This window comes from Sturnira hondurensis, unplaced genomic scaffold (assembly GCF_014824575.4).
Source record: "Sturnira hondurensis isolate 20B ecotype Veracruz unplaced genomic scaffold, ASM1482457v3 Scaffold0017082, whole genome shotgun sequence".
NCBI lineage: Eukaryota > Metazoa > Chordata > Mammalia > Chiroptera > Phyllostomidae > Sturnira > Sturnira hondurensis.
In genome coordinates, this window is record NW_028089713.1 from 1,737,297 (window position 1) to 1,808,801 (window position 71,505).

The window sequence follows — 71,505 nt, forward strand, 5'->3', positions numbered from 1 at the left end:
CCAGTTTTGTCTCCTCCGTAGCTGTGTTCAGGGCTCCTTGGCAGTCTATGAGTAAAAGTGTTCTATATTAGCAGAAGCCAAGTTAGGATAATCAGAACCTGTTGGAAGGCTACAAACCTTACTTCCCCTTTACCAGCTGGGACTCTCTACTTCAAGAAACCAAACGAACGTCAGTTTAAAGCTCTTTAACGACCCGCTCACAACCCTCTTCTACTTGGAGAAGAAAAGTCAGAAAAGGAGGATGCAATACAAACCCGAGGGGTTTCCCTACTTCCAAGGTATTTTTAGCCAGTTCCCCAGTATCTACTGTATCAGGAAATCCAGAGTCATTAGTGTAACCATGGAGATAGTACTGGCTTCCGTCTTGTTTCCTTCCCTTTCTGTACTATTAAAATCTTTCGTTCCGATTTCTGTAAGGCACCCCACTTCTGCTGGCGTCGGGTCCTGCAGCTCCTCTCTTTGTTCAGGGCTACTTATGCAGTGAGTAGGAACACGTTTGTAAGCGAGGAGAGTGTGTATGCAGAAGAACCGGTGAGGTTTATACCGAACGGGGATGAGCCCCATCCACAGTAGACTGTGGGTTCAGACTACAAGTCCCAGGAGACACCGCAGCCCTGGAGTGTTCCAGTGGTCCTTCCCGCAGTGTTCTGGATTGCGGAGATAAAGGTTCCGTTTGCTGCGAGTGCTACAGGCTGGTCTGTTTTTAACCTCGGTGACGGAGTTGGGAGCTGCGCGGATTGCAGGCGGAGAAGTTAGGAGGCAGATTCCTCCCTCGTAAAGCGAGGGGCGGGGGCTGGGGGCGGGGAGGAGGAAGCAGTGCCAGTGGGCCGGGGACGAGCCCCCGAAGGCAGAGAGGGTTGAGGAGATGGAGGGCGACGGGGTACGGTGGGGTAGCGAGCCGCCCTCGGGTCCTGGCCCGGGAGGCGGCGGAATGATCCGGGACCTGTGTCGGAGCTTCGGGCGCTACCGCCGCTACCTGGGACGGCTGCGGCAGAACCTCAGCGACACCCAGAAGTTCTTCCGAGACATCAAGGGCTCCCACAGCCTCAGCTGTCCATCCTCCCCCACAGGCGGCAGCGGCGGCGGCGGCGGCGGCGGCGGCGGCGGGGCCCAAGACGCCCCTGCCGGCGATGTCGCCGATATCGGGCTGCATGCGGGTAAGGAGGACAGTCTCTTGGGAGAGAGGGCCGCAGAGGCCAACTGGAGGGTGGACCGCACCCGTGCCCCGCAAAACAACTGCGGAAAGAGGTGGAAATGGGAGACAGGCCAGGCCTGAGGGCCTGCGCCGCCTGAATCCCGAAGCCTTGGGAGCGCATCTCTCCTGGTGGGGGGAGCTGTTTAGGGACGGGGAGGGCTCTGCTTAGGGGTCCTGGGGGCTCCCGAAGGAAGGAGCTCCCAGAGCGGGATTCTGGGACCGGGCCGTGCGCAGGCGGGAATTTGGGGCCGGGTGTGTGGGGAGGGCAGGGGTTAACCCAAGGAGTGGGGAAAGTTGCTCTGAGTTGGGGGATGGGCAGTCGTGGCTCGGGAGTCCCAGTTTAGGGATGGAGGGGTGGAGGAAGGGCCAGAGGGAGGGTGCCGGGAGCCTCAGGCTGGGGGAACTGTCGTGGATTGAGCGCTGTGTGCTGTGCGTGTTTGATTCTGTACGTGAAATGCTGTTACACCAATCATGAGGTGACTCTGAAGAAGTAAGGAAGGTGCTCGAAGTGGGTCTGAGGTCACCGAAGGAAATGGTAGCTGATGGTTGCCAGAGAATTGCCAGACATGTTACTTGTGCTTATGGTGATGAAGAAGTTAGAGAGGGAAAGGGGGTGTTTTTGGTCCTCAGACTTCTCCACAAGATTCTCTCTGGGATGTGTTTAGAGGCCCTTTGGCACTTAAAATCATGCAAGGTCTTTGATCTTTCCTAGTTTCTTCCTTCCTCTTAAACTGCTTGTCATTGGTGGGGAACTGGAGGGTCCGGTTTGTTAACTACTGTGTTCGTTAAGAAATAATCCCATGTAGACATATCCCGGTACCCTGGGGACAACATAGCAAAGAAGTCAGTGGGTTTAATGTAGTGATTCTTAAACTTAAATATGTATTAAAATCAAATTAAAATAAAAAATGCCTTAGGCTCCATTCCACAGATTGAGTAGGCCTGGTGGATGAATCCCAAGAATCTGAACATAAAAACATCTCTGGGGATTCTGATGCAGGTGGTCCCCAAACACTTTCAGAAAGACAAATTTAGAGGCTGACAGCAAGTTTGAACATGAAGCTCAGAATGGAAGGAATTGGTAAACTCATCACAGTTTGTGTATTGGGCTCTGTATTTCCCAAGGTGCGTGTTTAGTACCTTAGGTTTGTCTGAGACTTCAGAAATGGTGATTCAAATAAGATAGTAAGATTCCGATATGGTCCTAAATGACACTATTACATTTAGTTAGCCTAGATGTAAATGAAAAAGCTCTTATTTTACCTTATGGGATAAATGGGAGAAGGAGCCTGACTGCGGTTGGGGAGAGGTAGAATTCCCTCCCTTCTTTAGTTCTTTCGGCTGGACTCATAATGAAATAATAAAATTGACACAAGACTTAACAGGAGAAAAACCAATTTAATAAATGCACAAGAGAGAATGATGATATCATCTGATCATAAAATGAGGCTCAAAGAAATAATCTAACCAGACACATTTTTAAACGTTTTAGACAAATCTGTGACAAATTAACAAAACAAACAAAGTACTTATTAGAAAGGAATCCAAGCAAGTTTTGGGTATTTGTTAGTGAAGGATCTAAGCAAAGCTTGGACTTGAGTAGTAAGTTAGTAAAGGCATTGCAAGGCTTGTTTCTACAGGCTTTTGACTGGATTCTTTAAACTCTTGTGATAAGGTTGTCTCAGCCCTCTGGCGCTGGGAGGGCATCTATCACGGGAGAGATTTAAAAGGGGACAAAGAGGTCATGGTTTTCTTCTTACATGGGCTGTTTCCTAAGTAACTTTAATTCAAAAATACTTACTATGCTGTCATGACATATCTTGGGGTGGACTGCCCAGGACCCCAACACTAGCTATTCTGAAATTGTGGTTTTGACATCTTATGTTCAGAGATTTAGAAGGGACGGACTTCTGTGATGCTCTCAGAAAACAGCTGGTGAGAAGGGCCAGTGTTTTGAGAGGTGACCCCCGGAATGCGAATGCATGTGCGTTCACCTCCTCTCCCTCAGCAGCACTTTCCAGTGGCTTTCCCTGCTCCCAGGTGTTTCTTACAGCTTACCTTAAAAAAGCACACACACACACACACACACACAAGCCCGCAAACAAATAAATAAAACTCTCCATTGCTGTTGTTTTGTAACAACTACTTAGTTTTGAATTACTGTGGAAAAAAATCAAGAGAGTAGATTCATCTCATTTTCAAAGTGCCTTGGTTGGTCTTGTTTTTATTCTTTGAAAGCCAGCTTAAGAATACAAATGTGACTTCCAGCCAAGATGGAGGCGTAGGTGGACCCGCTGTGCCTCCTCGCCCAACCAAAATTAAGGACAACAAAAATTTAGAAACAAAAAAACAACAAGAACTGGCAGAACATTGAACTGTACAGAAGTCTGACAACCATTCATCCAGACAGATGAGAAGGACGGAGTTGGTGGCCAGCGGAGAGGAGTTGCAGCAGGAAGAAGCCGTGGCTGGCGGATCCCAGTCACACAGGTGGCGGCTGGCAGACCCTGGGCACAGGGAGGCAATGAGCAGACTCAGTGAGGTGCACTAGGTGGCTGGCAGACTGCGGTCACACATTTGAGCACAGATAAACCAGTGAAATGGGCAGTGGAACAGATAACGCAACCCAGGGCCCTAGCGCCGGGGAAATAAAGCCTAAGAGCACCGATTGAAAACACTTGTAGGGGTTGGGGTGCCGGAAGAGACTCCCAGCCTTACAGGAGAGTTCATTGGAGAGACCCACAGGGTCCTAGAAGGTACACAAATCCATCCACCCAGGAACCAGCACCAGAAGGGCCCAGTTTGCTTGGGGGAAGCAGCAGAAGGGACTGAAATCCAAGAGAGAGTGGAGTAAGTGCCATTGTTCCCTCTTTGACCCTGCCCCCACATTCAGCATCACAACCCAGTGACTGGGTTGCCCCACCCTGGTGAACACCTAAGGCTCTGCCCCTCACTACATAACAGGCGCCACCAGACACCCCCCCCCCAAAAAAAAGGCTCAACCTGAAGAACAGATCAGAGCCCCAGAGCCAATATTTTTAAGTGACCAAGAGATAGCCAGCCTATCAGATGCACTTCCTATCAAAACACTGGTGATCAGGATGCTCACAGAATTGATTGATTTTGGTTGCAAATTAGATGAAAAAATGAAGGCTACGCTAAGTGAAATGAAGGAAAATGTACGGGGAACCAACAGTGATGGGAAGTAAACTGTGACTCAAGTCAACAGTGGACCAGAAGGAGGAAAGGAACATTTGATCAGAAAAGAATGAGGAAACAAGAATTCACAACAATGAGGAGAGGTTTAGGAACCTCCAGGACATCTTTAAACATTCCAACATCTGAATTATAGGGGTACCAGAAGGAGAAGAGGAAGAGCAACAAGTGGAAAACTTATTTGAGCAAATAATAAAGGAGAACTTCCCTAATCCGGCAAAGGAAATAGACTTCCAGGAAGCTCAGAGAGTCCCAAAGAAGGTGGACCCAAGAAGGAATACACCAAAGCACATCATAATTACGCTCTCTAAGATTACAGTGAAGGAGAGAATTCTAGAAGCATCAAGAGATAAGGGGACAGTCACCTACAAAGGAGTGCTCATCAGACTGTCAGCGGATTTCTCAAAAGAGACCTTATAGGCAAGAGGGTGTGGAAAGAAGTATTCCAAGTCATGAAATCCAAAGACCTATAGCCAAGATTGCTCTATCCAGCAAAGCTTTCATTTAGAATGGAAGGGCAGATAAAGTGCTTCCCAGATAAGGTCAAGTTCAAGGAGTTTATCATCACCAAGCCCTTATATGAAATGTTAAAGGGACTTATCTAAGAAAAAGAAGATGAAAAATATGAACAGTAAAAGGGCAGCAAACTCACAGTTATTAAAAACCACACCTAAAAGAAAAGCAAACTAAGAGGACAGCTAGATCAGGAGCAGAACCACATAAATGGAGATCATATGGAGGGTTAGCAACGGGAGCGGGAGGAGGAGAGAGGGGGAAAAGGTACAGAGACCAAGTAGCATAGATAGTAGGTAGAAAATAGACAGGGGGAGGGCAAGATTAGTATGGGAAATGTAGAAGCTAAAGAACTAATGCCACATGGACATGAATTAAAGGAGGGGGTGTGCAAGGTGGAGGGGAGTGAAAGGGGGGAATGGGACAACTGTATTAGCATAATTAATAAAATATATTTTAAAAATACAAACACACGTTTGTATTTTGCCTTATTGGTTTTTCCAGTTGACTTCATCAGGAACTAAACTTGATGTTTTATCTATCTATTTATTTTTTTAAAGGTTTTATTTATTTTTAGAGAGAGGGAAAGGCAGAGAGAATGAGAGGAAGAGAAACATTCACGTGAGAAACATCCATCGGTTGCCTCTTGTACGTACCTATCCAGGGACTGAACCCACAGCCCAGGCATGTGCCCTGGACTGGGAATAAACTGGCACCACCCCAGTGGCAGTCAGCCACACCAGTCAGGCTAATCTTAGTGTTTTTTAATTCTCTCCATCCTCCATCCACCTGAAATAAAAACCGAGAGAGGGTACAGATGGCAGCACTGGGAGCAGTCTCACCCTGTGCCATGAAGTGCTCCCATTCCTTTGAGTGTGGAGAGTTTTGTCTTTGGAGGGGAAAATTAGTGAGGTGGTGCTTGTATGTACATTTTGGGGATGCCATTTTTCCAGCTGTTTAGGTAATTGTATTGCACAGTAGAAACTGCTCCTTAAAAAACAACCAGCTTTTGTTCTCTCTTTTTACAGGCTCTCTTTGCAAGGTCATGTTCTTTCAGAGACTGTCTCAGCTTTCTTTTGCGAATATCAGTTTCCAGTTAGTAGGAACTTGGAATGTTAAAAGAATGAGCACTCAATTTTTGACGTAATAATCCTCTATAAGGTATGAAGTGTCATTCCAGGATGGAGTGTGCTTCTGAGTTGGATGTAGTATGGGATTTGAGCAACTGAAGATCATGGGATTTTACTCTCTTCTTATTTCCCTTTGAACCACAAATTAGATGGGAAGGACTCCCCAAAACTGTTTTCTTCTTACTTTTGATAGTTTTGTATTCACTGGGGGCAGTATAGCAAGTACAAGATGGAGCAAAAGTAGGTTTACAGCTCATATGGAAAGTAACAATGCAATCATAAATAATAATACAAGAATAAACTCTTGTGTTTCACGTACTCACAACTGTAAACCTACTTTTTCCCCACCTTGTATGTGATGCACGTGATATTTAAAGATTAAAAGGTAGATGGAATAGAACTCTAACATGAGAGTAGCTTGGCCTGTAACAAAGAAACAGAATTATAAGTGACATTTCCTTGATTGAGTTCCTCTGCTGCCTTCTTTTCATGTAACTGTAGGGCTTGAGAGCCCCTCTGTCAGTTTTCCTGTCAGAGGGTTTGGAAGTAATGGGTAAAGGCTTTGAGCACTTCTGAAGGAAGGGAGGGCTTTTACAATGTAGCAAAGGGAAGGTATTTTTCTTGTTTTTAGATCCATTGGCAGTTCGTAGCTTATTGCAGTGTATCACAAACCTCTCAGTTTAAAAAAACCAGAATGACTCAAAGTCATTAGTTGGAATGCTCTTGTCCTCCTGCATTCCCTCAGTCCTGGTTCCCACTCCTTATGGACTGAATGACCTTGGCCGAACCACAGCTATGGGGGGCCACCCAATTCCTCATCAGGAAGTGAGGATTAAGATACTAGTACTTGCCTCCCGATGGTTGGGAGTTATATGTGTTGAGAACAGTGTCTGGTACTGCTGTGTTAGTATTTGCTATTCGGAAAACATTTGGGTGCCTGATACGGGGGATGAAGAGTTAAGTAGGCCATTGGCCTTGGCCTTGGGTTAGTGGAAATCAGTTTTCGTTTTGTACTTTTATTCTAAGAATAAAAATGTCAGCACTGTTGTATAGGCAGTTTGTTCATGTTGGATGAGGGATGAGAAGGACCTGGAAGACCTGGACTTGGTCCTTTAGAAAGGTCTAATCTAATCTCAACCATATATAATTCAACGCACAAAGCAGAAAAATTGCAGAAAGCTGAGGTGTGGTTAGGTTCTAGGCTTTTTATGTGAGTTATAATTTTTAGGTTTTTAGAGTTCTTTACTTTTGGTTAGCCAACAGCTTGATTTCTCCCACGTTCTTCATCCTTTTTTTTCATACCTAGTATAAACTGGTTACGACGATCAAAAAGAAGAGGGAAAACATTGGTATACTTATTCAGAGTAGGCACATTTCTTGGGCCACTTAGGCAGAAATCTATGGACAATAAAGGTTAAGTGGCAGAGTAGCATCTAAGGAAGGGGCAGAAAGTTGGGAGAGAGGAGATTCTTCTTGGCCTGGTTTTACAGAGCTGCCACCTTCCTGGGGCTGGGGGGTGGGGAGAAGCTGGGATCGTGCTGTGGAGCAGAAAGAGACTGGGCTGGACGTGCTTTCTAGTAGTTTGCCATGGTCTGTTTAGAAGAGCTGCCTCAGCATTTCTATGTGAGCTCATCAGAGCTGGTGCTATCATTGTGGTTCTTACTACTTACCTTGGGGGATAAACCCCATTTCTCCATGTGTATCTAAAACTTCCACTTTCTCTCTCCTGCATGGAAGCAGCATAGTCAAAAGCAATCTCAAGCATTTGCATCAGATCTGGGTTCCTGTTCTAGTTTAGCCTCTTATTAGTTATGTGACTTGGGGCAAGTAACTTAACCTATTTGAGTCTTAAGTTTCTCCATGTGTAAAGTGGGAGTGATACAAAATGCCACATATTTTATGATTCCATCTACATGAAATGTTCAGAATAGGCAAACTGATAAAGATAGAAAGTAGATTAGTGGTTTCTGGGGGACAGAGAGAGGGTTGCTAATGGGTGTGGGGTTTCTTTGGGGGAATGAAAATGTTCTGGAATTAGATAGTAGTGATGGTTGCACGATTTAGCAATATATGAATTATCTAAGTAAATAAATAAATGGAAATAATACTTCTGCCTCACAAAGTTGTCATGACCTTTAAGACTTCCGGTCAGGATGGAGGCATAGGTAAACATGGCTCACCTCCTTGCACAACCACAGCAAATGTTACAACTAAACTACAAAACAGGTATCACTCAGAACCATGAGAAAATCAAGCTGTATGGAAGTCCCAAAACCAGGGAATTAAAGAAGTCACATTCATTCAGACAGGAGGGGTGGAGGTACCAATCAGGCCGGTCCCACACCCACGTGTGGTGGATAAAATCAGGTGGTATATCTTGGGAACGAGTGATACCAGACCACACAGTGTAGGGTTTTAGTGCTAGGAAGATAAGACCTTATCACTTCTGGCCGTAAAAACCAATGAGTGTTGGGATGACAGAAGAAACTGGAATTCTCAAGCATCTCCCTTTAAAGGGTCCATAGCCGACTGAGGACTTATTCAGACTCACTCCCTCTGGGCTCCAGCTTGGGGCAGTAGCTTGAAGGGCACCAGTGGAATATGGGGAGGAACTGAAGTGTCTGGGATCAGGGTGAGTGCCGGGAGACAGCTTCCTCCCAGACAAAACTCCAGAAGCCAGACAGTGGCCATTGTCACTTTTCTGGGTCCTCCTCCACACAGAGCCACAGAGCAGGGTCACCATATCTGAGACTCCATCAGCCTGGTACACATGGGCTGCCTCACCCAACTTATGGCCCATCCAAGCAGTTAACAGTGGCTTTTCTCCATTAGGCCACACTACTAAGGCAGTTATAGCAACTCTCCCTAATACATAGAAACAAACACAGGGAGGCTGCCAAAATGAGGAGACAAAGAAAAATGGCCCAAATGAAAGAACAGAACAAAATTCCTGAAAAAGATCTGAACAAAATGGAGATAAGCAATCTGTCAGATGCAGAGTTTAAATAGTGGTTATTAGGATGCTCAAGAAACTCAGGTATTTCAACAGTGTAAAAATGATTCTATCAAATGAAGGTTACACTAAGTGAAATAAAGAAAAATTTACAGGGAATCAACAGTGGAGTGGATGAAGCTGAGAATCAAATCAATGATTTGGAACATAAGGAAGAAAAAAAAACCAATCAATCAGAACAGCAAGAAGAAAAAAAGAATCCAAAAAAAAAAATGAGGCTAGGCTAAGGAGCCTTTGGGACAATTTTAAGCATACCAGCATTTGAATCAGAGGGGTGCCAGAAGTATAAGAGAAAGAGCAAGAAATTGAAAACTTATTTGAAAAAATAATGAAAGAAATTTTCCCTAATTTGGTGAAGGAAATAGATATACAAGTCCAGGAAGCACAGAAAGTCCCAAACAAGATGGATGCAAAGAGGACCACACCAAGACACATTATAATTAAAATGCCAAAAGTTAAAGATAAAGAGAGAATATTAAAAGCAGCACGAGAAAAGTAGAGAGTTACCTACAAAGGAGTTCCCTTAAGACTTTCAGCTGATTTCTCAGAAGAAACTTTGCAGGTTAGAAGGGAGTAAGTATAGCAAGAAGTATTCAAAGTGTTGAAAAAGCAAGGACCTACAAACTGGATTACTCTATCCAGCAAAGACATCATTTAGAATGGAAGGGAAAATAAAGTGCTTTCCAGACAAGTTAAAGCTAAAGGAGTTCATCATCACTAAGCCATTATTATGTAAAATGTTAAAGGGACTTGTTTAAGAAAAAGAAAAAGGCCAAAACTATGAACATTAAAATGACAATAAATTTACAACTATCAACAATTAAATCTAAAAAAACAAACTAAACAAGCAGAACAGAAACAGAATCATAGAATAGATATGCAGGTCATTTGGATGGTTACCAGTTGGGAGGAGGAAGAAGGAGAGTGGGGGAACAGGTGCAGGGATTGAGAAGTACAAGTTGGTAGTTACAGAATAGGCAGAGGGATGTTAAGAACAGTGTAGGAAATGGAGTGGCCAGAGAACTTACATGCATGACTCATGGACATGAATCAAAGGTGGGCAGGGGTATTGCTGGAGGGAATAGAAGGTGCTTGGTAGAGGAGGGCAAAGGGGGAAAATTAAGACAACTGTAATAGCATAATCAAAATATATTAAGAAAGTTAATATATAGCAAAGCACTTAGTGTAGGTATATAGTTAGTGTAAAATATCTGTGGCTGTTTGAGTGTGTTTGTGTGAGTGTGTGTACAGTGGTGAGCATTAGCTGAGGAAGTTGGAACTGATGGGTTAGGGGAGTAGTAAGAGAGAAGCAGAAAGAGAATGTGGGACAGCAGTTTTGAACAGTCACCAGAATTAAGCCCAGGTCTGTAAGCTCCCAGTCCAGTTTGGCTTCTGTGACTCCTCCCTTGTTCTTTTCTGACCTGGCCATGGGAATATAAAATGCACCCTGGCAGTGGAGAGACTTTATTACAAATGAGTCATAACCCAGGCTCCGTAGCTTGTCATGGAACCATAATTTACTTCAGTGGGAGACTTTATCTGATTGAGTGAGTATAATGTGATACTCTGTACCCGAGCCTCTTATTCCCTTGTCCAGTCCCTGACATTTGGGGTACCAGGCCCCTCTTTGCTGATCATGCTGTTTCCATGCCCCTTGGAGGATGTGGCCTCCTTAAACACGATGGTTCTTTGCACCCTTTTTCTTGAACACCGTCCCCCTTCCAAGTCTTCTTCCCTAGGATAATCTGTTTTCTGTGGCACAGGGAAGCCCACTATTAAAAAAGGCTTGGATAATTCTGCCTGCTCCTAAAAGATAACCTTAAGATTATTATCATTTGCTATGTTGAGATTATTCATAAAAGTCATTGCTGATTTCAATATGATTAATGCTTTAAACTTGCAAGTAGTTTTAAAGCATGGATTTAAGTAAAAATCTAGTCTTTAAGTTGTGTTTTGCTCTGTCCACTTTCCCAGCATCTTCTTTATTTCTTCTTACTTCTGTTGTCTGCCTTACTAGGTTATGGGAACAAACAGTCTTCCTGCAGTAAATTTACTTCTCAAACCCAATCTTTTGAGAACAAAACCTCAAAAATATGTTATTGAAGTAAAGGGGACTGTGACTTTCACCTTATACCTATAGGTGCTTAATTCCTGTAGGCTCTGAACATACAGATTATGCTTTTATTTATTTGCTTGTTTGCACAATACCATGGATGTTTTTATCTTCTGCTTGCTAGATTGTGAACCCCTAAAGGTAAAGACTATTTTACTCATCTTTATATCTCCTATGATTCTTACCATCCTGCTTTGTATGTAACAGACAAATATCTTTCAATTACATTCGTGGCTAGTAGATTTTGGAATAATGTTTCTACTTCAGAAGGGCAACTACCCCTAAAAGATAAGGATTTTTGTAGATTTGCCCCATTTTACTCTCTGGGTCCCTAAAAAAGAATAATGATGTGCATTTGACAGATGACTGATTAGGCTAGAGTTGCATTCTTTACCAGCCTCCTAGAGAATGATTTTCATGTCACAAAGAATGAGTTGGAGGCAGATGCCCATACCGCAGAGCTTTACCATGACATGAGAAGCAAATCCTTGATACTCACTCACTCTGCGAATCTTCAACGCCTGACTGTACTGGGTGCAGGACACACGGCGGTGAACCACTGTTCAAGTAATTGACATTGTTAGTTCCAAGTTGATGTTATTGAAAGATTAGTGTTTCATCATGTTCCTTCTGCTGAACTGTTAATAAATTGGTCACCAACTTAATTAACCATTAGCTGTTTTGAGGGAACGGGGACATGGGAGGTTGTGAGATTAAATGGCATTGATAAAACAGGAGTTGAGATGCTTTACCCACTTTCTAAAATAATACAAGATAATTAGCCCCAAACTGTCTTTGATGGAGTAAGTATAATTGTCTTGTTTGTGGCATTCATGAAGATTATTGTTAGAGTGTGTGTCGTCTTCATCTCTTTCTCAGAGGTTACTCGAAAGGAAGCCACTATGAAGAGTATGAGGTGTTTGGGTGCATATGTTTTTTCCCCAAATTTTATTGTTTAAAATATTTTATTTATTTATCTTTAGAGAGGAAGGGAAGGAGAGAGGGAGAGAAATACCAGTGTATGGTTGCCTGTCATGGGTCCCCTGCTGGGAACTGGCCTGCAACCCAGGCGTGTGCCCTGACTGGGAATCGAACCGAGATCCTTTGGTTCAAAGGCCCACGCTCAATCCACTGAGCTACACCAGCCAGCGCTTATTGATTTTTTTATTTATTGGTTCAAGAGGGTTGGTTCAGAGACAGGCACTGGTTTGTTGCTCCACTTATTTATGCACTTATTGGTTGATTCTTGTATATGCCCTGACCAGAGATCAAATCCTCAACCTTGACACATCAGGACCATGCTCTAACCAACTAAGCTAACCCAACCAAGGCTTTCCTACCAGTTTTAAGACCTGAGGTAAAATTTGCTCCTTACTTCTCATAGGAAAATAGTTCACTTCTAGAGATGGTAGATTTTGCTTCCTACATGGCCTAGGGAGTCTGAATGGTGTTATTTATATAACAAGAGTATAGCCTTGGCTGGTATAGCTCAGTAGATTGAGTGTGGGCTGCAAGCCAAAGAGTTGCCAGTTCAATTCCTACTTAGGGCACATGCCTGGCCAGGTCCCCAGTGGGGGCCATGTGAGAGGCAACCACACATTGATGTTTCTTTGTCTTTCTCCTTCCCCCCTCTCTCTAAAAATAAATAAATAAAAATCTTTTAAAAAATCATTTTAAAAAAGTACAGAGGGTGAGTCCATGTGAAAGATGCAGGGTTTTTTTGTTGTTGTTGTTTTTGACCTTCAGAGGTGTGACTGGAGTCCCTGTGGGATTTTCAGTCTATAGTCCACCTTGGGCTTGAAAATTGATTCTTTGCAAATGGGGAGTTGGGTAATCTTGGGGATCCTGGAACTTGATGTAGCAGTGGCTGAGAAATGTGCCCCCTTGCTTAGAGCTATACATCAACCATATATAATATTCTTCCAAAGTTCAAACCAAAACTCTGAGGAAAAGTCGGTCAGTGCATTGGGACCTATCAGTGTCCCCCATAGGTCCACAGTTGAAGTGCCTATCTCATCACAGCACAGTAGGGCCACCTTCTGTCTTTAGCAGGCAGTATGAGTGGTTTGGACGCATTCCCCAGCCTTGTGCCCTGTGGCTGTGGGAACCTTTTGGCTACAATTCTCTTTGGAGTTGGGCTCAATAATATGCTTCCGTTCCTTGAGGGGGAGGTTTCTGGGCAGGAAGATGGGAAGTAGGACTTGAGGGTTGTTTTCCTTTTCACTTGTTTAATCATCAAAACTATCTCAAAGAATTATGTAGTCATAAAAGCTTTTGATTTTAAAATAAAAGACTTACTTCCTTTTAAAAAAAGATTTTATTTATTTATTTTTAGAGAGAGGAGAAGGGAAAGGGAAAGAGAGGGAGAAAAACATCAGTGTGTGGTTGCCTTTCACATGCCCCCTATTGGGGACCTGGCCTGCAATGCAGGCATGTGCCCTGACTGGGAGTTGAAATGACAACCCCTTGGTTCACAGGCTGGCACTCAATCCACTGAGCCACACCAGCCAGGGTTCTGTTCTCACACTTCTTTTTAAAAATACTTTTATCCCTTTCCTTTAACTCAGATATAAGATAGATGTTAACCGTAGCATCAGCGGATTAAGAACTTTAGTGCCGACTTCTGGCCAAGATGGAGGCATAGGTGGAAACACTGTGCCTCTTGCACAACCAAGTTTAAAGACAACAAAGTTTTAGTAACAAAAATGCAATCAAAACACAGAAAATTGAACTGTATGGAAGTCTGACAACAATGAACCATTCAGCCAGACCTGTAAGAGGGGTGGAGTCAGCAGCTGGCAGAAGGAAAAATTGGCCAGACCAACCCAGGCGCGCAGGCAGTGGTTGGTAGATCCCAGGCGTGGGGTGACAGTGGGCAGACCCAGTGAGGGCACAAGACGGCTAGCTGACCACGGTCACACATTCACGCTCAGATAAACCACGCGAAGGAGTGAGCAGTGAGACAGACCATGCAGGCCCCAGCGGCTTTCGGGAAGCAGCAGAGGGGACCACTGTTGCCCTTCTCTGACCCCGCCTCCATGTACAGCATCACAACCTGGTGAACACCTGGTGGCCCCAACCTGGTGAACACCTAAGGCTCCGCCCCTCATACATAACAGACATGAACAAACCAAAACATTAGGCTCAAGAACAGCTCAAAGTCCCAGAGCCAATAATTCTAAGCAACCAAGAGATAGCCAACCTATCAGATGCACAGTTCAAAACACTGGTGATCAGGATGCTCACAGAACTGGTTGATTTTAGTCACAAATTAGAGGAACAAATGAAGGCCAAAATGATTGAAATGAAGGGAAATGCACAGGAAACCAATAGTGATGGAAAGGAAACTGGGACTCAAATCAAGGGAGTGGACCAGAAGGAAGAAAAAAATGACCAAACAGAAAAGAATGAAGAAACAAGAATTCAAAACAATGAGGGGAGAGGAACCTCCAGGACGTCTTTAAACGTTCCAACATCTGAATTATAGGGGTACCAGAAGGGGAAGAGGAAGAGCAACAAGTGGAAAACTTATTTGAACAAATAATAAAGGAGAATTTCCCCAATCTGGCAAAGGAAATAGGCTTCCAGGAAATCCAGGAAACTCAGAGAATCCCAAAGAAGTTGGACCCAAGAAGGAACACACCAAGGCACATCATAATTACATTAGCCAAGATGAAAGTGAAGGAGAGAATTCTAGAAGCAGCAACAGATAAGGAGGCAGTTACCTACAAAGGAGTGCCCATCAGACTGTCAGCTAATTTCTCAAAAGAGACCTTACAGGCAAGAAGAGGCTGGAAAGAAGTATTCCAAGTCATGAAATGCAAGGACCTACATCCAAGATTGCTTTATCCAGCAAAGCTTTCATTTAGAATGGAAGGGCAGATAAAGTGCTTCCCAGATAAGGTCAAATTCAAGGAGTTCATCATCACCAAGCCCTCATTATATGAAATGTTAAAGGTACTTATATAAGAAAAAGAAGATAAAAATACGAACAGTGAAAGGACAACAAACTCACAGTTATTAACAACCACACCTAAAACAAAAGCAAACTAAGAGGACAGCTGGATCAGGAGTGGAACCATAGAAATGGAGATCACATGGAGGGTTAGCAACGGGAGTGGGAGGAGGAGAGAGGGGGAGAAGGTACAGAGACCAAGTAGCATAGATAGTAGGTAGAAAAGAGACGGGGGGAGGGCAAGAATAGTATGGGAAATAAAGAACCTAAAGAACTTGTGACACATGGACATAAACTGAAGGGGAATGGTGGGGGAGAGGTGTGCATAGTGGAGGGGAATGAAGCGGGGGAATAGAACAACTGTAATGGCATAATCAATAAAATATATTTAAAAAATGATTTTGAAATAATTTAAAACTAACATTAAGTGTTGCCAGGTCAGTACAAAGAGCTCTCATACCTACTTCATGCAGATTCCCCAGTTAACATTTTATTTATTTATTTTTTAAATTTTATTTTAAAAAGATTTTATTTATTTTTAGACAGAGGGGAAAGGAGGGGGGGGGAGAAACATTGATGTGTAAGAGATAAATTGATAAGTTGCCTCTAGCACAGCCCCCAACTGGGGACCTGGCCCACAACCCAAGCATATGCCCTGACTGAGAATCGAACTGGCGAGCTTTTGGTTTCCAGGCCAGCAGCACTCAGTCCACTGAACCACACCAGCCAGGGCTTCAGTTAACATTTTATTGCATTTGCTCCATCACCCAATACCTGTCTTTCTATTATGGCTACTCATTTTTGAACAGTTTGAGAGTAATCTCTAGACAGGTGGTTTTATCTCCTGTAAACACTCCAGAGTACATGTCTCCCAAACAAGTACATGCTTCCACACACTAGCATACAACTCCCCAGTCAGGATATTAACATTGACTCAGTACTACCACCCAGTCCATAGACCCTACTCAGATGTTGCTAGCTGTCCTAGTAACCTTTTTCTTTTTGATCCAGAGTCCTGTCTAGGAGTACGTGTTGCATTTAGTTGTCACATCTCTTCAGACTCCCCTCATGTGGAACAGTTCCTCGGCCTTTCCCTGCATTTACTATGTCTTTGACAAGTGTAAAGAATAGGCTTTACATCTTGTAGGATGACTCGCAGGCTGGGTCTGTCTGTTGTTGCCTCGTGTCGAGACTCGGGTCATGAGCTGTGGGCAGGACTAGGCGCAGAAGTGATGTGGTGTACCTCACCTCACAGCTACGTGATGTCAGCCCATCCTGCCCTGGAGATGTTAAGCTTGATCACTGGTCATGTTAGTGCCCTCTCGGCTCTTCACCTTAAAGTCACCAGTTTTCTCTTTGCCGTTTATTGGTCTTCTATGGGGAGGTGTTCTCAAATTTCACTGATAATCCTTTTCTTGAAATTCCACCAGGTATAGCATCTGCTTGGTTTTGGTGTGCTTGACAGCTCCCACTTGTCTCAGTGATAGTTTTTATATTGATCATTCCTTCTGTATTTCTTTTTCTTTTTAGATTGATTTTAGAGAGAGGAAGAAAGGGGGAGTGGGAGAGAGAGAAACATTGGTTTTGTTTTTCTGCTTATTCATGCATTCGTTGGTTGCTTCTTGTGTGTGCCCTGACTGGGGTTCTAACCCACAGTCCCAGTGTATCAGGACAGCGCTCTAGCCACTGAGCTCTACCTGGCCAGGGCCTCCTTCTTGTATTTCTTAGCTGATATTCCGTGTTGAGGAAGAGCTCTCTTTTTCCCTGGTTTTGTTTTGTTTTGTTTTGTTTTGTTTTGTTTATATCAGTGTACACTTGATAATTTTTCAGTGGATTATAATTTATTGTCATTAAAATTTGTCATTATTTTTTTAGCCTTACATTGCTTTTGTTTTGGTCAGTGAGCCCCCGTTGGAGCAGGCTCGTGTGTCCTTTTGACGCTCTCCCAACATTATTAGATCATTCCTGAACGTTTTGTTGTGAAATGCTGCCTTCCAAGTGACAGAAACTAAGCCCTTGTAAACCACACAAATCTCAGTTGCCTGACTGCCTGTGGGTCTTATGTTCTTACGGGGTCCCGGTACTCATATGCAGTTACTCTTGCTAATCTGCCACATGTTAAGTTGATTGTTAAACTAGCCAATGAATCTAGAAGGGTCGAAGGAGGAGTTTTCCTACCCAACAGTGGCTCCTGAGATCTGCGTCCAGCTCCTGCACTGCCCTGTATTCCCCCTTTTATTTGCCTAGATACATGGAGAAACGTGGCCTTTTTTTCCTTAAGATACTGTTTCCTACTAGTTCCTACCGTTAACTAGAAATGGGGGTAATAATAATCATTCTGTGGTAGAAGTGTGAACATTAAAGGACATGAGGCAAATCAAATGATTTACTGTGTACGTGAGGCACAGAAAATGTTGCTGTGGGGAGGGAAAATAATTTTTTCTACCCTTATAGGTTCTTGGCTGAGCCTCTCCACTCCCATAATAAAACGACATTAACAGGAGAAAAATGAACAGAAGTTTAATAATATGCATACCTCCTGTATACGTGGCAGATACCCAGGAAAACTTGAGTAATTCTGAAATGGCCCAAGGTACCACTTTAAGTATGATCTCCAGCTAAAGACAGATGTTGTTGGGGGTTGGTTATGGGAGATTAGGAGGAAAAGCACAGTAAACCAGGGTTGTTCTGCACTGATAAGAGATTTTCTAGAGATTTAGAGTCATCTTTGCCCCGGCACTGAGGAGGCACCCTTACAAAGGGCATCTCCCTCGTGAACGTTTCTTACAAAGGGTAGCTTCTGGTCGGGTTTCAGAGCTTCACTTGTGTCTGCTATTTCTTAAAAATAACCAGCTTAAAATAATCGATATGCTGATATGTATTTTGGGGTGGTGTGTTTTGCTCCCCTTCATTATCTAAAACAGATAAACAAAACATGTTGCTACTTTAGATGCTTGCTCTTCTAGTTTGAAACCTTTATTCAGAAGTACAGTTGACCCTTGAACAACATGTGTTTGAACAGTGTGGGTCCATTTACACGCAGGATTTTTCCGTTGAACCACGTGGGTCAATTGACCTGATGTTTCGAACCCACGTTGTTCAGGGGTTAACTGGCAGGTTGGAATCTGTGCACACAAAAGGCTGGCAAATTACACAGGACTTTCCTACTGTGCAGGTTGTTGCAGCCCCCAATCCTGACATTGTTCAAGGGTCAGCTCTAATTGCAATCACGATAATCTGTATTTAAGAACCACTGAGAGGGGGAAAAAGCCTTGGCTTGTACTTGAGGCAATTTGAGTTGACTTTTCCTGCAGCCAGTGTTGTCAGGGTTAATGTGCCCTGGTTGAGAAGCCCTGCTGTTACCTTCTGGCTGCCCATACGCAGATGCTGTTATATTAATTACAAAAGAAACCGGATTAACTCTGCAGTCCTTTAACTGTCAGTGGGGCAGCTGCTGCAGTTCTGAAGCAGGTTTTCTTCCTTCCTCCTCCTGCCGGTTTCCAGTTTCTCATCTCTTCTCTAGAGAATTACTGAAACAGCACTGTCCCCGCAGAGCCCCTGGCTAACGCAGGCACCCTTTTGATCTGCAGTTACAGTGGATCCGGGGAGAGCTTGCGTAATTAAATTCACACACAACCTAAGATGAACACAACTAGAACACCCACCCATCCTCTCAATTGCTTTTCCTTTAACAGTTAAAATCTGATGGAATCCTGGAACTTTAGAACTGGAAAGGATGTTAAAAAGTATCTAATCCAACTCTCTTCGTTCAGTGATGAGAAATCCAAGGCTGAGAAAAATCAAGTGGATTGCCCAAGTCACAGAGCTAATCAGTGGTGAGGCCTGGGGTCAGAATACCTCCTCCTCTCTAGTGCTCTTTCCACCTTGAGGTTGCACCACTCCCTCACCGAACGAACCGTGGGCCCTTTGCTGAAAGAAGCAAGGAGTGGAACAATCTAGTTTCACCTTCATTTCTCCACGCCCTTGTTCAAGTCGGGTAGATATGTTGGAGATCAATAGAAAAAAAAAAGCTAAAGAGTTGTGGGAGAGGTGGAGGGCTTGGATAGTGAGGTATCGAAAAGCCAGTCGATTCCATATTGAAGAGCTCTCTTCAGTGCAGCTGGTGGCCTGTGGAGCCCTAGCAGTACATGGACACGACCACGAAAACTGGGTTCAGTGCCAGCCCCTCTCCTCTTGCCCTGCTGTGTGGTTGTTTGACACCAGCAGGTTTATTTGTAGTGACTGTTTTGTCACTCCAGAGATGGGGGGGTGTGATAATTTGGGTCAGATGAATGGGTGTGTCTGCTGTGGTTTTTGACTCACGCAGAGCATGTCTCACTGGCTTTCCTGTAGTTGACATTGTCTTGGAGATGTTGAGTCTCTCCCTCTGGTTCTGCAAAATGCTTAGTTTGTTTTCATTGTCTGTTATCCACTCTCCTAGCCAGAGCAGCAGCAAAACTCATTTAGGTTTCATGTTTTTATCATGTACCAACTTCTGTTTAGGAGTGAGGAAGTTGGTCAGAGTGAACTCAGCACTTACCTGAGGATCCGAGGAGGATGGGGGAAAGCGGAAGGAGAGGAAGGGTAGATGAGAGTGAGTCAGTCTAGTGCGACTGCTCACGGCTCAGGCTGAGAGGCGGTGAAATTCTGCAAGGCGAGCCCCGTTGTCCACGCCTGTTTTCCATGTTGAGATGAAGAAGGCTTTTAGGAATGATAGTTGGTCCTGAATGGTTCATCGTGGTACTGGAGTTTTCTGAGCCCTTGGTGGAACCCGCACAACTTCCTATAGAGACAGTTCTCCACAATAAACAGATTCTCACACAGAGTAGACAGGAGTGTAACATAAAGTACTGACCACATTTTAGTTGTTGTGTTTGGTGTTTCAGTAATTACAAACAGGTAACTAGAGTGGTGAGTGTGTGGTTGTGGACATGATACGAAGGGACTCAGGACAAGCTCATTACTTGCTAAGTGGTTACACAAGAAATTGGCTGTATCCTATTGCCTTTTTTTTTTTTTAAGATTTAATTTATTTTTCGAGAGAGGGGAAGGGAGAGAGAAAGAGAAGGAGAGAAATATCAATGTGTGGCTGCCCCTCACATGCCCATCATGTGGACCTGGCCCTCAACCCAGGCACATGCCTCAACTGGGAACTAAACTGGTGACCCCTTGGTTCACAGTCTGGCACTCAATGCACTGAGCCACACCAGCCAGGGCTGTCCTGTTGCCTTTGATTTTAGGTCAGAATTAGATCACTGGTGTTTTACTCTTTTTTTTTTTAAGATTTTATTTATTTATCTTTAGAGGGGAAGGGAAGGAGAGAGGGAGAGAAATATCAATGTATGGTTGCCTCTCAACGTATGGGTCCCCTTCCGGGGACTGGCCTGCAATCCAGGCATGTGCCCTGGGAATCGAACCACGATCGTCTGGTTCGCAGGCCTGCGCTCAATCCACTGAGCTACAACAGCCAGGCTGGTGTTTTACTCTTGTGCTTAGTAAATACCTTAAACAAAATAGCCACTCAGTTCATGCTCTTTGCTTTTTTAAAGGAACCCATTTCTTCCCCAGGAGAGTAGATTTTCTGGTTTCAGTGTCTGGCGTTGCTGATGTACATGGGCAGGACATGTGCTGTACTTACGGACAGACCTGAAAATCGGGCTCCAGGAAATGCATAGAGGGGCCTGGGTGAAAGCAAACTACTGTAAACCTTTTGGTGGTGGCATTTGTGGAAGAGAAGGAGGTTTGAGGATTTGAAATAGTAAGTTTGTGGCAGGATAGGTACAGTCTAAAGTAGAGCAGCCTCTTAAACGAGTCCGGGTTCTCTTGCTTCATTTATAGGAACAAAACGAACAGCTTATGTGTGGTTTAATACATAAGCTCATGGTTAAGTGACTAGAGTGAATACTAATACTTTAGTCAGTTGGGGTCACCCCAGATTTCAGTGAAGATGTAAGACCGGCCTTCTTTCAGCCAAGGAGCCGAGTGTCGGGGCCTTTCTGACCAAAGCCAGGGGTTGCCCGAATCCTGGACAGAGGCAGGCCAGGCACTGAGCGAGTGGGGGAGTGATTGAGTTCAGAATCTGAGTTTCTGTCAACTAACTTCTGGTTCCCTTTCTCAAACAGAGCCTTTCATACTTGAGGAAGTCTTTTGTTCTTTTTTGAATGCTGTTTGCCTTGTTTGTGGAATTGTGGTTGTCCTGAAAGAATGTTTTTGAGAGAGATCACATCTCTTCCTAGATGTGCCTGGGTTTCACTCTAACAGGCAGTTCTTTCCCTTTGTCTCACCCAGGGTCTTGTCTTCCATAAGCCGAGGGAGTGTGATTTAATTAGGAGATACTGATCTTGATTGAGCACTCAGTTTTTTAAGAAAACACATGATTTGGCCGCTGGGATGCTGTTGCCAGCTATCAGACAGGTGAACCAGAAAGACTCTAGAGTTTATGTAAACTTGAATAAGTTTTCATTTCAGTGTCTGTGTATTTAGAGATTAACTCATACATTTAGTTATAAAATATGTCATAAAAGAGGAAAATAGCAAGCTCAAACTCCTTATGGTAGTGACATTTAAAAAGGCTGAATATGTGCAGGTACTGGGTCTTCTGTTGTCACAAGGGGGACTTTCATTTTGACACGTTCAGGCATAGTTTCTCCTTGGACTCACATCCCAGTTTGTGGCTTTGTCAATGTAATGATCTTGTGATTGTGCCTAAGTCCTTGTAAACTTCTTAGGCTGTCCCTCCACTGGTTGAAAAGGAAGGGGGGAGGGTAAGATCAGGTCACTGCCACCTTTCTGGGTGGAAGCAGCTGCTTTGGGGATGAGCCACTGAGGGGAATTCTCTTTGATACTGAGGAGCCTTTTCTGACAGAGGTGTTTTCCCCGAAAGCTCCTTCAACCAAGAGCCTCCTAGAAATTTCTTCTCTAGGACCCTGGTATCCTGATGGGGTGGGTCTCTGTGAGTCTCTCTGCCCCTCCTTGTTACAGAACAGGGATGGGCCCCCTTCTTGGCTGCACCCTGTATCATCCTCACTCTTCTCTCTGTCCCCCTTTCTCCTTCTCCACCCTCCCCTTCCCCAACCAGGTCAGCTGAGCTGCATTTCCTTCCCACCTAAGGAAGAGAAGTACCTCCAGCAGATTGTGGACTGCCTACCCTGCATCTTGATCCTCGGCCAGGATTGTAATGCCAAGTGCCAGCTATTGAACCTGCTATTGGGGGCGCAGGTGCTTCCTACTACCAAGCTGGGCAGTGAGGAGAGCTGTAAGCTTCGGCGCCTCCGCTTCACCTATGGGACTCAGACTCGGGTCAGCCTGGCGCTCCCCGGCCAGTATGAACTAGTGCACACTCTGGTTGCTCACCAGGGCACCTGGGAGACCATCCCCGAGGAGGACTTGGAGGTCCAAGAGGACAGTGAGGATGCTGCCCATGTTTTAGCCGAACTGGAGGTGATGATGCACCATGCTCTCCTGCAGGTACCAATCTCCTACTTATATAATTGTACACATGTATACCACCTTTTCTTGTATTTGAGCTTTCTCAGAAAGTAATTTGGTATTATATACCCTGGGCTCTGAGCATCAGCTGATGCAGTCAAAGGAACACAGTCTAGGGCGTCGGAAATGGACGTGGTTGTAGCAGTGCCCATCCCTGCCTCTGCTGTCGTGCTGCACAGCCCTGAGCAACTGGTTTGTCTCCTTGCCTCCTATCTCCCTTTCTAAAATAGGGGGAATGTGATACTTACATCTTGACATGCTTTTACAGAATAATTATGATCAGGATTAGGAATCCTTTTTCTTTCTTAGCAGGAAAATGTTGCTAGGAGTGCCTCTAGCCATCCCTTTCTAAAAGGAGCAATAAGACAATGCCTAGTTAATGTTCTTGTGAGAGGTGAGATGAGCAAAAATTTTGTGAGGTTTTCCTTAGGCTTAGCCATCACTTGCTAAGCTAAGTGGGATAGATCATGTTGTACTTTCTAAGGAGCTTGGGAATGTGAGAACAAGTCGGGCTCAATGTTATGAGGTCCAGAGATCCCGGCACAAGAAGAATGTCGTTTGCTTCTCTTTTGCAATAAACTCTCCAAAGAAAACACAGGTCTCGTGGCATATCCTAAAATCATGTTGCCTATCTGGTATTCCTGTCTGCACTTAGGAAGGACTCCTTTCCTGTGCTGGGACTGGGCAATTTTATTAGACTAAATGGGGATCAGCAAAGGAGGTGACTATGCCCGAGGGTCAGGAGTGGGCAGGAGTGGAAACGCAGACACTGCCACAATAGGGTCCATCACTTTGGTTAGCCGTGCCAGGAAGAAAGAGCTAGGTTGGCAAGACTGGGAGAGTGGTTTCTTTTTTCTTAAAACCTCTTCACCTACCCTTGTCCTAACAGGCTTGATCTCTCAGTCAGTGAAAGAGCCCTTTGGTTGTGGCCATGTTCCCCTTTGGTTGTGGCCATGGTCTATATGATATTCTTGAAGTAGAAACTGTCACTTCCTTCCAGAGTCCAGATTTATTATTTTTAAAGATTTCATTAATATATTCTTAGAGAGGGGAGGGGAGGGAGAAAGAGAGGGAGAGAAACATCAATGTGTGGTTGCTTCTTGTGCGTCCCCTACTGGGAACCTGGCGTACAATCCAGGCATGTGCCCTAAATTGGAAATTGAACCAGCGACCCTTTGGTTTGCAGGCTGGCAATCAGTTCACTGAGCCACAACAGTCAGGGCCAGAGTCCAAGTTTATTTTATCTTGATAAAAGCTAGAGGGGGCTATGTATACAAGGGGAGGGCAGAAGACCCAGAATTTATTTAAAAAATTATGTATTTAGTCTTACATGTTTAAACTTCAGTCATATTCAGAGTACTCGCCATTTGATGCAACACACCTATAGAGACGTTTTTTCCACTGCCCAAAATAGTTTTTGAACTTGTTGATTTTGATGCCTTTTGTGCTTCTTCCATTTTCTTGTTTCACCTCTTCCACATCAGCAAAATGTTTTCCTTTGAGGACTTTTTTCATCTGGGGAAACAAAAAAAGTCACTCAGGGTGAGATCAGGTGAATAAGGAGGTTGGGGCATGGGAGTATGCCCTTTTTGGTAAAAAAAGACTGCTGAATACGCAGCACAGTCTGGGCAGGTGTGCTCGTAGATCACCCATCATGAAATGGGCAAACATGTTGAAAGAATCTTCAAAAAAAATTCAGTGATGCCAAACGCAGCCTCTCACCACACCACCAGCTGCTACACTGAAACAGATGGTTCCCAGAACACTCACCTAGTGGGGGAAGCCTGTGCTACAAGGGGCCCGCCCTCCAGAAGATAATTCCATTTGGGGGGGGGCGGTTTCCCTTTGCATAAGGCAGCGTTTTCTCTCAGGTCAGTTTCAGTGGTGGCTTCCCTGTTTTCATACCTAGATCTCACACTTCTTAGCTCAGGGACAATTGCGAGCGTTCTTAGATCTCTGAGAGTAATGCTTATATATTGACCGAGGCTTCTCAGTTGACCCATGAACTTCTTCACAAGTCATAAGCATTTGATTTGTCTGTAATATACTGCCCTGGTTTACTTTTCTCCAGTTTTCAGTAGCTCGGTGATTTTCACACTTGTAGATTTTTAAATGTTATAAGAAATAATGATTTATAACAGGACCCAGTACATATGTACACATGTACATTTGAAATAAAGTTTCATGAAATAATACTTTTACTTCTTGCAAAAGACACTGATATTTTCCTTTTTATTCTGTTTGACTTCATTTTGAAAAAGCAAATGGTAGCAACCACTAAATTGGTGCTATGACCGAATACCTTGTGACCTGGAGCTTACCCTGTTAAACAGGTGAAATGCCCGCTCTGAGTTGGGCGGTGAGTTTGCCTGGTTTTGCCTTTTAAAAGTGGTCTCAGAATGTGAGCAAGGCCATTGCAGGAGGGGCCAGTTATTTGGTTTCTCGGTGCCCCTTCATTTTATTGGTTCCATTTTTTAATGTTCTATTTATTTATTTGTTTGTTTTATTGGTTTCCATCTTTGATGTTCATTTACTTTTGTTCCACGAATTGAGGTGACGCAAGGAAGGAGAGTGAGGGCCTTGCCCAGGTGCACTCTGGGTGCCCGCCGCCCTGTGGGAGCTGCCAGCCCTGCTCCTGGCGTGCTGAGCGCCCAGACCGCAGTAGCGGCTGAGCAGGCTACCTGGCGGGAGGTCGAGATACCAAACAGCTTTCTCTCCATACAGTTGAAGTATATATTCTTAAGGAATATTCTTCTCTCTTGAGGAATTCACTAGTCTTTGTTTCTGTTTCATGTGGTTTCTGAGGCTTCCTTAGCCAGTGTTTCTTCAGATCTGCTTTATTCTCTAATGGTTTTGATGTAGAAATAGCAACGGGCCCCAACGGTTCACAGTGAGAACCCCTTGATGTGGAGCCTCGGTGACCTTAGCAGCCTTTGTGGGGCTCAGGCCCTGGCCTGCCTCTAGTCGGGCTCCTGTCCCCATTAAGCACAGCAGCCATGCCCAGCTCACTGCTGGGGCAGTTCACCGCTACCTTGGAGATTTTTCATGCCAGTGAGAAAGACCCTCTTGTTTCGCTCCCTGTGTATTTAGGACCAGTGGGTTAGCTCTAAACAGCCCTTCCGTGTGGTGTGTGAAAAGGGTGGTAAAGAAAGGAAACATTGAACTAAAGGAAACCAAGATTGAATTAAGGGAAATGGATGTTCATTTTTAACTGTCAAATTATCAAAGCAGAAGTTTTCCTTGCCCTCCTATACAACGGTCGTTCTTCTAACGCGCTGCTTTAAAGTCCTCATACATGAGCCACTTTCGGTGTTTCCGGAATAAGCCGAGGAACCCACAGCACTCGGCGTTCTCAGCTGTTTAGTTCTGAGTCCCCTGAGATTCTTGGTTCATAATTCATTGTTAGAGGAACATGTCAAGCCATTCGTTTCTGAAACCTTGTTTATTGTTAAATTTAAAACATAAAAAGAAACCCTACAACAAAAACAAAACCGTAGTCATTTTCAGTGGGCAGCACATTTCGCTGCTCGCCACTATAGGAGCTGGTTCTGTCTTCTTGTAGAGACACACCCCCTCCCCCACCCAGCCCTTTCTGCACATGCATCTCCCCGCCTCCTTTTCTCTTTTTAACTCTTGTAAGTCCAGTGGACCACAGTCGTGTGCTCAGATTTGTCTCAGTCTGATGTGTGCAGTGTATGTGTATTTTTTTCTGGCGAACACTGTAAGAAAAGGAATGAAAAGAAGCGGAGACGACTAAACTTCTTCAGCCTGAGGTGCGGTCCCTCATCCCAGCGGTGCAGTTTTATTTCCGCGGCTGTTCCCCAGCTCTCAGTGGTTCTGCTCTTATGAATAGCCTGCTTGTCCCTACCAGATGTTCTTTGGCCCTTTGGACAAATGGATGTGTCACCTGGCAGCCAGCCTGCCATATGTTGACACCTTTTTTGGCTCATGGTGATGTCTGGTAGGGTATATTTCAGTGAACTGAAGTAGATGGATGTTTCTAGGAAAGATCTACTAAACTGCAAGTAAATTTTTTTTTTTACTATGTGTAACATTAATCAGTTGGAGTTAAAAAGTTTTTTCTTTATAACCCTCAATCAATAGCTTTTGCTGGAAAAATATGTCTGTTATACAGACATGGGTATTTTTAATTTCTCAGCAGTTAACACTTTCACAAGCCAAAAATCATTATAAATTATCTTACTTAAAATGACAAAAGTTTATGCAAAATTTTAAATCCAAATGGTTTTTAAAAAATTTTTAAAGATTTTTTTAAAAATTTATTTTTAGAGTGAGGGGAAGGGATAGAGAAAGAAAGGGAGAGAAGCGTCAGTGTGTGGCTGCCTCTCACACCCCCCGTGTGGGGACCTGGCCTGCAACCCAGGCACGTTCCCTGACTGGAGTTCTACCAGCAACCCTTTGGTTCTTAGGCCGGTGCTCAACCCACCAAGCCACACGAGTCGGGGCTAAAAATTGTTTAATACTTCATTTTTCATTGTGTTTTTTATTGCCAATTATCCCTTTCATGCCCTTCCCCACCTCCATCCACCCCTCCATCCACCCCCTCCACCCATGCAGCCATCACACAGCCCTCCCTGCCCAGGAGTTATTTTCCTTTGTTCTGCCCCGAGGTCCCCCAGCCCCCCCCCCCCGCCCCCACCCCAGAGCTGTCAGCCTGCTCTCTGTTTTGAGTCTCTCTGTTTTGCTTATTGGTTCTGTTTGTTTTGAACATTGTTTGTTGCTAGAAGGTTAGCGTGTCTCAATTTTTATCTAGTTATTGGCATTTAATATGGCACTTTATAGAAGTAAATTTGTTGTGTGTTGCTTACTTTCTTAGATACCGTATCTTCTCGAACATATCTAAATTGAAAGATAATGGTTGATTGGTAAAAAGTAGGAAGGACATCTGGTCTTCTCAAGGCAAGAAGATCCTTTTGGAGGAGAAAGTATATGAAATTAGGCCAAAACTGGCTATTTCAAGGCAAAGAAATGAAGTTGGGATAACATATATAAGACAGAGAAATAATGATATTCAAGAGATATTAAAATAAAGAAACCATGGTTTTCTGGGGCAAAAAGAAAGGGAAACTAAAGTGACACGTTTTTTTTTTAAAAAGGATTTGGGGGTTCAGGCAAATGCTAAATCTCGTCCAGGCAGTAGTCCTGTGTTCTTTGATTCTAGCATCTCTTTCGCCTTTCTCCTAATGCACACTGACATACACAGTGAAATGTAACTGTCCTGCGTACCTTGTTTTTTGCCAAGAAACCTGGGAATACTCATTATAGGTTCACTTACCTACTAAGGATATGTGTAGTTTAGAGGCAAGATTAAAAAAAGAAATCTTTGTGCTCACCAGAGAAGCCTTGGTATCTCTTAAGAACAGTTTTCTCAGTTCACCTCCAGTGGTTAATTTTTGGCCTTCCAAGGTTGGCTTTTGGGGAGAAAATCTGTCCAGGATCAGGGTCTTAATCTTCCTCTTTTGTCCTCTCCCTTTTCTGGGAGGGAGCCTGCCTCTTGCCTGCACCGGACACCTTCTTCCCTCCTTTTCCCTGTCTCAGAAATCTGCTGTTGTTTCCCTTTGAGAAAGGGGTGTGGTGGGGTAGGGAATCTTTCCCAGTTCAGAGGCTAAGAGGTTGAAAGTACTGTCAACATGCAGAAATTCTTGTTGGGACTATGAAAAATATTTTCTTTTGACTTCTTTTCTGATATTTCACCCAGTCCTGGCAGGATTGTTTCATAGCAGGGCCTTTACTCTGTATCCAGGATATATTTTACTCCTTAACACAGAACACAAGCATTGTTAGGGTCCTTGAATCATCTTGTCCAACCTTTATTCTTCTTTCAGAAGGTCCCTGACAGATGGTTCCTGACGTGTAGTGGACCTTCCGTTACTATTTAAACATGGTGCTTGCAGTCAAGTGGACCTGGCTTTACGCCCTGTCTTTGTCACTTAACTAACTGTGTCACTCTGGTGCTTGGTTCTCTCATTTGCAAGACGGGGGTAGTCAGCCATCTCCTTTAGGACTGATGTGAGTTGAAGCTTAAATGACAGAGTGTGTGTAAAGCACTTAGCAGTGTCTGGTGCCTAGAAGCCAGTTCCCTCCGCCCTTTGTATGAGTTAATCAGTGTCCTCGAGAAGAGGTTGCCTGCTCTCTGTCACTCATCCCTTCCCTGAGAACTGTCCACATTGCAACACCTTCCTTTTGTCAAACCTAAGTCTTCCTGGTTCTGATGTACTTATAGTTATGATTCTGCTCTAATTAGAGACAGTTTTTCATAGTTCATTATGAAGTACTTTTGTAATAAAATGAAAGAGAAATGTTATAAAAAGGCAAATAGTATAAAAGCTAAAGTCATAGAGTTAATAGGTAAATAAATTCTTCCCTTACTCCTTCTTTCTTCTCCATTCCACTATTTTGTCTGTCTGTCTGTCTTTCTCTCTCTCTTTCTTTCTCAGTGGATGTAGTAAGTGGTAAAAGAAAAAAGCTTCAGATTCCTAGTTTATCTGTATCTGTGGGTGTTTGAATATCCACAGGGAGAATGCAAAGTGTCCATTCAGTACATTCTTGTAAACTTGTCTTTTACAGACAAGAAGTATGAAGTGCAAAGAAGATAGTTCTGATCCTTAGATAGTTCAGATCCATAGGGCTTCATGCTTATCAGTTGAGGTGCAGAGCCTCTGTTTTGGAGTGTTTGGGTTTGTAAATATAGTCCCACTTTTAGCATTATGCTTTCTGTGGTTAGTTTAAGGGTTTGGGATTGTGTTTTTTCCCAAGCCTTGTTTCTGGCACCTGAGTTACCATACTGATGTTTTTACTGAGTAGGAAAATGAGCTTGCATCCCTTCCATGCTGACCGCTGCATAAAGCTATCAGTTGGCTTCAGTCTGGTCTCAGGTGCTTATGAGGCGTGTTATAGCCTGGAGTTGCAGCTCCCTGTGAGACTGTACCACAAGGGTCAAGGTGTTTTCTGCAATGTAACAAGAGTAGGGAGGTGTTTTTCTTAATATGTGAGTAACACTTAAGAGTGATAACGAGTCCTGGCTGGTGTAGCTTAGTGGATTGAGCGTGGGCCTGCGAACCACACGATCGCAGTTCAATTCCCAGTCAGGGCACATGCCTGGGTTGCAGGCCAATTCCCAGCAGGGGACGCACGAGAGGCAACCGTACATTGATATTTCACTCCTCTCTCCTTCCCTTCCCCTCTAAAGATAAATAAATAAATCTTTAAAAAAAAAGAGTGATAACGACTTCCAGGAGCTATGTAGAAATAATGAAGAATGAACCCTGTGTGAAAACAAACACACACAAAAAACTGCCTTTCAACTGCCATGGGAGAATTGGCAGCAAAAATGGGGAGAATGTGGCAGCAGGGATGAAGCTGAGGGTGTGTCCATGGGGGAGCAAGGCAGGACAACAATATAGTTGTGTTCTTTTCTTTTGTGTGACATAAACCCAAGGTTTCAGGACTGCAGAGAAAGCAGAGACAGCTGTGACCTACCCGAGGACATGGCTGCCTTCTGTCTAAGGTGGCAGTCGGCGTGGCCATTCTTGGCTGGAAACGGGTGCCGGCAGCATGCCAGGGGCACAGAGCACGGGCTCTCATCAGTGGAGCTGGCTGTCTTAGGGAGCTGTCAGACCTCCTCAGCAGCTGCATGATTTCTTAGCATTTAAGATGGTGTCATTTACACCAAAAACAAACCAAAGAGGTGAATTCTGGTGCCTGCAGAGTAGCAGTCTCCTTTCTCTTGCATTCTCAATCTTGCCAGGAAAATTGATGGTAACGTCAGCATCTGTCGATCCCATAGATCTGTGCAGAATGCGTCCCACAGAAGAAATCTCTGTAGGAATCTACTGTGGCTTAAGATGGAAGTAGGGGGTGCTCTCATGCTTCCCTGCGATCTGGTTCCTTGACTGAGTTAGAAGAAAAGTGCTCACTCACTGCATCCTTCTTGGAGTAGGGGCAGACAGCAATTCCAGATACACGTGTGGGTTATGGGTTGACAGGTAGAAAATTTTACTTGTGGTTAATTAAAAAAAGTACGTACTGATTTTAGAGAAATGAAGGGAGGGGGAGAGAAACGTCAATCTGTTGTTCCACTTACTTTATGCATTTATTGATTGCTTCTTACATGTGCCCTGACCAGGGCTAGAACCCGCAGCCTTGGCATATCTAACCAACTGGGCTAAGCCGGCCAGGATTACTCATAGTTATTGAAAGTGGTTTTGAGCAAGTGGTAAAGGCATCACTTATTTATCCATTCCTTTCACATTTATTTACTCAGTGCCAGGTGCTGTTCTAGGATCTGGGAAGGAACATAGCCTTCCGTGGAACAGGCAGTGTGAGGTCAGACTTCCCCCGAAGGTGGTCATGATAGGGCCCAGAACAGGTCTGGCTCATCCTCTAGCAGTTCTTTTTTTTCACTCCCTGTCTCCAGGAGACAGTGCTGGCTTCCTTTTTGTTTATAGCTGTGAGGCATGAGTCATCCCTTCACCATAAGTATTGCAGAATCTCGTATCACATTCCGGTCTGATTCGTGCTGCTGCCAAGGCTCAGCCAGCAGCCCTTTTTTCCTGTCCTCTAGACAGGAGGCCTCATGATAGAACAGCGAGGCCAACTGGACAAGTTACTTAACTGAGAAACGGGGAAGAGGGCATGGAACTTGTTTTCTATCCATTTTTGTTTAGTACAGGATATATTGAGGAGTAGACGAGTTCTTTCTAGCTGCCAGCATGTCAGGGGATACCTCCCATTAGAAAACCTTGAATCCATTTAAAACAAATGAATTTGCCTCAGATGAAGTTGAAATGAGCAGCTCAACTCAGCTGGGTCTTAGAAAGGATATTGATTCTACAAATGGACTTGGCAGCCTTGGCCAATGGTTCTATAGCACACACAAAATGGTCCTTTGAGGAAAACCTGGAAATTTATTTTAGAATTTTAAGAAAATCCATCAAATAGACAAGCAAACAAAAATTCTTCCTGAAAATTTTCTGAACAACACTTACTTTGGTTTAGAATATTTAGGCTTTTATTTACTTTAGAGAGAGGGGAAGGGAGGGAGAAAGGAAGGAAGAGAAACATCAATGTGAGAGAGAAGCACCAATCAGCTGCCTCTCAAACAGCCGTAACTGGCATCTGGCCTGCAACCCAGGCATATGCCCGTACTGGGAATTGAACCAGTAACCTTTTGCAGCGTGGGACTGTGCCTAGCCAACCTGGCCAAACCAGTCAGGGTGGCTTACATCTTTTAAAATGCAATTTTAAAATAAATGTTTTTGAGAGCATTTTCATTTATAATTCTCTACCGTATTATATTTTAATTTCTTGAGATCTTTCTTCTAGTCTTTTTCTAATTATATGAAATTATAATGTTGGCATTTAGGTAGTTGTGTGTTCTACTCTACACATCAGAAGTTCTTACCCACATTTTCCATATGCCTCATGAAAGGATTCTTACTCCAGCAGTGTGACTCGGGAGTGAGAGAGGGTTGGCTTTGAATATCATGGTGAGTGTCAGATTAATCTTCCAGTCAGAAAACGTTTCATGCAATTCAAGGCACAGCTGACTCAGCAGATGTCTTCTTGTCCTAGGCTTGGATGGAAACTAGGTGGATGTATGCAGTGTTTGCTCAAATAGATGGTGAGATACTAAAGGCACTCTACCTTTGAGTTGAAAGTGGCCAGCCAGATGACACTTGCGTGACATACTTTAGAATGAAACGTACTGGTGCTTTGCTGTGAGTGGGAGAGAACTCTCTGTCACACACACACACACACACACACACACACACACACACACAGTATGAGAAACAATAGGCTGGCATTTCTCAGTTCTTTCTTACTTACCTAGAGAAGGAGATCAAAAAGGCGAGAGGTCCTAGGATTTGATATTTGAAAATCTCCCATCAGAAAGACATCTTGCTCAAATAAGGTAAGGAACGAAAACAAAATATTACTCCAAATGGAACTAAACAAGTTGTATATTTTTTTAGATTTCAGATAAAGCAAAATTTCAACATCTGATAACTATTAAGGACATAAATTTGGGCAGCTTTGTGTTGAGTTCTGGCACGTAAATTGTGCCAGAATGCAGTGGAGGGATGGTTTTTGAGTTTGTAGACCCCTGAAGACTTCGGGAGTTGGTGTGCTTATGGTGGTGATACAGGCGTGAGTCTTCAGGTCAACCCTTAGGTCCAGAATTGGCCAGGCACAGAGGCCAATTTCAGAGAGACAGAGGAGCAGCATATGCAGCAGATGGAAATGTGTACTCCACAGTGCTTCAGGATCCTTAGGAAAGAAAGAAAACACAAAGCAGAAACTGTTGGCTAGGAAAAGGACCTGTAGAAGGTGTGTTTCTAAGCCACAGATCATTCTTGAAACTCACTTGAAGAACTTGGGTTCAATTAAATGCAAAAGACAGAAAAGCAGGGGCTTGTTTAAATAAGACACAGGTTAATTTTTTTTTAAACAGAAGAACTGCTGGGCAGTTCAGGGCTTGTGTGGCAGCAATGTGGTCATCAGGTTTCCAGGCTCCTGGGTTTTTTCCGTTTCATGCAAAAATGAATCCTTAACTCTGGGTCCACACTGAGGTTAACCTTGCAGCTGCGGCGTGACCACCTCTGCTCTGGATGTTACATCTGTGCTTCAGACAAGTAGGGCATGGCCAACGGGCATACTTCTTGCTAGAATCAAATCTCTAAAGGGCTTTCCTGGTAGACCCATATACTTAGTTGGCCACCCCTGTCTGTAGAGGACATTGCCTTCCCAGATAACACAGAGGCTAAATACTGAATGGGCCTACTTTAGTTTCTGCTATACCACGTGATCCTGAGAATAAAGGTATTTCCAATACTTAAGTGGCTAAGACTTTGGAATGCCTGCAGACTCAGAGAATAGGACAGTAATAATGCTGGCAGGCCTGGCTTTTAGCTGTAGCTTGATTGATTCAACAGTATTGAGCACTTACTCTATGATGGACACTGGAGTTACAATCATGAATAAGATAGACATAGTTACTGCCCTCAAAGAGTTTATTGGCTGATGGGGAAAAATGTGTTTTAAATAAATAAATTTTAGATGTGTTAAACAATAAGAAAAGGAGAGGCAGAGAAAAATGCTTTGGGATTATGTCATAGGAAAGCCTCTGTAAGGGTATGACATGACATAAGATTTAAAGGCCACTTCGGAGAAGCCAGGTCAGAGATGTGGGGGTGGGGCTGTGAGACGGGTGCGGGGGCAGGGGAGCTCCAGTTATCTCAGTCTGGTAACTCCCATAATAGTTCTTTCTTCTGCTGTCTGTCTTCTTCATCAGAGAGAATCGTGAGTTTCCAAGCAACATAGGAAGTCAGGGACTAAAAAGTATTGTTTTCGTTGGAAATGGCTAAGGACACTGCCATTCTTTCTACTTACTTGTTTTTTCACTCTCTAGATGAGTGTTGGTAACTGATGAAGGAGGTGGACAGATGACTGGGGGCACCCCAAAGTCCAACTGCCCCATTATAGATCAGGATTTCGGTCTTGGTGTGGGACTTTGGGGAGGCAAGGATTACTTGACCCTGAAGTGCTGATATGACCTCGTTACCATTCCAGGACGTGGACATTGTGCTAGCACCGTGCCAAAGCCTCCGGCCCACAGTGGATGTTCTGGGTGACTTGGTGAATGATTTCTTCCCTGTGATAACCTATGCACTTCACAAAGATGAACTATCCGAGAGGGATGAGCAAGAGCTTCAGGAAATCCGAAAGTATTTCTCTTTTCCCATATTCTTTTTCAAAGTACTGAAGTTGGGCTCAGAGATAATTGACTCTTCCACCAAAAGAACGGAGAATGAGAGATCACCACTTCATCGCCAGCTAATTGACCTGGGCTATCTGAGCATCAGTCACTGCAACTGCGGGGCCTCTGGCCAGGACACTAAAGCTCAGAGCATGTTGGTGGAGCAAAGTGAGAAGCTGAGACTCTTGAGCACATTTGCTCACCAGGTTCTACAGGCTCGCTTGGTGGATGGAGCCAAGGCCCTGAACCTGGTGCACTGCTGCTGCCTTGACATCTTTATTAACCAGGCCTTTGACATGCAGCGGGACCTGCAGATTACTCCCAAACGCCTAGAATATACGCGAAAAATGGAGAATGAGTTATATGAATCATTGATGAATATTGCCAACCGAAAGCAGGAGGAAATGAAGGACATGATTGTTGAGACACTCAACACCATGAAGGAGGAACTTCTGGATGACGCTGCCAACATGGAGTTTAAAGGTAGGTCCCAGAACACTTGGTGGGGTGCTAGGACTACAGGACCCTCTTCCCTTTCCAGCTGGAAATGGGGAACCCGCAGGGTTTTCTCATCTATGCCCCTGTCGCCAGCAGGTACCTACTGGGAATCATTTATAATCTCCAGTTTGTGTCTGGGTCCACTTGACCTTAATGGAGCTGGAAAAGAGCCGCTTGAAGAATGTTACTAAGTCATGCTTTATTTAACCGTGGCTCCTTGGGCATAGCACATTTTTTATTGGCTCTTTTTGTGTGTGAGTCTCCATTTTGCTTTTAGTCTGCTCTTGAAACCCAAGTTAGGAGCCTTTCCCAAAGCAGTGTTTTTAGCTTTTCTGCTGGTCCCATTCTTAAAATAGCTGTTAACAAGATCGGGCCACAGGGGTTAGTCTTTTGGTGTCTGAGGTTTTAGATGCTGCTGACTGTCTGCTGACAGCTATACAGACTTCCCTGCACCAGACATTAACTTACTGCTGTTAGAATGGCATGGTTTGCAAGTTATGCTTTAGGTTCTCAACCATGGCTGTATATCCAGATCACCTGGGAGGGTCTTTGAAAATACAGATGCTTAACACTGCTAGTTCTTCAAGAGTTTTTGGTATGGGACCTAAGGGCATTATGTTTCTTGTGTTTTTTATTTTTTATTTTTTGGCTTGTTTGTTTGTTTTTTCAAAAACAACCTCCCTAGGCACATTATACTCGTTACCATTTTCTAGATGAGGGAACTGAGGCTTAGACAGTAATTTGCTCAAGGTTACATAACTCCTAAATTGTAGAGGCAGTATTTGAATCAATATAGCCTGATTCCTGAGTCCATACTCTTCTATGCCACGCTTCACTGCTTCTCAGTCTGTTCCCAGTTACGGGATGCGACCGTCTCCCTCGTAGCCAGCTTCAACCCCTCAGCATTGCCTTCAGCTGTGTTCTTTCTCTTTGCCCTCTTCCACTTGGTTGCCGCGTCCTGATGAGTCTTCTCCCATATTTTCTATCAACCTTTGCCTTCCTGTTCCCTCTTCTTTAGTCTAACTGAACTGTTGTCACCTGGTTGATCTCACTGACATCTTTTTCTCCTTTCTCTAGTTTATCTTTACTGACCCCCTGTTCCTACAGACTATGTTTAGACTTCTTCACCTAGTATTAAAGATTTTTCCAAAGCCCAGCCCTTACCAGCTATTTCGGTCATATTTCCTACTGTGAACCTTCATGCAATTTCTGTTCAGTTGCTCTCAACTGCTTGCTGTCTTCTATATGCTCCTCTTTTTTTTTTTAAAGATTGTATTTATTTATCTTTAGAGGGAAAGGGAAGGAGAGAGGGAGAGAAATATCAATGTATGGTTGCCTCTCGTGCGTCCCCTGCTGGGAACTGGCCTGCAACCCAGGCATGTGCCCTGACTGGGAATCGAACCATGATCATCTGGTTTGCAGGCCCACACTCAATCCTCTGAGCTACACCAGCCTGGGCTATATGCTTCTCTTACCTTTTCTTTTTGCTCCATACCCTAAATCTGAAATGTCTTTTATTGTCTGTGAATGCTACCTACCCTTCAAGGCATCTTCTGAGTAATGTTTTTCATGAAGCTGTCTTTGATTTTATTAGCTAATAACCATTGCATTCATCTGAACTCCCAAAGCATTTCATTTGTAATTGAAATGTCTGACGTATTTCACTTTATTATAGTTATTAACAATGATGTTCTTCTGTTTTCTAAAATTTTGAAGATGCAAGAGAATAGGATCTGGGCCTTATTATTATATCTCTTGCAGCAAATAACGTAGAGTCTGTTACACTACCTCTTTGGCGACTGAATGGGTATGTGAATGGTGGTATGTGGCCATTAAACTTATGGATATGAAGGAAATATGGTTGGCTTTAGCAAGCATAGGAGGCTTCATTTCTTAGTAAAGATTAACAATATTCCCTCTTTGTTGAATTCTTACTGTAAGGGGGAGTTGCTGAGACATGCTCACTTGCAGTGGAAATCCTGGGAAGTCTTCTGAGTAATTAAAGGCCCTGGACTGGCAGTACTGACATCATAGTATACACAGGGCAGCTAAGTTGGGCAGACAATAGAACACTTGATTGTCCGTCATTGCCAGGCATACCGTGTTTGGTGTCTGGGGTGTAATGGTTAGTTCAATGGATGTGGGAGGGACTGGGAACAAGCGGATCGCATGTCTGGCCCAGTTAACTACGTTGTGTGTTTTGGATCTACTTACCTGGTTGGCTATATATTAGACGCAACTTACATATTTGTTTTTTACCTTGTTCTGAGTCCTCTCTGGGTGTTCCAGGGGCGACGATAAATAGATTTGGAAGAGCTCTACAACATATTCTGTGGAGCCAGATTTCTATTAAGACCGCATATTAAGTACTGTATACATGGCACTTAGGTATAGGTGTACACGGCTCAAAGGTATAGACACACTATCCCCAGTCATCCAGTTTTCCTCCATATCTGCCGCCCACTGCTTTTTCACTTAATTCGTATCTTAGAGACCTTTTCATAAATGGCTGTACCTTAATTTATTTAACTATTCCCTTACTAATGAACATTTAGGCTATTTCTTTGTTTCTTTTATTTATTTACTCACTTGCTGTTACAAACTGTACTGCATTGATCATCATTATACATATATATCTCTGGGACTTGTATATTTCTAGAAAAATAACTTCTAGAAGCAGTGTAGTTAGGTCAAAGGTTATATAGGATTTTGTTGTTGTGGTTAGTTACTGTAGAATTTTGATAGATGCTGACAGATTTCCTCCAAAGCGGTGACACTGAATTTCCACCAGTACACACACGAGTGCCTTTTTGGGAGTGGAGTGTTTGCAGGTGATTTATCTTTTGTTAACTTCTGTCCTCTGGCTTACAGAACAGTTTCTAATCTTGGGAAGAGGAAGAGGCATGGAGGGGACAATGAGTGTTCTTGGCTTGACTTTCTGTTTATCTACTAATTGATTGTAACTGAATTCCCAACTCTGGGATTTTTCTCAGCATGCTAGGGGCTTTGGAATTCATGAGCTCTGGGTTCAGTGCCGGATGTAGTCCTTCCTGACGCCCCGTCCTCTCCCCAGTGGCCCACTTTGTCCTCCCTGGGAAGCTGTTTCCTGATCTCAAACTATAAACAGTGATACCCACCTGACAAAGCTACTGTGAGAATTAAATTAGACTGTGTGCAAATTTCTATAGTGCTTTCAAAGAGTCTGCACTCAATAAAATAAATATGATCAAAAAACTAACAAAATCAATAGGCTTATTCTAGACACAATTGCTCCTTCTTAGGATTATTAGCTCCCTTAAGTAGTTGAAGGTTACATGGCCCCCGATCACCCCGAGGGTCAGAGTTCATCAGCCCGCCGTCTGTTTTGTAGCTGTTGTCGTGGTGGCTCCTTGACTTGAGCGATGTTTTTATTCGGTGTGCCTGCTCCTTCCCCTCACAGCCAACTAACTTATTTCTCTGCCTCATAGATGTCATTATCCCTGAGAATGGAGAACCAGTAGGCACCAGAGAGATCAAATGCTGCATCAGACAGATCCAGGAACTCATCATCTCCCAGCTGAATCAGGCGGTGGCTAACAAGCTGATCAGCTCAGTGGATTACCTACGGGAGAGTTTTGTTGGAACGCTGGAACGGTGTCTGCAGAGCCTGGAGAAGTCTCAGGATGTCTCAGTTCACATCACCAGTAATAATCTCAAACAGGTAAAGAGTTTAAGACGCTACGTCCTGGCTAACACATGAAACAGAATCCATGCATAAGCCCAACATCAAGTTAGCCAACAATTTCCCTTTCAACTTCTTGTTGATCCACTTAGAATTTTATTTATGCTCATTTCCTATCATAGGACCATTGCCTGTAGGAAGTGCTTATGAACTGTACAACTGTAGTTAAGTCAATGAGCAAGAAGAAGATGAAGAAAAGGCACCCAAATAGTCACAAAATGTGTGATCAACTTGCATTGACACTGCATACATATTGGGAATTAAATTTGAAAACCTTCAGACCAGACTATGTTCTTGGAGTATCATTTATTGCATTTTTTAAAAAGCCACTCAGGACATACTTATTCTCTTTTGTGTGTCTTCTTTCAGATTTTAAATGCTGCCTATCATGTCGAAGTCACATTTCACTCAGGGTCCTCGGTTACAAGGATGCTGTGGGAACAAATCAAACAGGTAGAGATTGCTTAGAGAAAAAACATTCAGCCCTTAGTTGGCTCACATGAACCCTAGTTACTGCGATAGGCTCTTCTGTTAGGGTAAGGTGGCCACGTGTCCTTGTTTTCCTTCCAGGGAGAATTCTGGTTCGTGCTTGTTCTGGTGTAATTGTTACTGTTGCCACCTTAACTCTTTAAAAACAAAGTAATTAATTAGTTAATTAGTTTTTAAAAATTGTTGTTCAAGTAGTTTTCTGTCTTTTACTCCCATCCCAGCCCACCCACCCAGTGCTCCCCACCTCCCTCCCATTTCCATTCCCCACCCCCCCAGTTATTGTCCATGTGTCCTTTATACTAGTTCCTGTAAACCCTTCCCCATTTCCCCTGAAATTCCCTCTCCTCTCCCGTCTGGACACTGTCAGCCTGTTCTCACTTTCAGTGTCTTTGGTTATATTTTGCTTGTTTGATTGTTTGGTTGTTTAGGCCACCTTTAACTCTTAAAAGTCGTGTGTTTAAATTGCTATTTTATGGAGCCATAAGACTGCCTCACTAGCTTCTTCATATCTCTTTGTCCCAACCTAAACATTGTCTCAGAACCAGGCTTTGTTGCCAGAGGCTGTGAGTGTGGTTCCTTTTCTGGAATGTGACCCACCTGTTATGTGGAGTTCACAGAGGGATTTACCTGGCATTCTCTGGCACTAGGTGTAATGTATTGAGAGTTTGTGAACACGTAGATTAGGTCTAGTGTTCTTTAATGCTTTCCTTTGGCCCAAGCCCTAGTCTTGAGGTAGATGGAATTGGAGAGCAGTCTTAGACTTCATATGGCCCCTGTCTTTTTTTTTTAAGATTTTATTTATTTATCTTTAGAGGGGAAGGGAAGGAGAGAAATATCAATGCATGGTTGCCTCTCGTGAGTCCCCCTCTGGAAACTGGCCTGCAACCCAGGCATGTGCCCTGACTGGGAATGGAACCGCGATCATGTGGTTCGCAGGCCCGCACTCAATCCACTGAGCCACACCAGCCAGGGCATATGGGCCCTGTCTTAAGAGTAGATAACTCAGAGAGGGAAGGGCGTTAGTTCTTTCCAGTGGTTTCCGTCTCTGATCTCCCTGTCCTTGTCCCGACAGATCATCCAGCGCATCACATGGGTGAGCCCGCCGGCCATCACACTAGAATGGAAGAGGAAGGTGGCCCAGGAAGCCATCGAGAGCCTCAGTGCCTCCAAGTTGGCCAAAAGCATTTGCAGCCAGTTCCGGACCCGGCTCAATAGTTCTCATGAGGCTTTTGCAGCCTCCCTGAGGCAGGTGGGTATATAGGAAAGGAGGTAAAAGCTGGATCAAGTGGAGAAAACCTCATCTACTAGGTAATATTTTAATCTGCTCTCCACATAATGTTTTAAAAATCATTAGTGTAATTTCTACTCCATTAAAGGATAATACCATGTCACAGGAAGTTTCATCAATAAATTTTCCATGTTATTTTTTAGTTAATTTCTCCCCATTTCATTGAGTAAGGAATGAAAATCAAGGGGCAGGAATTTTCTATAGTATTTCAGGAATGATTGACAGAAAAGGATGACTTTCCAACTTCCATACTAGTTTGCGGTTTTGTGACATCTGCTTGTCCTTTTGGGGATGTATGTGCGTGTGTGTGTGTGTGTGTGTGTTGGGGGAAGGTGGGTAGATACGATATACACACAGGAGGAAAAATTATTACTTGTTGAGAACCCATTATGACTAATCTCAGAACTAAATTGGTTACATACATTTTACCTAATTCTCACAGTCGTTCTTATGAAGCAGATACTGTTATTACTATATACCAGGGGAGGAAGCCAGCGCTAGGGACTTCGTAAGTCATGTCTTGTTTTCTGTGTCCTCCCAGCTAGAAGCTGGCCACTCAGGCCGGTTGGAGAAAACTGAGGACCTATGGCTGAAGGTTCGGAAAGATCATGCCCCCCGCCTGGCCAGGCTTTCTCTGGAGAGCCGTTCTTTACAGGATGTCTTGCTACATGGTGAGTCCTTGTTTTTTCACCCAGTAAATTGGACGACAGTTCTCCTGTTCAGCCTGGAAGAATGCCAGTGTCCAAAGCTGCTTCCTCGGGACCCTGATGTGTTGTTGAATTCCTGACGTGTGTTTGGGTCTGCTACTTACATAGTTCAAATAACATGACCAAATTTATTTAAGTCAAACCAGTTAGGTTACTTTATGCTGGTTTGGAATGGCAGCTCCCACCCGCTGGGTAATTATGACTGCCTGTCTCTAGGCAGGTCCACAGCTAAGAATCCTATGGAGGTTGCCCAGGAGGGGAGGTTGCCCCACCCCTCCTGCCTTATCTCTGTCTCCATACTTTGCAGGTAAACCTAAACTGGGACAGGAGCTGGGCCGGGGCCAGTACGGTGTGGTGTACCTGTGTGACAACTGGGGGGGACACTTCCCTTGTGCCCTCAAGTCAGTAGTTCCTCCAGATGAGAAGCACTGGAATGACCTGGCCTTGGAATTCCACTACATGAGGTGGGTAGGGTCTCATTCTCCTCTGTGGGAAAGATCCAGAGAAGACGCCAGGAGCCCAGCATACATTTTGTGCCAACAGCTACTGCACGCCTTGTCCTTCCACACCCAGGCCTCAGGATGTTGCAGACCCAGTATTTCTGTGTCTGGCCCAAAGCTGTCCTCTTCAAGGCCTTCACTCTCTCTGCCTGCCCTTCCTCAACATCCCGATTTCTCACTCATCCTTTCGTTTGATTTTCTTCCTTAGTTCTAAATGCCTATCAATTTTCAGATTCCATAATTCTTTGTTCTTGTTTGAGAACCCATTGTCTTTGTCCTCTTTCTGTACCGAGGGCCATGACCTGTGGATCTGCACGAAGCACGGTCTCAAGGTTATTCCTTCCCACGCGGCGGCCTGCCGTGCACTGTGGCCCAGACCTCTCTCCTTCTCATCAGGTCTCTGCCGAAGCACGAGCGATTGGTGGACCTCCACGGTTCTGTCATCGACTACAGCTACGGTGGTGGCTCCAGCATTGCCGTGCTGCTCATTATGGAGCGGCTCCACCGGGACCTCTACACGGGGCTGAAGGTGAGGCCAGGCGCGGAGAGAGTGAGATCCAGCTGGCAGCCAGATCAGCGCCTTCCTGTCTTGCCTGTCATCCTTTCTTATTCATTCAGAGCTTCTAGCTTTTAGAAGACCTTATTGGAGCAATCAAACTTTATTACCTTTATTTCCAAAAAATCTTAAAATTTTTTCAGAATTAATTATGATGCAGTTCATATCCAAGATATTGTAACTTACTGTTTTCCCTCCTGTGGTGATAGGAAAAATCTAGACTACTCAGAAGGGCAGAAAAGCTTCCTCTAACTCTGCTGTTCTTTCTCTCTCTCTCTTTTTTTTTTTTGGCTGTCAATGTATAAAGCCAGTTTTTGTTGTTTGGTCAATACATATATTTATTACTACATATGGCTACTTTGCGCAAAGCCCTTAAGGACCATAGTGGAATGTCAAAAAGTGTAATTGCCAGAAGCTTTTAAGACAATTATAGTCAGAAATATTCCATGAAGATGGGGTGTTTGAGTTAGATGAGTACGTATTGATGGCTAAAATCTGGGCCATTGGAAAGAAGAGGCCATACCAGGGGAGGAAATGGTATAATGTCAAGAGCATTGGAAGGCCGTTAAGGGCACTTGTCACCATTGGAGCAGCTGGTTCATTTTGGGAATGTTGGGGGGGGAGTGGATAATATGCCAAGTAATGTTGGGAGCAAATTACAGAGGACTGAAAGTGTTGAGTTTCCATAAAACTCAAATTCTGTTATAGACAACAAGAAGCTCTCAAAAGATTTTATTTGAGTGAAAGTGAAGTACCCTCCGTTGGATGCTGCGTTTCCCTTACCTAAAATAACCACCAAGAAGCAAGTAGAGAAGTTTCACTGGCGCTCAGTAGAATGGGGGGGAAGCTACCGCCAGGGTATATGGGTAGGTCCCTTCTCACACTTCTCTTGTACCAGTTTATTTGAAGCCTTAGAAGTGTTTGCAGGAGCCATGAGAAATCAATATGATAAAGAAAATGACTCTCCAAGCGGTTTTCCTTCTTCATTCAGAGGAGTTGAGCTCAGCACTGTCTGATGCTTCTCCACACGTGGCTCGAGTATACGAGTATACGTGAGGCTTGGTACAAGTAAGGCGGGTAGGTGTGGTGTGTGATAAGTAGAACCCACCTGGCCTAGCTAGGTCTATAGACCAATGGGTGTCAGTCTGCCTGCAGGGCCCAGAAATAGTTCTTTTGAGCCTGAAGGGCAATTCCAGCATTGGTTTAGGGGTTAGAATGAGCTCATGCCTTTAGTCATTTGGTTGCTCCTCTCCTAGTCACATTTGGGGATTATCCAGCTGGCTTAAGAGCAGCTTCCAAGGGATTTTATCTGGCCTGGAAGATAAAGAGAGCTTGCCCTTCCTTGCTTTTCCTCTGCTTCCCTCTCATAACTGCTTTCCTCTTCCCGTTTTTCCATTTTCCATCCACTGTTCTGTGCCGTGTACCCTAGTGCAGTCAGTGTTTTAGACCCCACAGAAGGAACTCGTAGTTGGTACGAGCAGGTTGGATTTGATACGATGTCTTGTTAGTGACATGTAAGGTCTTTTGTTTCCCCAAGGCTGGGCTGACCCTGGAGACACGTTTGCAGATAGCCCTAGACGTGGTGGAAGGAATCCGCTTCCTGCACAGCCAGGGACTTGTCCACCGTGATATCAAACTGAAAAATGTGCTGGTAAGTAAGAGCTGTTTCTCTAAAATAACCTGCTACCTCCGGGTTAAGTGGTCTTTCTAGGATACATTTAAATGTACGTTTGGTCACCGGAAAAGAGTGAAGGAAAAGTGGTCGAGTTAACAGCAGAATAGGTGGGTAGTGTCCAGACTTAAAGCTTAGGGAGGACTTGCATCATAGACCTAGTTTATGTTGCTTAAGGTTTTTCTTTCCCAACACTATGGAAAATTTTTTAACTTACAGAAAAGTTAAAATAGTGGTACTGTACAATGAAGGCCTGTGTACTGTTCACCCAGATTCTTAGTCTCACTTTTTCCCTGTGTGTCCTCCGCCTCTCTCTACACACACCCACCCACAGACTTTTTCACTAAACTGTATAGAAGTAAATTGCAGATAAATGTCATTTCTAAATACAGGCATACCTCGTTTTACTGTGTTTTGCTTAATGCACTGCACAGATACTGTGTTCTTTACAGATTGAAGTTTGTGGCAACCCTGCCTTGAACAAGTCTGTTGGCACCATTTTCCAACAGCATTTGCTCACTTCGTGTCTCTGAGTCTCATTTTGGTCATTCTTGCAGTATTTCAGACTTTTTCATTATTGTTGTATTTGTTGTGGTGATCTGTGATCAGTGACCTTTGATGTTACCATTGAAATCGCCTTGGGGCACCACAAACCACGCCCCTGTAAGATGGCAGTTTGCCCTTATAAGATGGCAAAGGTAAACATCGCGAGTGTTCTGGCTGCTCCACTGATTCCCTCAGACACAGCGATGCTGAAATCGGGCCAGTTGATAACGTCCCAATGGCCTCAAAGTGTTCAAGTGAAAGGAAGAGCCTCCCGTCTCTCACTTGAAATCGAAAGGTAGAACCAATGAAGCTCAGTGAGGAAGGCACGTCAGCTGCTGCTTCTGCAGTGTCCTGACCTCTCATGCCAGTCAGCCAAGTTGTGAATGAAAAGGAAAGTTCTTGAAGGAAATCCAAAGTGTTACTCCAGTGAACACACGAATGATAAGAAAGCAAAACAGCCTTGTTGCCGACGTGGAGGAAGTGTCAGTGGTCTGGGTAGAGGAGCTGACCAGCCACAACCTTCCCTGAAGTCAGAGCCTAATGAAGAGCGTTGGCACCTGGTCGCCCAGCTGCTGCGGTGGAGATGTGCGGCGGGAGTAGTGTTTCCACGCCTGCCAACACAGCGTCCATGCTGTAGCCCGTGGAACAAGAGTCATTTTTAATTTCAAGTGTTACTATTTAAGAAATACATTTTTAGTGAAAAAGATAGATTTCACTGTGTTTTGTTGCCAAAGATAGTGCTTCTTCTGACAGATCTGGGCAAAGTGAATTGAAAACCTTCTGGAAAGGATACACTATTATAAATGCCGTTTAGAACATTCGTGATTCATGGGAAGAGGTCAAAATATCAACAGAGGTTTTGAAGAAGATCCTGGCTCTCATGGATGACTTTGAGGGATTCAGAGCTTCAGGAATTAGAAGTGGAGCCTAAAGATGTGACTGAATTGCTACAATCTCATGATAAAGCTGTAATGGATGAGGAGTTGCCTCTTACGGATGAGCAAGGAAGGTGGATTGTTGAAATGACAACAGAGGATTCAGCTATGACACAACTTAGATGGTAAAGCGGCAGCAGGGTTTGAGAAGATTGACTTCAGTTTTGAAAACAGTTCTGTGGGTACAGTGCTGTCAAACAGCATCATACGCTGTGGGGGCGACTTTCCTCGTGGGAGCCCCACCGGGTGTCACAGACGAAAGTGAATTATGACCGAAACATGATGTGATCTGTTTAGGGAGGAGTGGGCTGTGGCCAGTTTCTCAGGGGAGACAAAGGCCAGCAGTGGCCAGTTTCTCCAAGGAGAAAAAGGCCTCCAGCGCCTTCTTCTATAGCCTTTTATTGGGTTGTAATACACAGGAATGCAGGGCAGCAAGGATCAAACAGTAGATAACATTTCAAAGGTATCTGAGGGCTTCAGAGTCTGAGTCAGTGTCTGTCAGGAAGAGAGTTGCAGAAACTTTGGGAGACATAGTCATTTCCTCTTGGACCCTTGTCATATGAATGAAAGCACTCTTCGCAGAGCAGATTTCACAGGTTTATCAGGAAGTCTTTGTGATGCCAGATTTTTCCCCAGGACACGCTCTAGCAAGGCAAGGAGCTGCACCCCTCCCCAACAGGTATTCGGGCTTAAGGGGATTAGAGCCAGGGAGCACTTCTCCCGGAGAACATGGGGACTCGGGCTTTGTCAAAGCCAGGAGGGCGAGAGTCCATTGCTCTTCCTTGCAGCCGCACCCCCCTCACCGGCCTTCCATGAAGGCCTCCCAAGTGATCGAGTCTGGCTTAGGTTGCCCCCCGCTGTGAGGGGTCTTACCCATCACTGACTTCTGACTGAGCTTTGGGGGCAGGGAGAGGAACTGAGGCAGCTTTTGCTACCAGAGATAAGCTTTGTCCCCTGCGGCTCGCATGGCTCGCATTCCAGAGGTCGTCCCTTGCCCTTAGCCACAAGGGTTACAGATACAATTCCTAAAACCAGGCAGAGTGGCCTACAACAATATGCTAGAGAGAAATCTAGAGAAAGGAAGAGTCAATTGAAGCTCTGGCTGGGGAGCTTGGTTACACTGTCATCTCCGTAAGCCAAGGTTGCAGGTTCAATCCCCACTCAGGGTACATTCAAGACCCAACCAATGAATGAAATAAACAAGTGGAACAACAAATCGATGTTTCTCTATCTCTTTTTCTTCCTGCTTCTCTCTAAAATCAATTTAAAAAAAAGAAGTGAATTGATGCTGCAGACTTCATTCCTGTCTTATTTAAGACATTGCCACAGCTACCCAGTCTTCAGCCACCATCTTGATCAGTCTGCGGTTGTCAGCATCGAGGCAAGACCCTCCAACAGCAAAAAGATTACAGCTCACTGAAGGCTCACGTGATGGCTAGCATTTTCTTTTGGTTCACACCTCTTTACTGAGGTCAGAGGCTCCTGTGTATGTTATCGTGGGTAGAGCTGCCACAGCCCCCCAAACCTGGCCCCTCTCTTCAGGACTCCAGCCCTTTCAGGCAGATTCTAGGAGGGCAAGGAAAGGCCGAGGAGAACACAAGGAATTGGAACCAGGGCTTTTTCTAGTGGGCAAGTAACCCATCTACCCTCCCAAAACTGCTTATGGGATGTCTCCTTCACTGGAAGCCAGCCCCATGGAAGGAAGTTGGGGCACAGGATCTGAGCGCAGCGTACAAGAGGGGTGGTCCCCCAGGTCTGGCTAGGTGGCACGAGCCCTCGCCTCCTTGACTGGCTTGCCCTTGCTGGAGTCAGGACAAGGGCAGAGCTTGACACCTAAGTTGCCAGCCAGGTGGCAATGCGGGGGCAGGGCTCACCCTCCTGATGAGTGAGGGGTACTCTGATGGAAGGGAACACCTTCCACATTTGTTTTCTTGCAGTGGGCAGGGCAGCTAGTAGTGGAGGAGCAGCAGATACACTCCCTGGATGCAGTCAAAGGGCAGCCTTAGACCTCAGTGTGAGGAGGTGGTGGTGTGCCCAGGGGTGGGGGGTGAACCGCATCCTCGTAGGCTGATGGATTGACGGCAATGAGGGAGCGGCTGGGGAACAGTGAAGTGGTAGGAGCAGGCCCAGCCCCGTGGCGTGCTCCATGGTAGGCTGACAGGTTGATCTCACGCTGCTGCTGCTGTAGCCGGAGTGGAGGTCATTGACGACGGGAGGCGCAGCAGCGGCTGAAGAGGATGAGGACAGTCCATGGCAGCCCGAACCACCAGAGCTCAGAGCGGTAGGTGTAGTAACCAGTCTCCCTGGAGCAGTGACCACTCGACAGGTGGGGCTGCTTGTTCCCCCTGGGCAAGCTGCCATTGTGGCACCCAGCGCGCCCCCAGGGCTTCCTTGCTGCCATCCCTGCTGCTGGCCCAAACTCTGCCTCCACCTACGGCCCTCTGAAGATGATAGCCTCCTCTGTGCCGCCAGCCATCTGCCCCTGCCCAGCCCATCTTTGCTGCCACCACCATCGTTCCATGGCCAGAGCTTTCATCCCAGTGGCTAGCATTTTTTAGCAATAAAGTGTTTTTTAATCAATGTATATACCTTGTGTGTTTCTGTTAAAGATGTAATGCTATTGCACACTTAGTAGACCACAGTATAGAATAAAATAGCTTTTTATGTGCATTGGGAAGCCCAGAAATTCACGTGACTCTCTCTGTTGGCTTTAGAGCAGTGTTCTGGAACTGCAGTGTCTCTGAGGTTTGCCTGTACGTCAGTTCGTGTCTACGGAAAAGAAAGGGACATCTCCTATGCAGTTACCGTGCCATTATCACATCTAAGAAATTTGACACTGATACAATTCTATTGGTTAATATACTGTCTGTACTGATATTTTTCATTGTCCCAAATATGTCCAGTTATGCCAAATGTAGTCTGTTTCTGATTCCAGATCCAATCCAAGGGTTATATACTGTGTTTTTTCATTGTGATTGTTTAGCCTCCTTTAATTTAGAATAGTCCATCTGCCTTTTTTGCTTTCATGACATTGACATTTTTAAGCATTCCAGGTCTTGTTATTGCTTCAGGTTTGATTAGAAATATTGGATAAGGGATGAGATTGGTAAATGAACATTAAAAGGTCATGACCCACCCTGGCTGGTATAGCTTAGCGGATTGAGTGCTGGCCTGCAAACCAAAGGGTCACCAGTTTGATTCCCAGTCAGGGCACATGCCTGGGTTTTTGGGCCAGGTCTCCAGTAGGGGACGCACGAGAGGCAACCACACATTGATGTTTTTCTCCCTTCCTTCCCATCTGTCTAAAAATAAATAATAAAATCTTTACCAAAAAAAAAAGGTCATGAACCCACCAGGTCTGTTATGTAAATTACAAAGACTCTTTTGACATACTCCTCTTGAAAATATATTATGTTATTCTTGAGTTATCTCTAGTATCACTTAAATGGTATATATATAAAGATACAGCAATTTGAAAGAAAGGAAGGATCTTCCTAAAATTAATAGGCTGAAACCTATGAGGCGTACCAATTAACCAAGTGACACACAGCTTTATTCTCTTGGACCTTTAGGAAAGGAAACTACAAGGAATTTCAGAAACTTCTTTAGCCGACCAGAGGACCTCAGTGTCCTTACTTAGCAGCTTTCTGTCCTTGGGGTCTGGAGGCCAGAGGAGAATAATCAGGAACCGAAATACTTTCCTCACTTACTCATTCTTCCCAGTTTTGTTAAGCTCCTGCTAGTGCCAGGCATTATGCCAAGTGCTGAGAATCCAAAGGTGAAAAGGGCAGTCGTGCCATCAGGTTGCTTACACGGATGAAGCTAGAGACGGGGGGCTGGAGGCAGGGTTGTTCGGTACTGCTGTGAGGTAGACCCCTACTGTGAGCTCGGGGCTGCAGCGGAGTTGAGTGCTGAGTGCAGGATCCAGTGCGGGGTGACTCTAACCCTGCTTTGTTGGCAGCTGGACAAGGAGAACCGAGCCAAGATCACTGACTTAGGATTCTGCAAGCCAGAGGCCATGATGTCAGGCAGCATTGTGGGGACGCCGATCCACATGGCCCCCGAACTTTTCACAGGTACGCTGGAGGGCAGGGAGTGGGTTTGGGCTTGGCTCCACACTATAACACTGAGTGCTACCCTTGAGCTAAGAGTGGTGTCCACCAGTAGTGCTGGCTGATCCAGCACAGGCCAGGGAGAAAACAGAACAGGGAGAAACTAAGACAAGCACGGGGGAAAGTAGAGGCAAAGGGGTCAGAAAGAAAAGTGTGAATGGGAGTCACCAACTGTTCTTCTGGACATCTCTCATAATCAACCAATTATTTAACCATAAAGTATTGATTGACTAACTCCTACCCTACATTAGGCATTGTCCCCTATCACCCTATCGTTTAAGAAGTTACAGATGACAGAGATGTATTAATAGATGTAAAATAACTAGGAGAGCAGTACCAGACAGCATGTGATAAAGTGCTAAATTAAGTGCTACAAAGTATGACATTGATGCTCAGAGAAGGGATGAGTTAAGGTTGAAATGTTTGACAGTTTTGTGATAGAGGTAGGAGTTTAGGTGGAACTTGAGTCCAATTTAGAAAACTAGGTAGGTGGAAAGAGTATTCATTATTAAGAATATTCTTTGAGCTCTGGCCGGTGTGGCTTTGCGGGTTGAGTGCTGGCCTGTGAACCAAAGGGTCACCGGTTTGATTCCCAGTCAGGGCGCATGCCTGAGTTGCCGCCAGGTCCCCAGTAGGGGGCGCATAGGAAGCAACCACACACTGATGCTTCTCTTCTTTCTCACTCCTTTCCCCTCTCTCTAAAAATAAATAATTAATCTTAAAACAAAGAATATTCTTTGAGCTAGGCAGAGAGTATTTTTTCGTATATTTTATTCCATTTAATCCTCACTAGAATTCTATGGTGATACTGATTCATTTTTGTGTCTGTATCATGGATAAAGTTAAGTCAAGGCCCGATTGCTGAAGAAACCCACCCTAGAACACTGAGCTAGAAGTCATGGATCTAGCAAAGGAATCTTGGTGTCCCATGCTCTAGTGTCTAACCATGTCTTTTCATGAAAGAATGAAAATTCTGGAGGCTGGGGAATGGGAAATATGAGGAAAACTGCAGAATAGAAATAAGCGGGATAGGAAAGAAATCCATTTGGGGAATAATAGCCAGTCAGGGTGTAGATGAAATGCAGTGAGTTTGAAATTCACACAGAGGAGTGAAGGCTTTTAACGTACAAGAAGTAAGGTGTTATTGTGCTTTTGAGCAGGTAAGGAACGAAAAGTGTTTATGGAAGATTAGCTTAGTGGCAGTAGATAGAAGTAACTTGAGTGGCAAGAACCAAGGAAGGGAAATGGTGGCTGTCTTCATGATCAGGTTGGTGGTTGTGCTAAATAAACAAAACTGTGACAGATTTGAGATGATTCAGAAGAGGAATGGATAATGGTTTCTTTTTTTCTTTAAGTTGATATGAATGATGAACAGAAAGGATTACTAAACAGTGACCCCAATGTTTTGAGCCCAAGTAGATGTGAGGAGAGGTTGTAAGGTTGTTGGGGAAAATGGAAAGGCAGTCACAGGTTACTCAGTAGCAGTGGTAAGAGTTAAACTGGTGATATATTTGAACTTCTCTCATTAGCCTCGCGTACAAGCCCTTCACCAAGTGACCCCGTGTGCGCTGGGGGTCAGCTAGAGAGCTGCAGTTCCCCGCCCCACGGGAACGCAGTGCAGTTACCATTTTTCTTCTATGTTTACTTCCTTTAAGTTAAACTTCTACTCCCCCAACTCTTATTATTTCCTCAGCTGCTTTATATTTAAATCACTTTATTTCTACTGCAGTTCATTCTAATGCTGTCAGAATAATCTTTCTAAAATACTTTTCTTCATGTCACCTCCTGCTCTAAAACATAAATAACTTCTGTTGTCCACTCAATTCTGACTCTCCTGTCTAACTTGAAAAGTCTTTATATTCTGGTTTCAACTTGCCCATCCACCTGTATGACGCGACACCTGCCCGCAGTGTCCTTGGTGTTATGGATGAGATGAGACGTTCACACAGACTATCAAGTCCTGTGGAGGAAAAGGGACGGCACAGCTACTCTCTCAGGGGGAGAGAGCACCTCAGAGCTGCCTGGCCACCCAGTCAAGAGGAGAGCGAGCTGACCCTTGCCTTGACAGGCTTTTATTGGCTTTCTAATAACATACATCAAAGAAGGTTTTCATTCATTGTGCTTAGGTTTGTTTTAGGTAATTACTTTTTACAGATAGCAACAGAAGGGATGTTACTGATGACTTCTTACAGATTAACAAGGAAAAAAATGTTGCAAATGCAAGGGAACAATAAGAGTAACAGGTCTAGTTACACTTCAATCCTTGAGAGAATTAGCATAGACCTCAGGAAGTTACTTTAAAGATATGCAGCAAATACTTGCTGCCTGAGCTCAGGGTGAGAGAGTTTTAGCAAGAGCAAGTCACAAAGCAGCCTAGGTATAATGTGGGCCTGATTTCCCACGGGAGAACTTCTTCACTGTTGTGGTCCTGTGTGCCAACTCGCCCCCACTGGTTTTCCACATGGGTGCTGAGCTACATTTCCATGCCTTTCGAAACAGTTCCCTACACCTGTACTTCCCACCTTTATTTTCTTAATAATGACCTTTCACAATTAATCTTTTTTGACTGTTCCTTTAAAATAAAAGACCTGTTTTTCTTCTCCTTTGTCACGTTCTAGTCTTGGCTCTCTAAATATCTAGCTTTGGCCTTGAGTGCCATAGTTCTTTTTACTATAAAAGGGGCATTGTGAATGTGTCATGCCTCACAGGGTCTTTGTGGGAGATAATGGATGTTAAAAGCTTTAGAAAAGAATGTGTAAAGACTTCTGCAGACGCATGTTAGTGGTCACGCTATTGAATTCTCTCCCTGGCTCACTGCTTGTCACCCCTTCTTGTTGTAGGGAAGTACGACAATTCCGTAGATGTCTACGCTTTTGGCATTCTTTTCTGGTATATCTGCTCAGGTTCTGTCAAGCTCCCTGAGGCATTCGAGAGGTGTGCCAGCAAAGATCACCTCTGGAACAATGTGCGGAGAGGTAAGAGCCACAGACCTGCCCTGTCCAAGCTCCTTGATTGAGGGCAGACTGGGACCAGACCCTGCCGCAGGGGCCTCCCCTCAAACCCTTGATTCCAGCAGCCTTGTGCTGAACGGTCTCATAACGGCTTTCTTCTTTAAGATTTCCAGTTCTTCAACTGTGTCGCAGTGTATCATCACTGTTACTTTTTGGTTCTGATCTAGATTTTTGCAGTCGGAGCTGACACTTAGTGTATTCTTCAGTATCCTGAGCCCCAACTGGGTCTTTAGCCCGAGAGCTCATCATGCCTGTTGGTCATCCTGGTGGCCCTTGCACTGACTCCTGGTCTTATTTCCCCGTTCCTTTCTCTAGGGGCCCGCCCAGAACGCCTTCCTGGGTTTGATGAGGAGTGCTGGCAGCTGATGGAAGCCTGTTGGGATGGCGACCCCTCTCAGAGGCCTCTCTTGGGTATCGTCCAGCCCATGCTTCAGGGCATTATGGACAGGCTATGCAAGTCAAATTCTGAGCAGCCAAACCGAGGACTAGATGATTCTACTTGAAAGCAAAGACCTTCCTCTTTCACTCTCTATTTCTCTCCTTCCCCTCACCTTTTGGCCATGGGAAGAATTTGACAGTTGTTCATTACGGAGCGCTCCCAGGGGAGCTGATGCTTGCCTGGCAGCGTGAGGCCCCCCAGGCAGAGTTAACTCCTGGGTAGTGCTGTCGGACAGCTGGGTGTGTTCAGCAGTTCGCTGATGCCCCAAGCTGTTTCTTCAGCAAAAGATTGTCTTGGACATGGGTACAAGGCTGGAGAAGGCCATGTTCTGGCCTCAGAACTGAAAAGGAGGTAAATGTTACCATTGTCTGTTCGCTGTATGTTTCGAAGACAAGGAGGACACTGCAGTGGCAATAGTATTAAAAACTGTAATTTTCATAGTTTCAACTCTAGCTAAGAATAGTTTGGATCTATCCAGTTGTCAGAACCCTTAGAAAATTTAAGCTTAGTTCTGGAATTGGGAAAACATAGGAGCGAAAAGATAACTTGTGGATTACTCTTTCCTGCTCTCTGCACCCAGAGATCTCAGGTTGCAACAGCCAGAGGCCCCAGTGATAAAGCTTAGAAACACAGCTACCTGTTCCCTACAGTGCCAGTGTGTTTACATTTACAGGAGCGCATAGCCTGGCTCCTGGGGGAGGGTTTCACAGTTCATCACCAAGAGGCCACAAAAAGAAAAAAAACGTGTGTGTATGTGTGTGCTGTTGGATTTTTAGTTACTGCTACTCCCAGAACAGAATTCCTTCTGCCCCGGCATCTTCACTTTCTTTTTTCTCCATTTGGTCTCACAGTGGGGAAGCTCCAGTTAAAGTGGCCCCTGGGGTGAGTGAGCACAACTGACCCAGCGTGAGGTATCTGGTTGGACTGAGAAGTGGACAGCGATCTGGGGCCAGGGGCCTCCACAGACCCGCTAGGAGGCTGCCAATTGGTTTTATAAAACTTAAAAAAAATTACTTTTTTTTAGTGTTTGAATCTAACACACTGATGTTTTTAAACTTGATCAGTGAGCTTTTTAACCGAGGTTTCTTCTGTCACTTGTCCCTTCTTTTTGCCTTATTTTAAATGCAATGCAGAAGAAAAGAGCCCGATGGAAGAGAAGAGCACTCTGGCTCCGTGTGTGCCCCTCGTCCCTGTATGTTAGTGTCTGCAGGGTCCTCTCCCTTGCACTTGGAAGGCACGTGGTGGTCTTCCGGAGATTTGTCATGCAGTGTACATAAGAAGAGAAATCCTTATGCCAGTCCAAGGAAGGGGAACAATGTAAACACTGGTGCGTCTTTGACCTTGACTTCAAGCTTCCCTCAACCAAAACAGTCCATTAGATTTAGAAAGTCACATAGGCATGGACAGGGCGGTGAGTAGCCTCTTCCATCTGCCCACTGCCCAAGCACTGTGGCCTGTGCCCTGTGCCTAGTCCCAAACAGTGAAACAGGCAGGTCCCAGAGTAGACACATAAGACAATGGTCAGATTTGCTGCTGGAATTTTCTAGGGTTGTCAGTGGTAGAATGACCATCTCTTAAACATTAGCAGGGTGTAAATGGAGTCTACAAAAATTTCCCATATACCTTTCAAAGTTCCTTTTTTAACCTGACTACCCTAGGCTCTGATCCTGATATCTGTGAATGTAGTAGGCCCCTGAGGATGTGTAACCCCTTCCGAAATTCCATGTAGTGCTGAAAAACTTCTTACTTACAGGGGTTAAGTTTACTGACCCCGTGTCTTTGGGTTCTGTAAGCTCCAGCCTTGTTTCGGTGGAATGTTCAGTATATCTCTTGAAATTTTTAACACTTACTTAGCTTTACTTCAAGTCATTCTATTCTCATCAGCATGGACTTGCTGCCCTTCTGGGGACTGTCATGGGCCTTCCAGGAAGCCGTGTTTCAAGTTAAAAAGGAGAGGTGAGTAGTCTCTACCTGATGGAGAATCAGTGCAAGTCTTGTTCTGCATGAAATTTCCAGAACACCTTACATAGTTCCCTTGTCCAGACTGTGTAACTCTGGCTGCAACCAGGGGTTGGCATGCCCCTTTTGGAGGCCACATCCCTAACATCCCTCGGAAGTCTCACATTCCCATTCACACGTGGGACGTTAGGCTTTTCTCCACCCGGAGTCCCTTTTTGGTTTATCCCCTGTGGCTTAGTCTGCTCTCAGACATCAGTTTTCTAGCAGATTCCCACATTTTTGCCTGAGTGAGAAGGGAGGGGCTGATGATGAGTAGTTCTGCTACAATTCATTAAAAAAAAAACTCTTCCGCCAACCAAAGCCCACACACAGGCATTGGACGCATTATTTAAGCACTCAGCGGGCTGAGTGCAGGATACATACCAGATGTATACTTTGCTTTTGTTTTACACCTCGTAGGAAATAGAGGGCTCTTTGTTCCTTTGGCACCCATTATTATTAAAGTGATGGAATGCCATGAAATGTACTGTATTGTATATTACTTGGGAAGATACTAGGTTATTAAGGAAGTTTGGTGGCACTTGGACTATAACGGCTCAGCAAGACCAAAGCCTGAAGATTTTACCACCTTGCTTTGGTTGTATGTGCTCTCAGTGTTGAGGCGAGATCATGGCTTGGCAAGGAAGAAGGATGGGATGAGAGAATTACACTGGGCTCTACCCTTCTAGTCAGTTAGATATGGGCAGTTTACCCCTACCCAAAAATGATCGCCTGGACATTTGTAATGCACTTGAAGTCTGATCACTTACGTTGCTTCAGAACGGAGTAGGGGACCTTCCTGCAGTGCAGTTGGAAGGTGGTGGAGTCTGGAGCCGGGAGTGGCCGACCCTGTGCTTGGGGAGCCAGCGGCATGGTCAGTCATGGGTGGAGGAATGCTCGTTTGGGTGAGGTTTCTGCAGGCATGCCCTGGGTCCCGGGGCCCTCCTGCGGAGAAGGGCTCATTGATTGAGCAAGCCTTTCACTTCTCTGGAAAGGAAGGCTGTGCTGGTTCTTCCCAGACCAAAGAGAGTCACTTGTGACTCCATCAGTTTCAGGGGGGCAGAGCCTAGGCAGCAGCTTCTAATTGTTAACACTAAAAGTCAAGGAACCAGTGGAGGAAAGGATACATTACTGCCACAGATAGAAATAGGGGAGTAGTAGAACTTGCGACTGATACCTGTCAGCTCGCCATACATTTTTATTTTATTTTATTTTTTTGCATCATTGCTCGAGCTGCCAAAGGTATGGGCAAAGTTTTTTTTGTCATTGTTATGGGAGAAGCTGTTTGGGCTGTAACAGGTTAACTGCACTGAACGACACTTTATTTTTGTTTGTATTCAGCGCTGACAAGCCCAGGGCGGGAGGAGGTTACAGGAGCCCTCGGGGGAATGGATTCCCCCTGGCCTTGCTTGTGCTCCCTCTGCCCAATCAGGGAACCCCAGACTCCACAGGGCATCAGAGCTGCTGGCTAAACAGCCCTCCAGAAGTTTATGGCCAAAAGAAGAGTTGTTTTTCTTTGGGATTTCAAAGCTGGATTTTGGGATTTGCTGGTTCAAATAACCCATTTTCTCTTTAAAAGAAAAAGAAAGAGGGTTTATCCTTCTAAGTGTGGAGGGGGTGGGGTAGTTAGGGCTAGTGTGGACATTAATAGGTAAGGAGGGAGTGACCTTGAGAAACTTGTATTGTCAACTCCCTTGGGGGTTTCAGATACAGCACTACTGTTCCTAACCTGGGTTTCGTTTTTTAACTTCACCTGCTCTGTTAACATCCAGTCCAACTGGGAGGATCGCAGAGACTGGGAACACCTGGCACTAGGTAGGCCTTCCCCAGAGGGTTGAAAGGAAGATTGGTCTGGACTGCTCGTTGTCTTTTGTCTTCATGTAATACTTTTGTTTGTTTTAAAGCACTAATGTTTATTACAGTGTTGAATAAAAATGTTATATACTAAGGGTGTAGAATAAAAGTGCAATAACAAGAGAAATTACTTTGGCAAAAACTTTAGTCCTTACACTCTCTCCTTTCTTGTGCTACCTGTATCTTTCCATGTTGTTACATTTCCACATTGTTACAGTAGGACCCTGTTAATTGTGTGTATTTTTAAGAGGCGCAATTAAGGGACAAGTCTTCACTTAATGTAATTTTGAAGGGTTGGGTCTGGTTTTATAGAGTATTCAGTATAGTTGTGGCATGCACAAATACCAGATGTACTGTATAATAAAGATCACATTAACATTTTAGATTTATGTGTTTGGCTTTTGTTTCCCCTGTGTTAACAGGACACTCCTGATTCTATTCCATTTCTACTGGGACCTCTGCAGTCTTTCAGTTTGCCTTAGAGATTGATGGAATATGCCACTCCCCCATAGATCGCTCTTGGTTTCCAGGTGACGTTAATGCTATCAAGAAGTAGGGCAAGGGAATGGCGGGTGGGTCAGTGGAGAAGATGGGAGCAAGGTGTGGTGACAGCAATTTGTTCTTCAGAGCCTTTTCTGTGTTTATACTCTTCTCCAGCTTCTTTTCCGCACAAGCGCGCAGCATTGTGAGCTCGTGCATGAGCCCAGCTATTCTTTATTACATTGTGAGAGCATCTGGGGATGGAATCTATATACCAGCCTATCTGCGTTTGGAATATTTGAATTTTCTCTTTAGCCTCGCCCCCATTTCAGATGTGCTTGTTAGACAGTGCCCAGCTGGCACGGTCAGAGGCCACCACCAGCAGAGTGGCCCTGTCTGTAGTAACCGGGGAATGTGAGCAGGTAGCATGCCACCTTTTCCCCAGGGTGTACGTTTCACTCTGTTTTGGGTTACCATATCATGCTTTCAAGGCTGCGAAAGCCTGAAACTTACACTTTTTGCTGTAACTGCTTGTGATTTGGCTGCAACAGAGGTTTAGCCAGGGAGGGAGATGGCAGCATGCCTTAAACAGTTGGTTGTTTTTCATTAAGTCTTAAAGGAAAGACCAAAGTATCTCAGTGGTTCTCTGCCTACCCCTACACAAAAGTCATTTAATGCAGATGAGCCTCTTACTCTTGTGAAACTTGCCACTAATCCCAGCCACCCTGAATGGCCAAATATCTCCCATCTTACATGCACATATCATATATTCTGGTATAAATTTCAGTATGAGTTCTCTTTTTCTTTAACCATTTGTACTTTGGAGAAAATAGCTTGTAGTGTATACATTTTTAGATTGGGCATGCTTTTCTAAGAACACCTCCCTCAGCAGGCTTGTCCCTTGAGTAGGGCAACTGGTGCGGCCTTCCTGGGCCTGTGATTGGGTGGTGTTCAGAGGGGAGAGGCCACCAATGTGGCCTTTAAATTTTAATTTTAAATGTGACAGTGTTAAATTTAACTTAGATATTGTTACCTTCAGTAGGATCCCGAGGTGTCCACAAAGTGTTCACTGAGCGGCCTTTGAAGAACAGTTACAGGTGGCCATGAACGGGTGGAGGTCTCTGAAGGCCCTTAGGGATGACCTGTTTCTTAGTATATTCTAAAGATGGAATTTCAAATTAGTGGAAAAACAGACTAGTTTATAAAATTGGCTATTCTGAGGAAAGCCAATTTGAGGCTTTCACCTCACCTGAGGAATAGCCTCAAATTATGAAAAAAAAATTTAAAGTATACTAAAGGTCTAAATATAAAAAAGCACTATAAAGGAACTAGATAATGGCATATACATTGAGTATTTGTTATATACTAGGCACTATTCTAAATGCTTTACATATATTAACTTAACCTTCACCAGAACCCCATTTTACTGACGAGAAAGTTAAGTACCAAGGTCACATAACTGATCAATGCTAGAGCTGGGATTTGAACCTAAGAATTCTAGCTCCAGAACATCTTCTACAACTAACCACTGTGCTGTGCTATTCCACCTCCAGGGAAAATGCATGTAAGTATGTCCATTTGTAGTTTGGGGGAAGGGAGAACTTTTTTGGCTGTGATCAGGAACCCAGAAGCCATAAAGAAAGAACTGATGGAAATTATAAAGAACAAATATACATCCAAAGATTTCAAAAGCAAAATTAAGAAAGGTAACTATTTGGAGGGAATAATTACAATATTTAACTGATAAAAGATTCATATTCCTAATACATGAAGAAACCAACAAAATTTGTTTAAATAAATTGGCTAATACATATTTGAAAAATATACTTATCCTCACTAGTAATCGGGAAATGCATGTGAAAGACAAAAAGATGCTTGCATCCATCAAATTCCTGAAAATAAATATTAAAAAGTGTGGCCCTGGCTGGTGTAGCTCAGTGGATTGAGCGCGGGCCTGCGAACCAAACGATCGCGGTTCGATTCCCAGTCAGGGCACATGCCTGGGTTGCAGGCTGGTTCCTTGCAGGCTACCAGCAGGGGACGTGCAAAAGGCAACCATACATTGATGTTTCTCTCCCTCTCTCCTTCCCCTCTAAAGATAAATTAATAAATAAATAAATAAATAAATAAAACCTACTTTAAAAAAAAAAAGTGTGGGTGGTGAGCACTTCTTCCGGATGTTTTTAGGAAGTGGGTATAGCCAGAAAAAAAGTAATCTGGCAGTACCTCATAAAACATTGTAAATGCATATATCCTGCCCTGGCTGGTGTGGCTGGCTCAGGGGATTGAGTGCTGGCCTGTGAAACAACGTGTTGCCGGTTGGATTCCCAGTCACAGCACATGCCTCGGTTTCCGGCCAGGTCCCCAGTAGGGGGCACGTGAGAGGCAACCACACATTGATGTTTCTCGCCTTCTTTCTCCTTCCCTTCCTCTCTGTCTAAAAATAAAAATATATATAAATAAAATCTTAAAAAAGTGTATATGTCCTTTGTTCCATAAATGTTTTCTCCCCACCTACATAAATATTTGCACAGTGTGCAAAGTTATATAAGTATAAGGGCGTTTATTGCATCATTACTTCTCTCATTTTCTACTAAAAACTTGGATAAATTTATTTTTTGAAATCCTGTCCTAAGGATTTACAACCAGTTCATTTTACAGTAATAAAGAAAGCAGCTAGTTAAATTATTTGCAAAGTTAATGTATTTTTTATTGAATTTATTTGGGTAATACTGGTTAATAAAATTATGTATAGGTTTCAGGTGTGCAGTTCTATAGTATATCTTCTGTATAATGTGTGTTCACCACCCCGGGTCAAGTCTCCTTCCATCACCATATATGCCTCCTTTACCCTCTCCTCCCTCCCCCCAACCCCCTTGCATCGTTATTTATAATACTAAAAAATTGGAGACAGTGTTGATGTCTGACAAGGAGAAATTAAATTATGGAGTTCATACCATGGAATACTATGCATCTATTAAAAGAAATGACAGATCTCTGTGTACTGAAAAAGAAAGATGTTTATACTATATCATTGGGTTAAAAATAATTTATATAAGACTATATTTGTTATGACCCCTTTTATGTAAAAATCCCTTCCATTCCCCATAACTCCATATTATCTAGAGATCTAGTCCATCTCTCTCTATATAAATATATATAAATATATACATATTTATATATAAAAATGTTTCTAAGGATATGTATCAAACTGGCACCAATGGTATTCCTAGGGAGAGAACTTTCAACTTTTAGTGCATTGAGTTTCTGTTATTGAATTGTTCGTCTGCTATGAACATCTTTTTCTCATCTTTTAAGAAAATGAATGAAACAACAAATTTAGGAGAAAGGAAGTACGTTTTGGAAAGATACTAGGGGCCTACAAGATCAACAGGAAACTGGAAGATCAGGCTCACAGAATAGGTGGGTAGGAACCAGAGGTGGTTTGCAGGCTCCTGAAAAAGACTCACTGTGGCTGTGATGAACCATCTTCGCTCGAGTCAGCAGCCAAAGGAGAATTTTCTCGAATGACACAGCATAGGTCCCAGGCCCACTGTGTTGGTTCCGAACCAGAAGGCCCTGTCCTGCCCCAGATACCATGGTGAAAGGTAGAGCTTCCTGCTCACCAAAACTATTCAGTGGAGGAGATGTTAATTCCTAAAATGTAGCTGAAGCGCTGTTAGAAAATGGACCCAGATTCAGGACAGACCCTCGGTGGCAGGTGTGCACTGTAGTTCACTGCTTGGGCTGCTTGACTTCACACTCACCCTTCTGGTGCTGCTGGGGGGCGGGGCAGAGTTGGTCGTGAAAGCAGATTCATAGACCAGAGCCAAAACTGGGTCTCTTGGAGGACATTTCAAAATTTCTGGAGTTGTTCTTTTTTTCCCATTGAAAGAAGACCCCCCTTGGCTTCTATTTCCTTTCTTCTCCCTTTTCTCTCAACGTGGCTTCCCAAAGAAATTAATATTAAAGATGCGTGCCCTGACCAGTGTGGCTCAGGCGGTTGGACCTCATCCCACAAAGCAAAATCGTCAGCTCAATTCCCGGTCAGGGGCACATGCCTGAGTTGTGGGTTAGGTCTCCAGTTAGGGTGTGTAAGGAGGGCAGCCAGTTGATGTTTCTCACTCACACTGATGTTTCTCTCCTCCTTCTCCCTCTCTTTAAAAATCAAAAATAAAATAAAAAGATTCTGAAACATCTAGGGATATGCTAAATCAGAGCTTTTGTGTGAAATCCAGGAGTTGAAAAAGCAAAAGGGTGGGGAAGTGCCAGGTTCGACATGAAGCCACAGGCTCTGAACATGAGGGGACCTGCTCCCGGTTCCAAGCTGAGAACATGGAGACAATACAGGGTTCATCGGAGACATTTTGCTGAGCAGGATTTGCTTACGGTTTTAAAGAGTTACTATTGCTCTAGACAGATAGCCCAGTTAGTTGGAGCATCATCCTGTACACCAAAAGGTTGCAGGTTCGATTCCTGGTCAGGGCACACACCCAGGTTGCAGGGTTGATTCCTGGTGGGGGTGCATATGGGAGGCAACCGCTCAATATTTCTCTCCCTTTCTCAAATCAACTTTTTGAAAAGTTATTTTTTACTGTTTGATATTTGCAAAAAAGCATATGTAGCATCTTTGTAATCATGAAACAATTTTTAAAAATGCCAAAGTCACCATATAGTTTGTAGACCAGAATATTAGCCATAATTTTGAAGCCCCTGTGTGCTCTCCCCAGATGCCCTTCCTACCCCAAGGTTACTATTGTGCTTATTCTTGTGCTTTAAAAAAAAGTTTCCCAAATATACATGGACCCTAAATGATGTATTTTGGTTTTACATATTCTTGAGCTTTACAAAAACAGTGTCTTTTCCTGCAGTGAGTCTCTGACTTTCGCCAGGCTGACTTGCGGTCACCGCTGTGCGCTTGTCTTGGCTAAGTCATCCCGGTGCGGGTGAGCTGCAGCTGGGCTGTTCTGTTTTTCCCACGGAGCCAGCTGGCTTTGGGTTATTTCTCTCAGAGTACCTCTGTTTGCTGCTTTATTAATTTCTGCCCTTAATTATCTGTGTTCTCCTTGTTAGGGCTATTCCAATATTCATTATTTCCCCCTATCTAAGTTGAACACTTAGCTCATGGATTTTCAGCCTTTCTTCATTTCTAACATAAATGTTAAAGTTCAGGATTTCCCTTTAAGTACTGTCACCGCATCCCCCAGGTTCCAGTGTGTGACATTGTTGTTACTGCTCAGCTTTCAGTGTTTTCTAATTGCCATCATGATTTCTTTTTGCCCTGAGTTTTACATAGGAAATGTCCAAGTGTGAAGATAAATTCCTTTTTTTTGTTCTGGCTAAGGATTTACAATTACATTGTGGGCAGTTAATGAAGTCTATGTTATTCCAGGTTCTAAAAATCTATTGGAACTTTATTTAATGGGCTAGCTTATGGTGAATTTGTGTTTTATGTGTACATAGAAATAATGGGCGTTTTTAACCACTTTTTATGATTCACTGATGAGAGTCAGTTTTCCTCTGCAAGACTTTAAACACGAGGGCAGATGCTGTGCTGTTTTGTTTGGTGTCTGGCACACAGTAGGGATCGTGGGAGCGCATTCTCTTCGCCCTTCCAAATCCACCTTCCCTGCTCCACCCAGCTCTCTGTCCCCACAAGCTGGTGTCTGTGGACTACATCTTTTGCTCTGGGGCTTCCATTTAGGTTCAGCTGCACTAGTAGGAGTCTGGACAGTGGTTAGGAAAGAGAGATTGGGGAATTCTTTGCACTGGCCCACTTCCAGCTGGACTGGGTTGGCACGGCTGCCTTCTCCCTCAAGGTAACCGCCCTGTCTGGCTCCCTCCTATAGCCACAGCTCTCACAGGTTCCACTGACCGCTCTTCCCTCAGCCCATCAAAGCCGAGCAGCTTCCCACTGCTCCTCCCCTAGTCCTAGGCTGTTTTGTTGGTTTGCCCATAGCCCTGCTTACACCTTTGATTGATTGACTGATTTGAGAGAGAGAGGAAGGAGGAAGGGAGAGGGGAACATGAATTTGTTCTTCCACTTATGTAAACACTCATTGGTTGATTGTTGTATGTGCCCTGACCGGGGATCAAACCCACAACCTCGGCGTATCAGGATGATGCTCTAACCAGCTGAGCTACACAGCCAGGCCACATCTTTTAAATAGCCCCTTCATTAAACTTTCTAGCTCCCCTTTTTGAGTATGCCGTCTCTGCCCTGTCAGGACCATGAATGATACAGCAGGGTGATGAATATTTGTTCAGCAAGCTATGTGAAAACATGCACATACTGGCACAGGGCAAGAGAGAACTTGATGTTCGGGGAACTGAGAGTTCAGTGATGCTGAAGAATAGAGGCAGTGGGGCCCTGGGGAGAAATAAGACTAGAAAGATTGGCAGGAGCCAGATCATGAAGGACCTTGTAGGCCATGGGTCATGTTCCTACAGCTCTAGCTCTCTGAGAGACATTAGTACGCGGGAAGTTTATTAGGGAGAACTCTAGACTTCTTAAGGATCAACACCTTAGGTGGGTGAAGGAATCATGAATGAGCAGATGTCAATCCTAAGAGTAATGAGCCCTGGCTAGTGTGGCTCAGTGGATTGAGTGCTGGCCTCTGAAGCAAAGGGTCCCTGGTTTGATTCCCAGTTAGGGCATATACCTGTGTGTGTTGTGGGCCAGGTGCCCAGTAGGGGGCGTGCGAGAGGCACCGATCATTGGTGTTTCCCTCCCTTCCTTCCCCTCTGTCTAAAAATAAATCTTTAAAAAATTTTTTTTTAATGAGCAATAATGAAGTTGCAAAGTAGGCCTCAGCTGATCCCATGGGTAACTGTGGGCCTGAGATAATTTCAAAATTGTCCCATTTTGAGGCTGCAGGGAAGAAGTCCAGGGTCTCTGCCATTTTAAGTGTTGCACCACATTCAGGAGATGGCACAGCCCATGTCTTTGGCCCAAGGCTGTAGCCAACGCTGGCAGATCTTGGTGCCTGTGTTCTTCAGCCCCAGAGTCACACTTTCCCCTCCAGCTTCTGGTGCCACAACCGACTCTGGGCATGCTTCATCACTGGGCTGTGTTAAGGCTTAGCAAGTGGAATAAGAAGCGGTGACAAAGACCTCCACTGTTTCTTCTTTTCCTCTGAGAGAGGCAATCCCTGGGCAGCAGCTTGGGAAGCTGTCAGAGACCAAACGGGGGTTGGAAAGACCTTCTAAAGCAGGGGTGTCCAACCCTTTGTCGTCTCTGGGCCACACTGGAAGAAGAAGAGTTGTCTTGGGCCACATGTTAAATATACAACCACTAACAAAAACTGATGAGCGAATAAAAGGTCCATGTATAATTTTCATGGTATCCACAGATAAGCAAAAAAATCCTCACATAATAACCCTAATTATGCAGCAGCCCTTTCAATAATTTTCTAAAATCATCGAGCAGGTCCCAAGTTTGTGGTCACTAATATAGAAAATGTACATGTCTAAGTAATAAAACTAATGTTTTAAGTAAATTCACAGTTGTGTTGGGCTGCACTCATTGCCATCCTGAGCTGCGGGTTGGACACACTGTGAGCATCCCACTGAAGTTCCTCTCTCACAGCAGAGGACACTGAGAGCCAGAGAGGAAAGGACATCTCCCAGCTGGTGGGGGGCAAGGATGAGATTAACCTTGTCCCCTGATTCCCAGGCCAGTTTTCCTTTCTTAATCATGGCTCCCATGGGCCTCTGAGTTGAAAAGGAGGCTGGCAAATGGGCTCCTTCATCTGTCTTTCAGCCATGGGGTCTGGCAGAGCCTCACGTATGGAACCTCCATCCAATTCAGGTGCTACGGAGGAGTCTGTGGCAGCTGATGCCATCAACCAGATGGTCCTAGGATGCAAGGGCAGCATGGGAAGAGCTTGCTGAAGCAGAAGCTGGGGTGAGGGTTGCAGGCCAGGGCAGCTGAAGGGCAAGGCAGCCTGAGGAAGGGGTGAAGACCAGCTGGGCAGCTTTCCCCTGAGGTTTGACTTTGATAATTTGCTGTATTTCAATGACTACACCCAGAGAGGTTTGGCTCCAAGAAGCAGAAGCCACTGTGATAGTGGACTTGTTTAAAGAAAAAAGCTCAAGGACAGTTGTTTAAAATGGCCCATCGTGGTATTAGGACCAGTGCAGTGGGATTTTACAGCGGGGGGAGAGGTGGGGCTTGACTGTAAATACAGTTTGGGCAATAGGTAGCCAAGGAGCAGGGTGGGGGGCCGTAGATGGAAAATTACTAAGAGGAAACAAGGGGGTGAGAAGGATTCTGGCTAAAACAATCTAATAGGATTCTTGATGAAGACAGGGGTGGAAGAGGAGGAATCTGATCACATTTTGAAGGGATGGGGCGTTCTGTTTAAACTGACTCTAGCAGGAGTTTTGATAAAACCAGATTTTACAAGGAAACATGCAGATGGGCCTGGGAGAAGGTTCAAGCAAAGAATGTTCGTCAGGGCCCATTCAGGTAGATTTGAAGACTGTAACTTGGGGATGCCAGGGTCCCTAGGGATACCTCTGTCCATCTCTGGACTGGCATCACTGCCAAGTTCTTGAGGCTGAAGAGAAGTCCCCTGTGAGGGGGAAACAGCCTTCTCCTCGGCGCTCCCATCCCCACCCCAATAAATGTCAGTTCATGTATAGAGAACATGGACATCAATGAAAAGGTGCAGCAGGGCTGCAGGAAGCCAGCGCAGCAGAGAAGCGAGGTCGGGGCGGCGGGCAGTATGGAAGGGAAAGGGGCATTGCTGCCCCGTCATCCCCAGCGGAGACCCTGGAGCATGTCTTCTCACGTCTAGGTGAGTGGAGGGGAGCAAGAACTGCAGAAAGAGCTGGAAAGGGCTTGCAGACAAAAACAGCTGCAACAGCGTGAAGACAACGTGAGAAGGTGAGGTACAGTGTCAAGGCTGCATGCGACACTGGACGTTGACAGGGGCACTGGAAGCTGGACGCTTTGAAACTGCTACAGATGTCCAAGGGCTGGGGTTTGTGTGGACATAGTTTTCAATTTCCGTGGCTAAAAACCAAGGAGCATGATTACTGGTTTGTATGATAAGAATGTGTTTAGTTCTGTTAAGAAACCACCCAACTGTCTTCCAAAGTGACCCTCTTTTTCATTCGCACCAGCCGCGAGTGAGAGTTCCTGTTCTACATTTCATCAGCGTTGATGTTGTCAGTCTTCAGGATTTCTATGGCATCTCTCGTTTTAAATTGCATTTTCCTGATGACACACGATGTGGAACATCTTTCCATATCTTTATCTGCCATCCATGTATCTTCTTCGGCGAGGTGTCTTCAGATATTTTGCCCATTTTAAAATCAGGTGGTTTGTTTCCTTATTGTTGACTTTTAAAAGTTGTCTATTTTGGATCATAGTCCTTTATCAGACATGTCTTTTGCCAATATTTCCTCCCAGTCTGTGGCTTGTCTTTTTCATTCTCTTGACAGTGGCTCTCACAGAGCAGAAAATTTTAATTTTGATGCAGACCAGTTCATCTATTCTTTCTTTCAGGGATCATGCCTTTTGTGTTGTATTTAAAAGTCATCACCATACCTGAGGTCATCTAGAGTTCTTCCTATGTTATCTTCTAGGAATTCTATAGTTTTGCATTTTACAGTTAGTTCTGTGATCCATTTTGAGTTAATTTTTGTGAAGGGTGTAAGTTCTGTGTGTAGATTTATTTGTTTTGGCCTGTGGATGTCCAGTTGTTCCAGCACCCCTTGTTGAAAAGACTCTCTTTTCTTCATTGTATTGGCTTTGCTCCTTTGTCAAAGACCAGCTGACTGTATTTATATGGGTCTATTCATCTGTTCTTTCACCAGTACCACACTGTTGTCTTTAGTGTAGCTTTACAGTAATCTGGATGTCAGGTACTGTCAGTCATCTGACTTTGTTCTTTTCCTTCAATATTAGGTTGGCTATTGTCTCCCCATATCAACTTAAGAATCAGCTTGTGACACCCACACAATGACTGGCTGGGGTTTTGGCTGGGAACGCCCTGAAACCACAGTGCAAATTGTGAAGGACCGGCATCCTGACAACATTGACCCTCCCCCCCCACACCACCATAGGATAGCTCCTCATTTCTGTAGTTCCAAGTTGATTTCTCTCACCAGAGTTTGTATTCTTCTCATATAGAGCATATACATATCTTGTTAGATTTATACCTACATTTTTCATTTTAGGGTGTTCATATAAACAGCATTGTGTTTTTTAAGCCTGACCTATGATTTCTTCTCTGACCCATGTGTTGCTTAGAAGTGTGTTGTTTAATTTCGGAATTTTTCAGCTATCTTTCTGTTACTGATTCCTAGTTTAATTCCATTGTGGTCTGAGAGCAGACATGTATGATTCCTATTCTTTTGAATTTTTTAAGGTGTGTTTTATGGCCCAGAGATGGCCTATCTTGGTGGATGGTCCATGCAAACTTAAGAAGAACGTGTATCTGCTGTTGTTGGATGAAGCAGTCTATAGAGGTCTGTTATACCCAGTTGATTGGTGGTGTTACTGAGTTCAGCTGTGTCCTTACTGACTTTCTGCCTGCTGGATCTGTCCATTTCTGCTAGAGAGGTGTTGAAGTCTCCTACTTAATAGTGGATTTATCTGTTTCTCCTTGTAGTCTATCAGTTTTTGCCTTCTGTATTTTTACTATCTGTTATTAGGTAGATACATATTAAAGATATTATTCTTGGAGAATTGACCCCTTTGTCATTGTGGAATGCCCTGGTAAGTTTCCTTGCTCTGACTGAGAGTAATATAGCTACTCCAGCTTTCTTTGATTAGTTATTAGCACAGTACATCTTTCTCTATCCATTTAATTTCTAAGCAATATGTGTCTTTATATTTAAATTGGGTTTCTTGAAGACAACATGTAGTTATCTTTTTTAAAAGGACACAGCTGGCCCTGGCTGGTGTAGCTCAGTGGATTGAGTGCAGGCCTGCGAACCACACGATCGTGGTTTGATTCCCAGTCAGGGCCATGCCTGGGTTGCAGGCCAGTTCCTGGCAGGGGACACACCACAGGCAACTATACATTGATATTTCTCTCTCTCCTTCCTTTCCCCTCTAAAAATAAATAAATAATATCTCAAAACAAAAGTACACAGCTGAACTCAGTAACACCACCAATCAACTGGGTATAACAGACCTCTATAGACTGCTTCATCCAACAACAGCAGATACACGTTCTTCTTAAGTTTGCATGGACCATCCACCAAGATAGGCCATCTCTGGGCCATAAAACACACCTTAACAAATTCAAAAGAATAGGAATCATACAACGTGTATCTTAACCTCACCTGAGGACATGCTTATTGATTTCTAGACAGAGGGGAAGGAAGGGAGAGAGAGGAGAGAAACTATTAATGTGAAAGAGAAACATCTATCTGTTGCTTCTCACATGTGCCCCAACTGGGGACTGAACCTGCAACCTAGGCATGTGCCCGGACTGGTAATCAAACCCACAACCTTTCATTTTATGGGACAGAATGATGCTCCAACCAACTGAGGCAATGGGCCAGGGCAGTTGAGTCTCGCTTCTGAATCACTCTGACAATATTTCTCTTTCAACTGGTTTATTTATTTATTTATATATTTAAAAGATTTTACTTATTTTTAGAGAGGGGGAAGGGAGGAAGATAAAGAGGGAGAGAAACACTGATGTGTGAGAGAGATGTGAGAGATACGCAGGGCGGTTGCCTCTCGTGCGCCCCTTACTGGGGACCTGGCCCACAACCCACACATATGCCCTGACTTGGAATCAAACCAGCGACTTTTCAGTTCGCAGGCCAGCACTCAGTCCACTGGGACACACCAGCCAGGAGGAATTGGTATTTAGATTGACTTTTAAAGTGATTAGTGATAGTTTTGGATTAATATATACCATATTTATTATTGTTTTCTATTTGTTGCTCTTTTTGTTTGTTCCTATTTTTGTCTTCCACTTTTTTTTGCCTCAAGTGATATTAATACTCTGTTTCCTCTCCTTTTAAAGAATATTGACTGTGCTTTTTCTTAAAAGTGTTTTTGGGGGTTGTCCTCGAGTTTGCAGTCCACACTTATAGCTAATCCAAGTTCACCCTCAACTACCACTGTATTCCTCTACAACCCGTGCGAGCACCTTCTAACAGCGGGGCAACCCTAACTCCTCCCTCACGTGCTTTATATCATCACTGTCATTCATCTCACTTATAGGTAAGAGTATGTATGTATATGTAATAGTCACTATTATTATTTTGAACAAAATGTTCTCTGTTAGATCATTTAAGAATAAGACAATTAAAACTTTTTACCTTTAGTTATTCCCTTTCTGATGCTCGTCCTTTCTCTGTGTGTATCTGAGTTTCCGGCCTGTGTCGTCTTCCTTCTGTCTGAAGAACTTCTTTTAACCTTTTTTGACAGACAGGTCTGCTGACAACACACATTCCCTCATTTTTTGTTTGTCTGAGAAAGTCTTTATTTCTCCCTCACTTTTGAAGGATAAATTCTAGCTTGATGGCTTTTTTTTCTCAAATACTTTAAATATTTCACTCTTTTGGGGGTGGGGTAGGAATTTATCCTCTTCAGTGTCCTCTGAGCTCCCCAGATCTCTGATTCAGTGTGTGACATTAATTTAGGGAATTTTTCGGCCATCACTTCTTCAAATACTTCTGTTCCTTTCTCTTTCTTCTCTTTCTGATATTTCCATTACCTGTCTTTTATACCTGTTTTTAGATGTCCACAGTTCTTAGATATTACATTCTGTGTCTTTCAGTCTCTTCTCTCTTTGCCATTCAGTTTCAGATGTTTCTATTGACATATCCGCAAGCTCAGAGTTTCTCTCCTCAGTTGCAACCAGACCACTAATAAGCCAGGGGTGTCAAACTCATTTTCACTGGGGGTCACATCAGCCTCGTGGTTGCCTTCAAAGGGCCGAATGTAATGTTAGGACTGTGTAAACGTAACTACTCCTTTACAGTTAAGCGAGAGCTCAGCACTGCCACTGGGTGGAAACGAGGTGCCGGGCCGTATAAAACAAGGTGGAGGCTGGATTCGGCCCATGGGCCTTGTGTTTGCCACCTGTGCAATAGACCCAACGAAGGCATTCTTTATTTCTGTTACTGCGTTTTTAATCTCTATCGTTTTTTTATTTCTCAGAATTTCCAGTTCTTGGCTTACTGTGCCCATCTGTTCTTGCACACTGTCTACTTTACCCGTTAGAGCTTTTAGTGCGATAATTATAGTTGCTTCAAATTCTCTATGTGATAATTCCGAGATCCCTGCTAACTAGGTCTGGTTCTGATGGTTTCCCTGTCTCTTCAACCTTTTTTTTCCCTTTTGGTACGCCTTGTCAATTTTTCTCGGTAGCTGGACACACTGTACTTGGCAAAAGGAACTGCAGTAAATAGGCCTTAGTAATCTGGTGGTGAGGCGTCAGGGGAGGGGAAGCATTCTCGAGTCTGGCATTTATGGCTCAGTCTTTTTAGTGGGCTGTGTCTTTGGACTATGAACTTTGCAAGTGTTTCTCGTTCCCTCGCCTCCCCTCCCCGCCGCGCCCCATGAAAAGATGGCTAGATTGGGCTCCAGTTGGATGATTCCGTTCACCCACATGGAAAGCTAGAGTCGTTTGGGGTTGGGGATTTCCCTCCTTCCAGGCTGGTTAGGCTCTGAAACCCCCAATAGCTTCGGTTTTGATAAAATAATTTCTCTCAGGGGCAAGCTTTGTTAAGAACAGAATGTTCTAGCATATTTTAAAATGGTTCCTTTCCCTCCCTTCTGGTGGAAGCACAAGGGGATTTTTCTCCCATATTCACTGTGAGAACTGGTTTAGCTCCTGGGGGTAAAACTCACAAAAGTGTAATGGCACCCTTATGACTGGGCCCCCCAGGAGTCTTTAACAGACTTGTCCATTCTGAGCCTCCAGCAGTTTGTCCATTACAATTCAGGTTTCCATCCCCTGATGCTGATTCCTGCAGAGGTTTCTGCTTAGGGGCTTCTGCTCTGGGAAGTTGCAGTTCTCTGTCTCTTCAATTCTGGGGCAGTGGTTTGCCCTGTGACTTCACTTCTCTGATGAATCTACAGCCATGCACTGCATAATGATGTTTTGGTCACGAATGGATTGCATATACAATGGTGTTCCCATAAGATTATAATAAATTATAACAAAAAGTTTATTTGCAATGTTGAAAGAAGAGGGTGGACACAGCTACCGGATTTTTACCTGGAGAAAGTACCAACTGACCTAATTTAGGGAGGATTTGTTAAAGTCTTTTTTTAAAAAAAGATTTTATTTATTTTTAGACAGAGAGGAAGGGAG

General features: G+C 44.3%; 1 protein-coding gene and 1 pseudogene across 1 annotated transcript; one reads left to right on the forward strand and one right to left on the reverse strand.

Annotated features, from left to right (window-relative positions):
- The first annotated feature begins 637 nt into the window (after positions 1-637).
- Positions 638-57,111, forward strand: DSTYK (dual serine/threonine and tyrosine protein kinase). The gene is made up of 13 exons (XM_037067062.1): positions 638-1,157; positions 22,214-22,602; positions 34,216-34,885; positions 38,368-38,600; positions 38,991-39,074; positions 40,183-40,359; positions 40,940-41,069; positions 41,413-41,569; positions 42,002-42,134; positions 43,699-43,812; positions 49,276-49,390; positions 52,267-52,401; positions 52,753-57,111. Exons 1-13 carry the CDS (start codon positions 866-868, stop codon positions 52,938-52,940), a joined length of 2,817 nt encoding a protein of 938 aa, XP_036922957.1. The 5' UTR covers positions 638-865; the 3' UTR covers positions 52,941-57,111.
- On the reverse strand, positions 46,975-47,827 carry LOC119001634 (WW domain-binding protein 1-like; annotated as a pseudogene).
- Positions 57,112-71,505: the final 14,394 nt, after the last annotated feature.

What these genes read in the sequence shown, in the direction of transcription:
- DSTYK (XM_037067062.1), top strand. Translation starts at nt 866, where the DNA reads ATGGAGGGCGACGGGGTACGGTGGGGTAGCGAGCCGCCCTCGGGTCCT. An exon ending in TTGCAGCCTCCCTGAGGCAG is followed by an intron (nt 40,360 to 40,939) that starts GTGGGTATATAG and finishes GTGTCCTCCCAG; the next exon opens with CTAGAAGCTGGCCACTCAGG. An exon ending in GGCCCCCGAACTTTTCACAG is followed by an intron (nt 49,391 to 52,266) that starts GTACGCTGGAGG and finishes TTCTTGTTGTAG; the next exon opens with GGAAGTACGACAATTCCGTA.